This window comes from Halichoeres trimaculatus, unplaced genomic scaffold, assembly GCF_033239565.1.
Source record: "Halichoeres trimaculatus isolate MK-OKI-2021-1 unplaced genomic scaffold, fHalTri1.1 fHalTri1_scaffold_5, whole genome shotgun sequence".
NCBI classification, from domain to species: Eukaryota; Metazoa; Chordata; class Actinopteri; order Labriformes; family Labridae; genus Halichoeres; species Halichoeres trimaculatus.
This window is the reverse complement of record NW_027437183.1, coordinates 2,702,869-2,757,254: the sequence shown is the minus strand read 5'-3', so window position 1 is coordinate 2,757,254 and position 54,386 is coordinate 2,702,869. Positions and strand designations below refer to the sequence as shown.

The 54,386-nt window shown below is 39.6% G+C and overlaps 1 protein-coding gene across 1 annotated transcript; it reads right to left on the bottom strand.

The window, feature by feature from the left end:
• Nucleotides 1-4,020: 4,020 nt before the first annotated feature.
• Nucleotides 4,021-37,363, bottom strand: LOC141790016 (uncharacterized). Its single transcript, XM_074669646.1, has 18 exons — nucleotides 37,323-37,363; nucleotides 33,947-34,026; nucleotides 29,941-30,024; nucleotides 29,465-29,533; nucleotides 26,020-26,169; nucleotides 25,184-25,306; nucleotides 24,147-24,461; nucleotides 22,254-22,502; nucleotides 21,717-21,785; nucleotides 19,092-19,154; nucleotides 15,994-16,047; nucleotides 15,138-15,200; nucleotides 14,839-14,892; nucleotides 14,480-14,506; nucleotides 14,162-14,236; nucleotides 9,345-9,413; nucleotides 7,075-7,131; nucleotides 4,021-5,857 (listed from the first exon to the last, which is right to left on the bottom strand). The coding sequence occupies exons 2-18, from the start codon at nucleotides 33,969-33,971 to the stop codon at nucleotides 5,745-5,747; spliced, it is 1,659 nt and encodes a 552-aa protein (XP_074525747.1). The 5' UTR covers nucleotides 33,972-34,026; nucleotides 37,323-37,363; the 3' UTR covers nucleotides 4,021-5,744.
• Nucleotides 37,364-54,386: the final 17,023 nt, after the last annotated feature.

The window sequence follows — 54,386 nt, the reverse complement described above, 5'->3', positions numbered from 1 at the left end:
TCTTTTCTGTTTAGATCTTGGTTGGAGAAATGTTAGGTATCTACTGAAGGCCTGAGGTCCCGTACATCCTGGGAAAACTGGGTTTAAATTTAACTGTTGTTTTTGCCTATAACTTTATGACCACTTGTAAATATGTTTATTATTATACTGATCTTCTGTTACATTATTTTACTAAGAATTTTTGCTTGTTTTTTTGTAATTGTAATATTCTTTTTCCAAGTGTAGGACAAAGACAATGTTTGCATGTAAAAATAAATAAATAAATAAATAAATGAAATGCCTGGAAAATCCTCTCCATCTTCTCCAACACTGTGATTGTAAATACTAAAAAATGTTGGGTTAAAGCTCCTTTGAGGATTTTATCAGTGACCTTGAAACAGTCTCAGTTTTATATATATGAAGGTTCATGATCAAAGAATTTCAAATGAGGTTTTCAGCACCTAAACAGGTTATTTTTTAATGATATTTCTGTGTATGTTTTAGAGGTCGACCGATATGGGTTTTTTGGGGGCCGATGTCGATGCTTTCCAAATTTGGGCAGCCGATGCCGATATGCATAGCCGATTTTTCCAATTTGATATTCAGGCCGATTGTTAAATAAATATATATTTATCACATTTTTGTGAAACGCAGCAATTTCTGAGCAACTAAAAGAAATCTATTACAACAAGTCGTGTCCAGTCCTCTGAACATTTATTCAGCTTTCAAAACAATGAAATATTTTGTCTGAGTAAACACACAATGTAACAAGCAGTAGTAAACATTCACACTCTCCTTAAAATGTCAACAAAGAAATTTAAACTTATTAATATAATTTGTACAAAAGTATGTAATGTATCCAAGTGGTTCCACAAGTTTGAGGTGCTCATCTTTTTTGTGCCTGATCAAAAATTGCGTCATTTTATACAACGGATCAAAAATCGGCTTTTTAAAAGAAAATGCGGCCGATGGCCGATAGAGACAAATGTTCAAATATCAGCCCGATATATCGGTCTACCTCTAGTATGTTTGGTTGGGTCTGATTTAACAGTGAGAACATGAATCCACGACACATCACAAACAGCTCACCCTGTGTTTTAGCTCGTGCTCTATCTCTCTCCTTTTCGTCTTTCTTCTGCTCTTCTGTCTTTTTCTAGGACATATCATCTGGAAAAAAACTATTTTTATGCTTTTAATCTCTTTTTAAATCTCAGATTAAAACAGGTTAATAAATAAAAGTGAGATTGTTTTGAGATCATACAGACAGTCCTCTCATTTTACCTTGTTTCAGTTTAAGGTTAAAAATGTTAAATGACTAAGAGATTTATTTCTGCTGAGAACTGTGGAAACACATCACTCTGCCCTTACATTTTATTACCACAGGGTGGTGCTGTCCACTCTGAAACAACGTCTAAGGCTGAGTACTTTGTCCAAGAAGTTCATGTTTTATATTCTGTTAGAAACACTCCTAAACTCAGCTCCGTGGTTTCACAAACAGAATCAGATTTATACATTTATCCCTCTCAGCTCATTTATTTTCATTCACCAGCTTCAATAAATCTGCAGCGGAAAGAAATTAACCCAGTGAGAAAACCCACATCCCTCCTGTGTTACTCTCTTTACACTAGCTACACTGCTAGGTAAGCTAACTGCTAGCTTAGCTACACCACAGAGATCCGACGTTACATTTAAGCTAGCAAAACACAAAATATGGTGAGTCTAAATGACTCAAAAACAGTGATAAAAACACAAAAAAGTTCCAGAAAAATCTCAGAGATTATCTCAAACTTTTGTAATGTAAAATTTACTCTTACCTAGGAATTTATATTTAATATTAGGGGTTCTAATAAGCGATTTACTGGAGGAGGGAAGAAGAAAAAAAAAAGAAACGGACGAAATATAATAGTGCCCTCCGCCTTCGGCGGAACAAGCTAGAAGGTGCCCTCTGCTCAGGCCGAGGACCCTAATTACGGTATTGGAGTTTATTTACATAGGAACTTACCACAGGGGCAGCTACTGGCAAAGATACTCGGGCTGCACCGCTCAAGTCGAGCAGCAGGCTGGAGTCAGGGGTAGTTGCTCGAGTCTGCACGGGCGCCGGCAGAGGGCGCTCCTGTTAGATGAAGTCTCCGTGGATACACGTTAGAATACATTATAAACGGTATTTAAACATTTGGTGTGTTAGAGCAGTGGTTCTCAGACTTTTTTTCAGCCTTGTACCCCCTGTGAAATGATTTTTACAAGCACTAAGCTAATTTGGTTGGAAAAAAAGACATAAAACACATCGCTGTACTATGAGTGTCTAATTTATGGCTTATTCTTTTTAGACAATAACATCCTCGTAAACGCTCCTTAAAGTGTCCTCCTCTGGTATCAAAACAAAGAGCTACTCTCAAACCCGAAATTATTTACTTAACCATAGATAAACATTTCTTCACAAAAAAGACATAAAATTAAATTCAGATAAAATATTTGCTAAAGAATGTAAATAGATAAAAATAATTTTTAAAAAGCTGCTGAAGATGTGCTTAATGCAACTGTTGACTACCGGCAGAAAATCGCAACTCCTTGGGTGGGTTGCAACTTGTGGACGTAAATCCAATTATCATATTTATCCAAATACTGGTCAAGTTTTGCTGGTTCTGGTTCTGCCATCTTCAGCCCGTCTCAGTGTTTTCAATAGCTTTCCTGGTCTGAGGGAGACTCTTGCTTAGGGGGATATAATAGAATTAAATAACCTACTGGGTAAAGTATTCATTTTATGAACCTAAACTTATATTTGATTCACACACTGATCGAATACATAGTGTTAAGTATAACATCTCTGTAAAATCATTCGTTCTCTCCGAAATTGCTTTATCCTCTACTACTTAACTCTGTTTTGGTCTTCAGTGTAAGATTAAGACATTTGATTGTTTATGCCATCATTTTTGGTACCCTTTGTATTATTTTTTCAGCTATTTGCTCGTTAGTGTTAACAGTAATACTGAACACAGATTTTTGTTTTACTGTTAGATCATTTTCCCCCATACCTCTGCCCTCCTATATGCAGCTTTGCAGCAGATATACTGAATGGGTTTTTTTTGTTCTTTTTGGTCTTTATATTGTGTAGATTGGACCATAGGACCTTAACAGCCCTATAAACTGTGTCATTAAGATGCACAAAGCTTCCAAATCATAGACCATAGCTTTAAGGGACCCTCAAAGTTGACGAATGGGCAGGTTGTCTTTTAAGAGTTGTCTTTTGTAAGATGTGATAAAGTGTGTTAGTGAAATATTTCATTGTTTGGACGACATACATGTCCAAATGACCATAAAATACCATTTATCATGTAAAAATGCAAAATACACAACCATACATGCCTCAATTAGAAGGAAGGTCGACTCCATTGGATTCCTTGCCCCCAAAAATGTAGATTTAACCATTGAAACCATGAATGTACTTGATATAGGAGACAAGATATGGAGAAATTCGTTTTTGAAAGAGGTTATATTTAAAGATCCAAGATGGCTGCCGTAACGATCTCAGAAAAAATGGCAACATAGGTTTTTTTGATTTGTTACGTTATAAGGTTTCCAAAAATGTAGTGTTACAAATCTCTGTCCTTATCCCACATATTGACCTAAGCAACCTGACTAATTGATCTCTGCTGCTTAAAGACAAAGACTGATCCAGATGTTCCATAAAAACGAAAGTTCAGCAATAAATGTTTAAGTTTATCAACTAGGGTAGTGTTTCCATTGGGACTGTTGGTCTACAAATGGATTCATGTTCTCCAAGGAAAATCCAACCTGACCAAGGACCTATTTTGGTGCTGATAATCCCATTTGAAACCATGATTATAAACAGGCAACTATATAAAAGTATAAAAAGACCCCTGCTAAAAATCCTCACAGGAGCTTTAATCTGACATTTTCTGTGAGTGTTTATGATCTGGATCTTACAGAAGAGAGGGGAGAATTTTCAAAACTTTTATTGTTTTTTTTGGCATTACAAAAAACACAATTACAGCACAATATAATAAAACATAGAGTCTGTGCAATGACAAAGGTTTGAGGTGTTGAATATATTTGTGTGATTACTGAGAAAGAAGAGGATAAAGTCACATCAACAAGTACAAAGACTCTGAGGTGCTGAAACAAATAATGAAAACAAAGATTACATCAAAGCACAAACAGCTCTTTGTGCTCACAGTTTAAAAATAACCCCCAACAGAGTAAAATACACTTCCCTCAGCACTCAGTCGATACTTCACTTTACTTCATATCAGAGAATGATGACGCTCTCATGAGCTCTGCAGTGTCTGTGGCTGGGTCCCAATATCCCCTACTTCTGTACACTTCCTGTTTTTAGTGCATTAGTGTGTTTACACTGCAAGTTTGGAAAAAACAGAGCACTTTGATTTCTCAGCTGGTGGTCAAAAAGTTAAGTGTGTAATGGTGAACACTTCTCACCCTTAATAGTAAATTAATAGTATGTATAGTACGCCTTTGAAAACAAATCTGAAGAGCTGCTACCCAGATGGACTCGTGAAATATTTCCGTGGCGGATATATGAAACTGTCCGTCTGGTGTGTCAGGTTATGACTGATTGGCAACTCAATGTAAAAACCAAATTGTGTAAATACAAAAATGTTGATATATGTTTGTTTTTTTCTGCGTGTCATTAAAAGACCACTGACCCAGAAGGGAATCAGAGAAATGGTCCCACTGTGGGTGTCCTCACTAGAAGATGATGATGCTGCAGCTCATGATAGTGTCTGAGTCTCTCTGGTGTCGAAGAAGATATAATCCTTCCAGATTTTTCTGACATGCCAACAGCTACCCTTAGTTCAAATAAAACAAATAGTTTATGTACATTGCATCTGTAATTATTTATATATTTGATGGAATATATTTTTCCAAGATGAAAAGTTAATGAGTTAATTTACAGTAAGTAAATCAAAGTAATGATTTTTTTCATAATGTAAAATTATAAGTAACACATATAACTCTTGAAGTAAAGAATACATTTTGGTATAGTGTGAAATTACTTATTAACTGCAACTTGTGGATAGTGAATGAGAGTTAAGTTTTAAGCTACTGCTACATGAAAACAAAAGTTACTTCAACTTTGAGTAAACAAGAATCAAAAATTGAAGTTCAGCAAACTCGGAAGCAAAATTTAAAAATTTGATTTTATGAGGTTAACTCAAAATTTTCTTGAAGTTTGTTGCCTTAAAGGTTTGAGTTCTCCCAACTTGTTTTTACAGTGCAAGGACAGTTTCTTCTTCTTTTTTTTTTTTTAGCTTACTTGATCTTACTGGTCCTCACGGTCTCACTTTATGTAGCAGTGTTCCTGTATTGTCTGGGTTCTTATGATTTATGGAGGGGGCCCTTGATTTATGGGGCTGGAGTCACTAGTCACCTAACACCATCAGGGTGCAGTTGCCCTTGTGTTTTGCTGTGCCTTGGTGTGTCGTGTCTCCAGCCCTGTGAGGTCAGGGCCTCCTCTGTGTCTATAGCTAGTGGTCTGTTGTGCCTTCTTCTGGGGTCTAAGTTCTTTGTGTTATGTGTGTGTTTTGTGTTTGTGTTCTTTGTTCTTTGTGACTCTTTATTTCATTCTGCCTTTGTGTTTGTCTTTCATTGTTCTTTGATTTTATTTCACCTTCTTTTTTTAATGCTACTGTTGGTGTCAAAGCACTTTGTAAACAAATGTTTTTAAAAGTGCTATATAAATAAAGTTTATTATTATTATTCTTCTTCATCAGTCCTCTCACTTCCTGTCAGTCAGATGGGTCTTCCTCAGGGTCAAACTCAAAACCTTCAAACATTTGGCTCACCACTGAACTCCACTCAGACCAGATTTTTTCCAGCTCAACCACCTGTGGTTCAGACACTGAAAGAAAATCACTGAATTAAGAAAGGATTACATGTGAGCTGTGTTCAAACATAAATGATGAGATAACGACTGTAGTTGACTAATTTTAACTTGAAAAGTCAGCAGTGACTTTAATTCATTTTATTTGTTTCCTTAAATGTACTTTGTTTTCACGATCTGCAAACCAAGTAGTTTTAGTTCAGTTAAACATTAGGAAACAGGTTTTAAAGCTACTGCTAACAGAGTTTAAAGAGATGCAGCAACAAGAGAGAGAAAATAGTAAGAGAGGGATAAGAGGTGAACACAGATTACATGGACACTAAAACCTTTTTCCTTAGATCAGATCTAAAGCCCTTTGCACACCAGATGTGTATTTTTCAATATTTCGCACATTATTTATTCTTTCAAACTTACTGTTTTTCAAAGCAAGCTTTCACACCAGCAGTCCGAGGTCGATTTTTCCAGAGTATCGCTTGCGACGAGTACACATCTGTACTCAATCAAAACACTGATTGTTGACATTGTAGACAGTACAACAGTCCCATTGTTCCTCAGTTCCAGATCCATGTTTGAATGTTTCCTCTCCTTGTTTTGGCTGTAAACCTTCTAACCTATTGACTCCTGGTCTGACTCCGTTCATTTTCATAGTTTGTTGCTGTAGTGAAGGTAAATATGATCTGGTTTGGACACAGTTTGTTTTATTTTGAAAATCTTGGGGCAATTTGGATGGTTTCCATGCACAACTTCCTGTCCTGCTTGACCTGCTTTTTGAGAAAATGACACGTAAAAGCTCCGGCGCCCTGCATACAACCACGATCTGTCTCAAACAGGACAAAGCCATCGTCAAATTAACTAGTTGATTTTTTTAATGTTACTGACAATTCTGATATTTGAAAATCAGTTCCCATCCCTGTTATAAAGACTTTGGACGAGTTTACTCCTGATGTGCATAGACAGGCGTGTCAAAATTCACCTCAATATTTTTCACAATTTCGTGCTGTTTATTTACATTATTGGTGTGCAAAGGCCTTTATCCTGGTCTCTTCATCAGTAACTAAATCATCATCAGACAGGTGTTAATGCAGTGGATGTTCTGCTGAATGGCACAAAGTTCACACAGACTGGATCTACACTGCTTCATGAGTTTGATTTGTAGGAAGACAATCAGAGCAGAGGCAGACGCTCCAACAAAACTCAGAAACAAACACCACAGAATAGATCTGACTCAGACTTACTGTTGGGAGGGATGAGTTCATAGCTGCTTCTGAGGTATGTATGGATATCCAGTCGACCTGTGGGAGATAAAAAGTGAAACATGTTAAAATGTAATAATGTTGGTAGAAAAATACAGGCAAGCAGCCTGATACACGATTAGTTTGTTTGACACACTGCATAAAAAACATATATATATATATATATATATATATATATATATATTTATATATATATATATATATATATATATATATATTTATATATATATATATATATATATATATATATATATATATATATATATATATATATATATATATATACATATATATACATATATATATATATCAGGGCTGGGCAATAACTTTTAATTGTAATTAATCGCATGATTTCCCTGATTAATCGTAATTAATTGCATTGTAAATTCAAAATCAAATAATGAATTCAAAACCAGTGTATAGTGCACTTTTATTGGAATGTTCTGCCATATGAACGAAAGTGCCATAACATCTGTCATGCAAACACTAAATCAGTACTTGTTGTACAGTTATAGTTAAATCACATATTTAGTGCAAATCAAATTAACAAAATGAAAATACAAAATTAAAGCTTATTGCCACTGTCAGGGCATTAAAGTGATTCTCCGGGATGGAACAAGTTGGGTCCTTTCACAAGGTTTAGGGCAGAAATTACCCCTACAGCAGTGTTTTTGTGCAGCAGAAGCCCAGAGCGCTCGCACCAAACACCCCCTCCCTGCTCCTCTGCCGGTTTCCTCTGCACTCAGACGGGCCCATATTTTACTTGACCAAAAACACAAATAAACAGACTCCCACCAAAAAAATCTGATATCGGTCTGCATTCACACTTTATTTAGAGAATTTTCAGCACGTTACTTTCACACAAAAACACCGCTAAATAAGGCTCTAGTTCTCGTGCTTCTCAAGCTCTCTATGATTAACAAAAACAGATTTAATGATTAAAATAAAACTATAGTACATTACCACACTATTAACCAGTGGTAATATTAACCCTGAAAAACATCAACATTATTAACATTTTTCAAATTTGGTGAAGTTTTCTGGACGTAGTTTTCTGGTTCTGTTATTATGAACCAGGTCTCAGATTCAGCAGTCTGTGTGCTTTTTTTCTCTAGGAGGGTTTCTGATTTATTGGCACATGTTTACGTCCTGGTCTGTCACAGTCTGGTAAATGTCCACTGATAATGCAGTTATGAGCATCGAGTGAGACGTAAGTCTTTAAACTTCTCTCTGGGTACACGCTTTCTCTGCTTTCTGTCCTCTGAATATCTGTCCACAAAGGGGACTGTTTACATGACAACGGTGTTCGGTTGAAACACAACAGTTCAGTTGCGTTTCAACCTTGCGTTTACATGGAAATGGCATTTTGGCCAACCTAGAGAGCCTCCAGGGTGGATTTTTTCTTTTCACTGCCGACACTGTTGTCGTGTAAACAGTAAGCCAGCGTTTTCAGTGGAAACGCTGACGTCACACTCTGCTTTGCGCAAGCACATACAACAGTACAACAGTCCCATTGTTACGAGCGTCACAATCTACCGTGTTGAGCTTGTGCTGCTCAATCTGCTCAATCTGTGACTGTCTTTAACAAAATGAGCATCTGTTGCTCCACTTCTGCTCTTAGCATTCACCAGTTCATCAGATGATCAGCTCAACTCTACGTCAGTGGAGATCTACCAAAAGCTGCTTCTGGACAAGACAGCTATAGCACCACCTGCAGGTCTGGCATGATTACTACAGCGTTTTCAGTCCCTCAGCGTTTCTATGTAAACCCAGATTTTTTTCACTGCGTTTTAGTGTTGTCAGATAAAACGTTGTGTAAACGGGACCTGACTATCTGTCCACTTGCTGATCTCTTCTATCCACTCTCTGCTTTTTCACGAAGCTGGGAGGTGTTTACTATCCGTCAAAGTGGTGATATCAAGTTAGAAATATGTGTTTTTGTTGGATGACTCCCTTATGTCTTTTGACAAACTATTGTTTCCCTTAGCGCTTCTGCAGTCAAAATGTGCACGCATCCACAGCGGATAAACAAGTAATCCCTCTATAAAATCAGAGAGATGAGCTGTCAGACAGTTTGTAGCATTTTCTCTGCTAACTCCTCCCCTTTCAGAGGCTGAACCCAGAGCTGTCTGCACCACTCTTTCTACACATCACACCAACAGAAAAACTCTCAGATGCTGAGCTAGGAAAGATCTCTTTCTTCTCTCAGAATCTGTGCTCTGAAAATTTCTCCAGCTGTTACTTACGTTTGCCATTGAAGATGTTTTGAAGTATCTGAAGATCAAGAGCATTAAGTAGTTCAGAGTTTTCCTTTGAAAAATCTGAAAAACAAAAAAAACTATTAGAAATCAGTGAAAAACCTTTCATTGTAGAACATTTCCATCATTTCTTAAAGATCATTCTTCTTAAACAAGCACTCATAATGACAGCGACACATCTTGTCAGTCTAGATTGGGGTTTTATTGACTGACTAGTCATAATGACTTCAGTGCTTCCTGTCATTTTGGTGATGCACTCTCTCATTCCAGGGGCCTCGTTTATAAATCCTGCGTACGGACAACAGAAAGTATCCTTGTATCCTTTTCTAATGTAATGAGCTCTGCTCTGGCCTGCCAGGGGCTACAGATGAAACTTAGCCTTATGGCTAACGCTGGCATATCTACATGGATGCTGTGCTTAAACGGGCCAAATCCAGTCAAGAAGTCACACTTTCCATTTTGCGCTTCCAACACAGCTTGATAGCGGATTAAACTTCCTTTTATAAGCCAATGCATCATCACTCTGTCTGCAGAAAAATTGGAAAGTGAGGAAGAAATGTTGAAAGTGTGTGAAATTGTGTGATTCTAATGTTAGCTCTGCTATCCAATGATTGCTAACAACCTGAAATTAAAATCCAATTCATTCAGGTGCAGCCATTAGCAGAGCTACCAGGAAAGAAGTGTCACATGTATTTAATGTGTTCAGCACATTTGTTCATGCACTGAATGATCAACATGCCTTAGCTGTGTTTCGATAATAGTGGAGGGAAAAGGATCAAGGATGCAGCTTTTTGTTCCTGATATAAGTTTAGGGAGTTGTACAGTAGACAGAGGTGAAAACTGTGACAGAGGCTGAAAAGTAAGCAGTGGGGACATGGATGAGGAAGTAGGTGGAGGAGGGGAGGTGGTGATTACGTTTTAGATTTTGCCCTTTTTTCCTGAAGTCTTTCAAGTTGTCGCTTGTGGGATTTCATTTATTAAAGTTCAGGGGTGTACCAGGAGGCAGAGTGTGTGAAAAATACGGTTTTGGTTTGATGGGAGCAGGTTGGTCCAGACAAAAGGTGAGGGGTTTGTTGAAGTAATATACAAGATTGGTAGAGTTGTCGGATGAGGGAGGAGGAAGTGTAAATATTTAAATGGGGATGGAGACTAATAAGGCAGAGGGGGGGCAGACTTGAGGTTCCTGAAGGATATAGAGCATGTATCTCTTCAGATGGGATTTGGGATGCTGATGTCTATAATAACAGAAAGATGGTCTGAGATATGGAGGTTGCGGTTACAGAGCTGAGTTATAGTGGAGCAGACCAGATCCAGAAGGTGTCTGTGATTATGGGTAGGGAAATTGAATGTTGTAGTAGTGTTCAATTTGTTGGAATTCTATGGCGAGATTGCTGTCAGTGTCGTGATTTAAATCCTCTTATGGTGCGGCCACACCAAACGCGAATTTGCGGCGCGATTACATACAAAGTCAATGCAAAGACGCGTTTAGCTGCCGATTCGCCTCGGGGGGTGCGATTCGCGCGTTTGGCGCGATTCGCGCGGCGAGTTTGGAGCGTTCACGCGTTTGGGCGGTAGACGCGAATTCGCTCAAGTTCAAAATATTCCCCCACGACGTCAATGATTTAATGACGTTGGGGGGCAACTGCCGCCTGCTCCGGCTCCAACTCCGCCAGATGGAGGAGAAAACAATCTGTGTGGTGTGTCATCATCCAGAGTTATACGATACGACGTGTGTACTCTACAGAGACCGGAAAAACAGGAGCAGGCTTGGGTGAAAGTCTCTGAGGAGACAGGTTTTGAGGCTAAGTTCTGTAAACATTCATTCCCAGCTGGATTTGCCTGCACGGGCTATCACTGAGTCCGACTGTGTTTTCCTCAGCGGAGTTTTGAGCCTGATAGAGAGGAGGGAGGAGCGGGGCAGGGGCAGAGCAAGGGAAAGGATGGAAGTTCTCTGTGCTCCTCTCTTTCCTCCACCCCTTCATTATCCCCAGGGAGACCTCCGGGAACATGGGTCGGGGGGTTGGGGATAAGATCGCAGGGAACAGCCAGGCAGGGCCAGTGGAGGTGGATTACCAGGGAGAGGCAGCAGACATTGATTGTTATCTCCAAAGCTTTCACACACTCTCCTGTCATGCTTTGGAAACCACAGCTCATTGTTTTTCAGATGCTCTTTTGGGCTTTCCGTCTTCAAATGAACGAGCTCTCTACTCCGCATGCGCAGTACGGCGCGTTCATGTGTTCGCGCCTCAGCTTGTCAAAAAAGTCCAGTGGCGAGAATCGGGCGTTCACGCGGCGCGTGACAGGCAAATAAATAAATTGGCGTGTTCGCGTTTGGTGTGGCCGCGGCATTAGAATCTGCTGATATCCTTTTTAGGGTTTGTAACCCCTGCTTGAGTGTATGTGTGTATGTTACGACGGCCTCAAGATAAAACAGAAACAAAACATTAGTGGCACATAACAGTGTAATGGTGCGGCCACACCAAACGCAAACTCGCAAATTTATTTGTGTGAACCGCCTGTCACGTGCCGCGTGAACGCCTGAGTCTCTTGACAAGCTGAGGGGCGAACGCGCGTTTGCGCGGTACTGCGCATGCGGAGTAGAGAGCCCGTTCATTTGAAGACGGAAAGCCCAAAAGAGCATCTGAAAAACAATGAGCTGTGGTTTCATCATGACAGGAGAGTGTGTGAAAGCTTTGGAGATCACAATCAATGCCTGCTGCCTCTCCCTGGTAATCCACCTCCACTGGCCCTGCCTGGCTGTTCCCTGCAATCTTTTCCCCAACCCCCCGACCCATGTTCCCGGAGGTCTCCCTGGGGATAATGAAGGGGTGGGGGAAAGAGAGGAGCACAGAGAACTTCCATCTTTTCCCTGGCTCTGCCCCTGCCCCGCTCCTCCCTCCTCTCTATCAGGCTCAAAACTCCACTGAGGAAAACACAGTCGGACTCAGTGATAGCCCGTGCAGCAGATCCAGCTGGGAACGAATGTTTATAGAACTTACATTCAAAACCTGTCTCCTCAGAGACTTTCACCCAAGCCTGCTCCTTTTTTTTCAGGTCAGGTCTCTATCGAGTACATACTTCATATTGTACAACTCTGGATAATGTCACACCGCACAGATTGTTTTCTCCTCCATCTCCCAGCGGGGTTGGAGTCGGAGCAAGTGGCAGTTGCCCCCCAACGTCATTAAATCAATGACGTCGTGGGGGAATATTTTGAACTTGAGCGAATTCGCGTCTACCGCCCAAACGCGTGAACGCTCCCCCAATGTCACCGAATCAATGACATCGTGGGGGAATGTCATCGCTGATTGGCGCCTGCGGCAAGCCTTCACCCGAATTCCCGTCAAAAGTTCAATTTTTTCAACTCGAGCAAATTCACGTCTGCCGCCCAAACCAAGGTTATAATAGTTTTGGATTTGTCGTTACAGTTTAGTTTTAGTTAGTTTTAGAGCGGGCATTCTAGTTTTTATTTAGTTTTCATTTTTGCAACAAGGCTTAGTTTTAGTTTAGTTTTAGTTTAGTTTTAGTTCAGTTTTAGTTTTTTCATACCTTATTAAACAGGTGCAGGATTCAAAAAGGTCAGAGTAAATATTTTGTCATCTGTTTATTTTCCAGTTCAACATAGTGCTCACTGCTCAGTCAGTGCTGATACTGAACTGTTGGCTGCTGCCTTAAACACATGAAAACAATATAAACTTAGTATAAAAAATATATAGGCATCAATTATATAAAATAATGTTAACATAAATTAAATTAAATAAAATTAACATAAGTTATGAAAAAACAATATAATATGAGCTTTAATAAATAAAAACTTGGACTCTGTAACAATTAAACTATTACAGATGCTCTAATTCGTTGCTCCACTACATTTCGTTGCAGCACAGATCACAGCCAGTCAGTGCAGTAAACAAGCACGGCCCAGTACGTCACTATGATGGTGCTGTACGGAGCTGACAACTGCCTAAAACTGTCGTAAAATTGGTTGGGAAAATGTGTCGGATTAATTTAAATCCTAAAGGCTATTAACATTGTCAGAAACTAAAACTAAGGGCATTTTTTCTATCATTTTAGTTAGAGTTAGTTTTGTGAACACAAGATACAGTTTTAATGTACGTATCATTTTTGTTTTCTTTTCTAGTTTTTATTAGTTTGAGTTAACTGCAATGTATTTTAAATTTTAGTTTTCCTTTTTAGTTTCGTTTTAGTTAACTAATACAACCTTGGCCCATACGTGTGAATGCTCCAAACGCACAAACACGCCGGCTGAGGCAAATTGGCGTCTCAACACGTCTTTGCAATGACTTTGTATGTAATCCCGCTGCAAATTCGTGTTTGGTGTGGCGGTACCATTAGAGTCACACAGCCTTTGCAGTGAACACTTAGCATGTTGTCGGCGGGGAAGGTTGCCGTAGCAGCAAAGAAAAACGCAAATAACACTCTTGGTGCTTTTGCTCAAAATAACCTGGATTGATCGACATGACACCATGGGTCACCTGCAAAGAGCTCATATCTCTCCTTAACAGTTGAGTTCAGTGTCAAAACCAAATTTCTGTCTCATACAAACAGTCAGTGCCTCAAAAACCCATTGTCCCTTTGTCTTTGTGTGAGCACTGCAAGTCAAAATGTTTAGATGTTTTGTCACTGTGGCAGAGGACCAGTGAAATATCCCTCATGTCCACCTCTCAGTCTGAGCCCAGTCTCTCAATGACAAAGGTTACTGTACTAATTTTCTGTCTGGACACATAGGAAAGATCTCTTTCCTTTTTGTTATAATCTGTGATTTCTACATTTCTCCAGTTTTAACTTACAGTCGACAGTCAGGTTGCCAAGTTGCATGTCAAGGTCAAGAGCATCAAGTAGCTTAAGTTCCTTCTTAAAATCATCTGGGGAAAAAACACAGAATGATAAACAGTTAGAGAAACCCTTTCCTTGATGAAGAATGTCCTCAGATGCTGATCAGACTGCAGAGAGTCTGAATCCATCATCATCTCTGGTGTTTCTAATCTAGCAGCAGACTTTCAGATCCTTCACTTCATGAAATATGAGTTCACAGTTCATTTCTACTAAACTCTGCAGCTGAAGACCATCAGACAACAACATTTAGAAAACACAACACTTCAACTCACCCAAGCTGACAGTGCCCTTGCTGATACCTGTCAAACAAAGTTCAGTCAGTGCTTAAATTAGTAGCTTCTGAGTCTTTCTTCTACCCACAAAAGCTGTTAAGTCCCTCCTCATCAAAAAGTTTGTCGGTGTCGTCTTGTCATACAGAACCTTGCTACTGCACACACTGATTTATATCAGTGTTTCAGGTCCAAATCACTCTTCAGCATTTTTAATGTGTACGTGTTTTGAGGTTAAACCCAGTACTGTCTGCAGGTTGTTCCTACATTTCAGATAAAAATCCAAACTATTTGTTGTTTCTATACGATTATTTTGACTTTCTGAAATATGTGCTTGGTGCATTTCTGCACCTGTTACTAACCTTTGTTTGGGTTGCCCAGAAAGTGAGGTGAGAAACATAGGACTGTTAACAAAGCTGAAAAATAAAAAGAACACAGGATGATAAACAGTCAGAAAAACTCTTTCCTTGATGAAGAATGTCCTCAGATGCTGATCAGACTGCAGAGACTGAATCCATCATCATCTCAGGTGTTTCTAATCTAGCAGCAGACTTTCAGATCCTTCACTTCATGAAATATGAGTTCACAGTTCATTTCTACTAAACTCTGCAGCTGAAGACCTTCAGACAACAACATTTAGAAAACACAACACTTCACTCACACATGAACATAACGCTGCTTCTGATCCGACTAATGCGCCTTCTGATGCTGCTCAGTTCCCCCCCTGTAAAACAAAGCTCAGTCAGACCGGGAATATGGAAATAATCATTTTTCCATTCCAAAAGCTGTAAACCCTCATCATCAAAGACGTTTTTGGTTCCTTGAGCTGGTCCACTGCTGTGGGACAATGGAGCAGCTTTTCACCCTTGTAGTGCTTCATAGGGTGGGATGAGATAGGATTTTGCCTTTCCAGTCTAAAAGTTGTATTAAGACTTGGATCAAGCCTATAATCATGTCCCTTAGGGGTTTTGTTGGGGGTTAAGTGAGATTACAGGGTTCAGTGGTTGTTACTCAGGCTATCTGATCTCTGACCAAAGTGAAAGCACTGTCTTTATACTCAACACAGAGTCAAAAAATATTATCCTCCACTAGGGTTGCCCCTTGTGCCTGATTCTTTCTGGGATTATCATGGACAGGATCTCAAGGTCTAGGCAGCAGAGGACAGTCTGTAAAGAAGAAATTGAAGTATCTCAAGGTCTGAACCTGTGTTCATGAGCTCCGGGTTCAGACTAAAAGAATAAGGTCAGGGATACAAGCAGCCAAAACAAGTTGTCCCTCTGAGGGTCATCTGGGCTTAGGCTGTAGAGAGGGTCAGGAGCTTGGAGGACTGAGTAGAACCACTGCTCATTCACACAAGGAATAAGTTGAAATGGTTTATCATCACCTCTTTCTAATCTAGCAGCAGACTTTCAGATCCTTCACTTCATGAAATATGAGTTCACAGTTCATTTCTACTAAACTCTGCAGCTGAAGACCATCAGACAACAACATTTAGAAAACACAACACTTCAACTCACCTGAGTTACGGAGACTGCTGATGAGGCTTCTGCTGACGTGTATGTATTGCTCCACTGTAAAACAAATTTCTGTCAGACCTTGAAAATATAGTTTCTGAATCAGTTTTCCATTTACAAAATCCTTATTGTTTCTTTCTTCACTGATTCATCTGAAGCAGCTGATCATTGTTAGCTCTTTGTTAGCTGCTGCAGGAAGTGATTTGGAGGTGTAGTGTGAGCTCTGAAGCTCCTCCTGAATCTAACAGGAAGGCCTTCCTCTCTCCATCAGCTCATCATGGCTGTGGATAGAGTTGATCTCTGTCAGGATGAGAGCTCCCAGCTCCACTCAGACAATCCATTCTCTGTGTCTGTCTCTGTGATCTACCATTATTGTTTGTCAATCAGAGAGATGAGCTGTCAGACAGTTTGTAGCATTTTCTCTGCTAACTCCTCCCCTTTCAGAGGCTGAACCCAGGAGCCTCATTTATAAACAAAAAGGAAAGTGTATGCTACTTTTAAGCAACGATAAAGATTAATTAAAAAACAAACTTGATGGGAGAATGTGAATACCTTCACAGATGCTCTAATCCTGCTGTATGCCCATAAACTACAGAAACAACACTGGCAACCCAACAGTAGAGGGATGAAATAAAGACAGCTGTGAAACTGATACATTTGTGTAAAATACTTGGATATTACAAATTCCACAGCAGATATGTTTGGTAAAAAGGAAAGAGGAATGCACGATCACACACGGGCAGGTGTCCACACACATAGCCTATTTCATTGAACCAATTATGCTCTGTCATTGTAACACAAACTTTACCTGTTATTATGAACCCATTCACATAAACAATAAGGCAGACAAGTGCAGTGTTCCAAAACTATGCCATACAATTAATGACATGATCATTGCACAAAACTGCTTTTTGTAGTCTACAAAACCTGCAGCTATTCAGGTGATTAAGTAATGGTTGGGCATAAAAAGGCACGCACTCACAATGGGTCAAAACACACAATGGCTTATCTGACATTGCTGGAGGATGTGGTGCACGGGAGACAGGAGGAATCCTTTCCTTGATGAAGAATGTCCTCAGATGCTGATCAGACTGCAGAGCAGTGGTGGCTGCTGGTCAGTCAGGGAGGGGAAGCTCATTTTTTTTCGGCCTACATCATAAATTTGTTTATTTATTTAAACGTAAATTCTACCCTCTGTGTCAGCTTGTTAGCAGCTGGAGCTGCTAGGTGAGACTACGACAGGCTGTAAGAGTGAGTGAGAGGGAGAAGCTCCGCAGCTGTAGCTAGTGGTGCAACGGATCACAAAACTCAAAGATCGGATCGTTCCTCGGATCAACAAAAAGCAAAAAAATAAAAATAAATAAATAAATAAACAAGTTTTGTCTGTTTATTACGCACTTTTAGAATAAATACATAAAAGTAGTGCACAAGGCATATGTTCTTTATAACATAGTTATTAATGAAAAACAATTTAAAGTGCAATAAATAGGCAGATCTCCTTCCTTTATAATTTAACAATGAACCAAAAATCAACTTAAAGTGCAACAGCAACATAAAAAGGCATATCTCCTTTTAATATTGGTTGAAAGACCATTAATAAAATAGAACTCAAAGGAGAACATTAGAAGACATCTTACTTGAAACAAGGAGAGTGAAAGAAAACCTGAGCTTATAATTTCTGATTTTTTTCAAAAAGACACCAGATATAAACAAACAGATATTAACAATATGGGAATGGAATGCAAAGTGAACTGCAGGTCGTCCTCACTCTCATAATCACTCATCTTTACGTTGTGTTTGTATAATTCGTCCTGACAGACTACCTGCGTTTGTTTATATCTGGCACACCATGCGCACGGACTGATACACTAAGCAGCGAGCACCTCGTAGCCAGCTGTGGCTCTGCAGCGGAGGTAGCGCCGTTTTACGCCACGATGAGAACTAGAGCCTTATTTAGCGGTGTTTTTGTGTGAAAGTAACGCGCTGAAAATTCTCTAAATAAAGCGTGAATGCAGACTGATATCAGATTTTTTCGGTGGGAGTCCGTTTATTTGTGTTTTTGGTCAAGTAAAATATGGCACTTTATGCCGTGCCTAAAGTGATACTCCATCCTGGAGTATCACTTTAGGCACGGCATGGTGTGTATAGCCAGTGTGTCGCGGGGCGTTCATGCTCCTCCTCTCCACCGCTTGCCATGTCTGCACACCTCCCTTCTCTGCTCGTCAAAAGATGTGTGCAGACGAGCACACAGCTTTTTTCAGAAATCAATCTGCGAGTCACGTATGTGCCAAACCGAACGGATCACGGATCAATGATGATCCGTTGCACCACTAGCTGTAGCTGTAGCTGCTTATTGGAGAAAAGAGAGAAAATCTTTAAACACAACGCTTGTCGTTTCTAAGAAAGGTAAACTCTCTGGGGATCGATAAACCCTCTGGATCAGTCCAGAACAACTCAGAAGATGCTCCGATGGAGGGTTATACTTCAAGATCTCTGACTGGCTCATTTCACTGTCAATCAAAAAGGGATTCAGCCTCAGACAGATCATCCAATCATCATGCAGGAGCCCAGCGTCCAGGCCAGCCCACTGCCTCATAGACCCCCAGAGACGCTGAGCGTCCGATGGGCGGGACAAAGCCCAGTGTTTATCCAATGACCGTCCAGTTTCCACAGTGGAACAACCCACTCTACACTTCCCCGCTGAAGTCAGAAGACGCTCAGCGTCCGACTGTGTTAAAGCGCTGAGACGCTGCGGGGATGAATGAGAAGGAGGTGGAGCCAGTTACCTGTGATAGGAGCTGATTCTGAACTAAAGATGAAGGAATTCTAGCTCAGATTTTATCAATGAAATGTTCACACAGCAGAACATATCAACACTTTTTAGGGACATTTTAGGGGAAGCTGAGCTTCACTTGTAGTATTAGAGCAATCGCCACTGCTGCAGAGAGTCTGAATCCATCATCATCTCAGGTGTTTCTAATCTAGCAGTCTAGCAATCTAGCAGACTTTCAGATCCTTCACTTCATGAAATATGAGTTCACAGTTCATTTCTACTAAAAGGACCATCAGAAACATTTAGCAAACACTTCACTTCAACTCACTTCTGTCAAGAATTCTTCCTCTTATCCAAGTGATGTGTTTGCTGGTGCTGCTTGGTGTTCCCCCTGTTAAACAAAATAAAAAACACAAACTCAGGACAGTGTACTGTTATGTATCGAGGAATGAGGATGTGGAATGATCACCCGTCAGACATTACTAGTCTTACAAGAAAAAAACTTTTTTAAAAACAATATTAAAGCAATATCTAGTGTCACTGAGACTCTTCTGAATTTACCGATAATAACAATGATAATAAGTGTAGAATTTCTATATGAAGTGTGAGAGTGTATACCTGTGTGTGTGTTTGTCTTGTATGTCATTTTTTAGTTATTCTGATGTGTTTTTAGGTACGAAAATTATGAGGTTATATTTGTGCCACCAGAAACTGAATTTGAATTAAAACATTGAATTTTAAAAAGCATGATGTGTAATGGAATTTAATGTGTTGAAATTGAATTGATTTTGTAATTGAATTAATTTTTTTAAATTGTATTTTACCTATGAAAATTCAACTCTTTTTATACTTTAAATTCAAAAACACAGAATTCAATTTCAATTCACAAAAGGCAGATTCAATTTTAAAATTCAATTTCAGTTCAGAGCGACACAGCCATTACGTCATCTTGTGCCTGTAGGGAGACTAATCGAGCAGATTCACGGACACCTTTTACATGTCTGCGGACTGTGGTGATGCGTTCGATTAACCTGAGAACTGGGAAGAAGGAAGTGGGAGTGACGTCTTCTCCGAATCAGCGTTAAATCAGTGTTTTGCAAGCCCTGCGTTTTAGTTTACAAATACCACACGAGGGGTGTAGGGTGTTGAATTGTAAAACTGAATCTGCCTTTTGTAAACTGAAATTGAATTTGGTGGTTTTGAATTTTAAGTATAAAAAGAGTTAAATTTTCATAGGTAAAATACACTTTCAGATACAATTTAAAAATTAATTCAATTTCAAAAAATAAATTCAATTTTAACACATTAAATTCCATTACACATTATGCTTTTAAATTTCAATATTTCAATTCAAATTCAGTTTCTGGTGGCACAAATATAACCTCATAGAAAATAATTATGAGATTTAAAATGGGTTTTATATTAAGGCTCCTGATTTTGTACTTTGTTATTGTGTTGTTACTTATTTCCATTTGTGTGCTTCTCTGTTCCGTCTTGGCCTGTTCTTTGTACGATTTTATTTGTGTGGATTTGAACCTCATATTAGTATAAGTGAACCAAAGATAGAGTAGTTGCTACTGAAGTAGTGACCAATGGGGATCCAAATAAACCTTAAGAAATTTGACATAGATGGATCCTAGTTGCCAGGCATGGGGATGTCAGCTGGTGCTGGTTCTACCTTCTGTGTCCTTGAAAAGCCACAGACTGAGGTTAGGTTAATGCTGTGAAGGAAAAATGTGTGGAGGATAGAAGCGTGTGCTCTGTAAAGAAGGCTCACCAAGTTCACTGGTATAGTAGTTGAGAGCCCACAATGTACAGTTACAGCCTGACCTTTACTAAAACTAACATCAAATTCATCAAGGTTCAATTTCAGAGGTACAGAGACAGCTTTACTTATCTGTTTTCTTTTGAAGAGTCTGAAAACTCAAAGACACAATAAAAATGTTGTCATGGTGAATCCATGATGGTACGGTGTTGCCTCAGAGCAACATTTGCATTTTTACATGTTTCCATGAATCAATTAGCCAAGAAAGTGCACTGAACTGTTACACATTAGGCTTTACTTGCCTATTACTATGAAAACTTTATTTTCTTGATTGAGAGAGGCCAGGTGAAAAAGTTTATGGACAGTTTTCAGGAGAGAAAAGGCTGAGCTGGTCCTTGCTAAAAGTCTGCAAAGAAAGGGACTCTGCAAAGATCTCTAGAGGGTCACATGACTGATCCAAACACTGCTATTGGTTCCTTAGAGTCATTTCTCTGTTTTGAAGTATTTCATTACACTGGAACGTGTTGTGTGAATGTAAAAGGCCAAAAGTGGGTACGTTGCCAAGAGGCAACAAGGCACCAGAGAGGGTTCAGCTGTAAACCGTTCTTACAGTGATTATTGGTGTCCAACTCATCGTTTGAGATCCAAGGAGCCATGACTTTTGGCCTGATTGTTTTCTGACAATAAAAGTAACTAAAATACTAACAATAAAATCTCTTTTTTTATTTAACATATTTGTTCTTTAATATATAAACTTGTAATGCCGTGTTCATGTCCTGCATGGAAAATCACCTTCTCTTCCACTCCCTCACAGTCACAAGGATGCATTTAGGTACCTAAACATGGTACCTTTTGATTTTACATGAATCGGTACCTGGTACTTTGGACAGAATTCAGTCGGTACCTATAAAAGTACCTAATTTTTTTCTGTCATTGTCCCACTGTTATGTTTTTGATGTCCGTAATGTGAAATGTTTGTTGTCATTGTTTGATGTCTGTGATGTGTAATGTCTCTTTCTGTAATGTACAGTCAGTGAAAACAAATATCCCTACGGGACCTATAAATCGAAATCTGAATCTGAATCTGAATCTGAATCTGAATCTAATTCAGCACCCATCCCTACCAATCAGAGTCAATCATTTCACTCAGTCAGATGATTGTTGATAAAAAAGAAACGCAAAACTTACCTAAAAGACGCTGAATGTTACTGCTGTCATTGTAGGGCCTCTGTATTCTTCCAGAATTCTCTCCTGGCTCTGTCCAAACAGAAAACAAAGAAGTCTGAATCACTCTTCTATCCCTATTTAACCCTTTATCACACACATAATGATGCAAGTTAGAAAAAAATATTTTGTGTTTGTTTTTTTTGTAAAATTGATCCAATAAACATATTCTAGAGAAAATTATTTTTTTTACTTTTTTTTATGTAAATATTCTAGGAGGGGGATTTGCCTTAAAACTATGGAGTACTAAAATCGTCAACAACAGTAAAAATTACTGAAAAAATAATGTTATTCGAATGAGGGGGGCAAAGTTACCTGAATTTCCTGTTTGTCTTTTGGTTGATCAACACATGAGCACAGAATTCCACAAAGAATGCCTAAAATCTGTTTTTCATTTTTATTTCTTTTATTTAGCAGTTTAGCAGTCTCGACTTAACTTATCTAACTTTACTTCAACCATTCATCAAAAGACTTCACTTCTGTGGCATTTTAGGACACTACCTGTCTGTTGTGGGGCTGAAGGATGAGGAAGACAGGGAGAATGGGAACGAGGGGGGAGGGAGTTAAGGGAGGTAGGAGGAGGAGGAGAAGGGGGAGGAGCGATGTAAGGTAATGGAGGGAGGATGGGGGAGGGAGAAAAGGACGGGGGAACAGGCGGGGAAAGTTCCACTCTGCTATTCCTCTGGTCGTTTTGCTGCGTTTCTGGTAGAAACAGGGTACAAAGAGGTGTCCATTGCACGCTGGGAAGACCTTTAAGACAATGGAAAAAAAAAAAAAGAGTAATGCATTTCATACCCCATAGAAAACATTGGCAAACTGTCGCCCCAGCCACTGGGCCTTCAGTAGGACCATGGGGCCACACGTGCCAATAAACAATCAAACAAAGAAATAAAAACAATAGCCAGAATCATGTGACAAGGAACTTTTGTATATTGATAGTTTTGTGGGATTAAAAATTTATCATGTGCCTGAACACTGCAACACCTAACACAACTTCAAACACTTAAAAAAAAATTAAGATATAAAACTGAAAAAAACAAACCAAAAAACGGAGTTTCAAGTAATCCAGCCACCACACAGTCTTCTCCATTACTTTCTGCCATTTCTCTTCACGTTTTGCCAACTAGATCTTCTCTTTTCTCCTCACTCACTCACAGCTACAGATGGGCTCTTATCCATTAAAGTGATACTCCGGGATGGAACAAGTTGGGTCCTATCACAAGGTTTAGGGCAGACATTACCCCTACAGCAGTGTTTTTGTGCAGCAGAAGCCCAGAGCGCTCACACCAAACACCTCCTCCCTGCTCCTCTGTAGGTTTCCTCTGCACTCAGACGGGGACATATTTTACTTGACCAAAACATAAATAAACGGACTCCCCCCTGAAAAAATCTGATATCGGTCTGCATTCATGCTTTGTTTACAAGAAAAACACCGCTAAATAAGGCTCTAGTTCTCATCGTGTCATAAAACGGTGCTACCTCCGCTGCAGAGCCACAGCTGGCTACGAGGCTCTCTCCAATTAGTGTATCAGTCCGCGCGTGCGGTTTGCCAGATATAAACAAACACAGGTAGTCTGCCAGGACGAAGAGACACGATGAGAACTAGAGCCTTATTTAGCGCTGTTTATGTGTGAAAGTAACGCGCTGAAAATTCTCTAAATAAAGTGTGAATGCAGACCCATATCAGATTTTTTCCAGTGGAAGTCCGTTTATTTGTGTTTTTGGTCAAGTAAAATATGGCCCCGTCTGAGTGCAGAGGAAACCGGCAGAGGAGCAGGGAGGGGGTGTTTGGTAGGTATTCGCGAATACCCGTAAGATGACAGGAAATGATCCCGTCCACAACATAACAAAATATGATTGGCTACGACAGCTGTCATTGTCAAATTGTGTCCACATTCGCTTGAGTTACACAGGCATTCGTTGCACTTACTGAAGGCCCTGCCTGCCAGAATGTGTCGCTGATTTACCCAGATACCATCAACAGGAAAATTGTGATTGGTCGATTTTCCATTTAGTTATATTAACCCATTGTTTTTCAGGACAAGTTTAAAAAAATAATATAAACTCATTGCTATGATTTAATTGAGTAAAAAAATAAAAAATAAAAACAAAAAAAGAAATAAAATAATTATTTAGGAGTACAAAAATTCTTTCAATATTTTTTATTAGGCCTTTACTGAACACCTTGAAGGCCCAGAGGGTTCCCCTCTGATAGAAAAGTAATACCTGTCCCTATTCTGGTTATACCTGTCACTGCACTTTCAGACTGAGAGTAACCCTCATCATCATTATAATTATCATCATCACCATCACCCTCCTCCTCAGGCTCATTTCACTCAGTCAGGTGATTAGTGAAAGAGCTGGTTAACAATAAAAAGGTAACTTGGCACTGACCAGCAGAAATAGCAGGTGAATAACCCGTGCTGGTTGGACTGGTTGGGCTGGTTAGGCTGGTTAGGCTGGTTGGGCTGGTTGGGCTGGTTAGGCTGGTTGGGCTGGTTGGGCTGGTTGGGCTGGTTAGGCTGGTTGGGCTGGTTAGGCTGGTTGGGCTGGTCAGGCTGGTTGGGCTGGTTGGGCTGGTTAGGCTGGTTGGGCTGATTGGGCTGGGCGGTGCGGTTGGGCTGGTTGGGATAGGCGATGAAGTTAGGCTGGTTTGGCTTGGCGGTACGGTTGGTCTGGTGGTTTCTCTGTTGAGACGCCTTCTTTGCCCTGTCCAACAAAAAATAAAGACACTGATTTAGTGGCGTACTGATGTATTATTGTGAAGCAATGACATGACTCCAACTTGGCTCCTTGCTGATTAAAAACTAAATTGGTTCTTAGGAAGAACTATCGTTAGAACCAATTAAGCACTAACACTAGCACCGACTTCCAGATTTTGGAAGGCTGTCACTTAAAAACTATGGAAACTAACAACTCACCATATGGCCATGGATGAACAGGACGGCCAGGTCTCTTCTTGGTGAAACATTTGAAGGTGTTGCTAAAACCAAGTAATGCCTACAGACTAAAGCTCTTTGTGTCGGTGGTGGCATGAAAACTTGGGATAAGATTTTTTACATTTAGCCATTTAATTTTAAAACAAATCTACAAAATCATTCTTACATTTTTTACAGGAGAAATCAAAAAGATCTATTAAAAGACAATACATAGGACTTTGGCAGAAAATAGTCAAATGTTTTTTCATGAATTGATGTTTTTGAGTTAGAGGTTGTAACAGCCAGCTCCCAACACAAAGGAGTTTCTTCATATATTTAATTTAATGGTATCTCAATTCATGTTTTTAATAGAATAGACCCTAACATAATATTTATATCTTCACAAAAACAGAGCACTTCATTTATTTAAATGTGATTTCCACAGTGGTTCGACAATTAAACAGATTCAGTAAAACGGTCCATACAGTGATACAGTGATAACTTGGCACTGACCAGCAGCAATAGAAGGTGAATTATCCCAGCTGGTGCTGGTTCGGCTGATTAGGCTGGTTAGGATGGTTGGGCTCAACGGTTTGATATGTATGTTGATTTCTCTGTTGAGACGCCTTCTTTGCCCTGTCCAACAGAAAATAAAGACACTGATTTAGTGACATACTGATGTTTTATTGTGAAGCAATGACATGACTCCAACTTGGCTCCTTGCTGATTAAAAACTAAACCGTTTCTTGGGAAGAACGTGGTTAGAACCAATAAAGCACTTACACTAGCATTGACTTCCAGATTTTGGAAGGCTGACACTTAAAAACTATGGAAACTAACAACTCACCATATGGCCATGGATTAACAGGAAGGCCAGGTCTCTTCTTGGTGAAACATTTGAAGGTGTTGCTAAAACCAAGTAATGCCTACAGACTAAAGCTCTTTGTGTCGGTGGTGGCATGAAAACTTGGGATAAGATTTTTTACATTTAGCCATTTAATTTTAAAACAAATCTACAAAATCATTCTTACATTTTTTACAGGAGAAATCAAAAAGATCTATTAAAAGACAATACATAGGACTTTGGCAGAAAATAGTCAAATGTTTTTTCATGAATTGATGTTTTTGAGTTAGAGGTTGTAACAGCCAGCTCCCAACACAAAGGAGTTTCTTCATATATTTAATTTAATGGTATCTCAATTCATGTTTTTAATAAAATAGACCCTAACATAATATTTATATCTTCACAAAAACAGAGCACTTCATTTATTTAAATGTGATTTCCACAGTGGGTCGACAATTAAACAGATTCAGTAAAACGGTCCATACAGTGATAACTTGGCACTGACCAGCAGCAATAGAAGGTGAATAACCCCAGCTGTTGCTGGTTGGGCTGGTTGGGCTGATTGGGCTGGTTGGGCTGGTTAGGCTGGTTGGGCTGGGTAGGCTCAACGGTTTGATATGTATGTTGATTTCTCTGTTGAGACGCCTTCTTTGCCCTGTCCAACAGAAAATAAAGACACCAGTGTCCACCATCACTACACAATTAATTGCAGAAATCATTTTCAGCAGAGAAGAACTCAGATCTCTCTTCTCTCTGCTAAACTTTAGCAGTCTAGTTGTCATATAGACTTTTGGTCTATGTGTCGTATCATGTATCATCATGTAGGTATAACACCTTTGGGGCTCACTGTCTCATTTGATGTGGATTTTATTCAGGCATTTACTAGTCTAGAAGTGAGACTGTTTCAAGATCACTCAGAAAGCCCTCTCGGAGACTTTAACAACAGCTTTCTATCTAACCCAGCTATAGAAATTACAATCAGCAATGTATGGAGATAATATGGTGTTGGTGTTGGTACAGAGAAGAAGTCAGGTCATATCAAAACATCCTACTCTCTTGATGACCTTTAGACAGAAACCAGGCAACTTCATTTCACTACACCTGTCCAACTGCTCGTTAACACAAATTTCTAATTAGCCAATCACATGGCAGCAACCCAATGCATTCAGGCATGTAGACATGGTCAAGAGGATCTGCTGCAGTTCAAAGTGAGCATCAGAATGGGGAAGAAAGGTGATTTAAGGGACTTTGAACGTGGCATGGTTGTTGGTCTGAGTATTTCAGAAACTGCTGATCTACTGGGATTTTAACCCACAACCATCTCTAGGGTTTACAGAGAATGGTCCCAAAAAGAGAAAATATCCAGTGAGCAGCAGTTCTGTGGGACAAAATGCCTTGTTGATGCCAGAGGTCAGAGGAGAATGGACAGACTGGTTGGAGCTGATAGAAAGGCAACAGTAACTCAAATAACCACTGGTTACAACCGAGGTCTGCAGAAGATCATCTCTGAACACACAACACGTCCAACCTTGAGGCAGATGGGCTACAGCAGCAGAAGACCACACCGGGTGACCCTCCTGTCAGCTAAGAACAGGAAACTGAGGCTACAATTCACACAGCAACACCAAAACTGGACAATAGAAGATTGGAGAAACGTTGCCTGGTCTGATGAGTCTGGATTTCTGCTCCACATTCAGATGGTAGGGTCAGAATTTGGCCTCAACAACATGAAAGCATGGATCCATCCTGCCTTGTATCAACGGTTCAGGCTGCTGCTGCTGGTGTAATGGTGTGGGGGATGTTTTCTTGGCTCACTTTGGGCCCCTTAGTACCAACTGAGCATGGTTTAAAGTCCACAGCCTACCTGAGTATTGTTGCTGACCATGTCCATCCCTTTATGAGCACAGTGTACCCATCTTCTGATGGCTACTTCCAGCAGGATAAAGCTCCTTGTCATAAAGCTGGAATAATCTCAGACTGCTTTCTTCAACATGACAATGAGTTCCCTGTACTCAAATGTCCTCCACAGTCCCCAGATCTCAATCCAATAGAGCACCTTTGGGATGTGGTGGAACGGGAGATTCTCATCATGGATGTTCAGACGACAAATCTGCAGCAACTGTGTGATGCTATCATGTCAATATGGACCAAACTCTCTGAGGAATGTTTCCAGGACCTTGTTGAATCTGTGCCACTAAGGATTAAGGCAGTTCTGAAGGCAGAAGGAGGTCCAACCCGGGACTAGCAAGGTGGACCTGATAAAGTGGCCGGTGAGTGTACAAAGTTATAGGCTGAGTTCTTAGGTCTGATCCTGTTTGATCAATGTTCTGTTCATTTTGGTTCTGTTCAATGTGAGAGGGTTATCAGCTGGTCAGAGTGAGGGCTGTCAGGCTGTAATGTTTAGTGAAGAGGAGAGATGGACCAGTGAGGAGCTACAGGAAACAGAAGAAAAGGCTGGATGTGAGTGAAAGTTTTATTTTAAAGGGGTATCTATTTTATTTTGGATTCTGGACTCTGTTAAGGTCCTGTGTCTCTACGGACAGTGTACAGTTAGTTATGATGACTTCATGGTTCACGGCTTTACCAGTTTGATATATTCGTCTATATTTAATGTCTTGGTTTATTAGTTGGTAAGGGTTGTCAGAAATAGTAAGTTGTTAATTTGAATTTATTCTGTTATCCATCACTTGAAAAAACATACACACATGACCTGACAGCATACTGTAAATACCTGGGTGTTCCATGGATAAATGAGACTATTAAAGGGAGAGTTCAACAATATCTGACTCTTGTTCTTCAAGCTCTGGAAGAACTGACCTTAAGTGCTGTTCTGGGCTGTGAATCCACAAACTAATGCCATGATTGAATTAATCTTTGTTTTTTTCCTAGACATAAGTCCTTTTAAAAAGATAGATAAATAAAAACACTCTGCAGCTGAACACACTGAAAGAAGAATTCTCGTGACTTTGTTACACATAGTAAACGCAGTCAGGGCTTGTGCTGGTGGTGGTTCTGGTGGTATGGCCTCATCTGTAAATCAAGTTCTGTAACACCTGTGTTATGAAGGTACTATTGAAACAGTCTTCCATCCATGAAGGCCGTAAAAACTCTCCTCATGAAAGAAGTTGTTGGTGTTCGAATCATCGTTTAGGTGTTATTGATATAAATTCATTACAAAAGATATTGAATGGTTCAATTTAAGTGTGATCTCGTCATCAGGTTGTCCCTTGTGTCACCTCTGCTGTTCAGAAAAACTGCTGTCAAGGGATTTTGACCAATCAAAATCAAGTATTTTACACTAGCCACGGTTACATGAGGAGTTTTTCGTCTTTCCGAATGGCATCTTTCCGAATGAATTTTCCAAAAACAATAGTATACATGCAGAGGAATATTCCAATCTCTGGTCTACATGCGCCGCTGTAATCAAACAGAATAGTCAATGGGGCATGCACAGAAAAACGTTAACATCACGAGATTTATCAAAGCTGGAGGGCGACAGTTTGTTTATCACGGTGTTGCAATACTCCATATTGCGAGTTGTTTGTCTGTTCAGTCTTGAAATTATGTTGAGATCTTTCAAAGTTTGGATCAAAAACAAACTTTCCGCTGCAATTCAGTGCTGACGGCTCGCTGACATTTTTAAAGTTGAGGAACATCTCTAGTTGCGTCTTACGTCATATCTGAGCATGTGCTGAAAGAACGCACCCTGACAACTTTACATCTGAGTGGATACATGATACCTCAATCGGTTTGGGGAAAGGAATATTCCACCCCTGTGAAACCGATTAAATGTCCATTCGGATTGGCTCTTTTCTTTCAGAATGAGGTGTTTACAAAGGTTAAATTCTTTCAGTTTGAGCAAATAAACCGAATGCAAGCAGAATATTTGGGTCCATGTATACGTGGCTAATGTCGGGTGATTAGTGATAAAAAGGAAATTCAGCACCAACCAGGAGCATGAGATCCATTACTGCTGCTACTGCTGCTGCTGCTGCTTCCACTAGGCTCCTCTCCTGGCTCTGTCCAAACACAGGAAATAAAGACACTTGAATCATTTTTCAACTCAAATTTTCAGCTGTAATCCATTCTTACTGTGATTGTTGGTGTCTAATCCATCATTAAAGATTTAGAAAGCCATAGAAAGCCAGTCATGTCTCACCCTGTCTGGATTCTTTTTCTCAAAACCTCTGGACTCTGGACTAAAATCTGGTCAATCATTACACTCAACCCCATGTCTCTGCTCAGCCTCCAGTTTAGAGTTTGTTTCTGTCCAAATGAATTAAGATTCATATTCAGGTTGTCACTTTGTCACACCTGTTCAGAAAGCTGTTGCTGAGGGATTTGGACCAATGAGGACCAAGTTTTACACAGTCAGGTGATCATTGGGAGAGCTGGGTAATCATGAAAAAAGGAACTCAACATTCACCATCAGGAGGAGGTCGTTTCCTTCTTCTGCCGCTCACGGTGCTGGTTGGGCTGCTGGTTCCTGTTCCTGGAGCCCCTCCTGGCTCTGTCCAAACACAGAAAATAAAAACACTGATTCATTCTTCTACCCACACTTAATCTGAAATACATATCTACAGTGGCTACTTATGTTCAGTCCATGTTTACTGAGATGGGATCAGGTAGCTATGACCTTTGACCTGCATGTTTTCTAATCTTACCCTAAATTAGAGTGAATCCTTTTATTCAAAAATAACACAGTCTATTGCCTCACCATGACAGGATTTTATTTCACAAAGCCTCTGGACTATCACCTGGTCAAGCTAACCCTTGTGTCTCAGCTGCTGAATGCACTGGCTGTTAATGAAGAAGTATTTTCTTAATGATCCATAAAAATCAAATTTATTATCACATCTGTGTCTCTCACCACGCTGAACAGCACTGACTATCTGTGACGGCTGTTAGTAATGAAAATTAGTTAAAATTGTGTCCAGTAATAAAGAGCACATTTAAAACTTCATGAGATGATGGACTGTCCATTCTATGAGACATGGTGCTAAGTTATCCTTTCTTTACAGCTACAGACTTTAGACTACAGCGGGGCTGAATGACGATGACTCAACTGATGACCAACGTTCCTTTATTATCCAAGACTGCTGGGGTTGGGGAGTTATTTTACGTATTTCATTCCTCACCTTGTCATGTAAAAATTGGTCAGCATTATCCAGCCTGACTGCAACCATTGTGAGGTATTTCCTCTGATTAGTAGCTGTATGCTTGCCCTATCAAGAATCTAAAGCTACAGATGCTTCTTCATTGCCCTGGACCAAGTTGAAGTCATTGCTCAACATGCTGCTGTCCCCCAGGCCCTTCCTACGTAGCTGCATTAAAAGCACCCTGGATTTAATGTTGTTAGGGGTACAATGTTGCTCCCAGGCATCCATGTTTCTTTGGTATTCATTGTATAACAGTTCTGTTATTTTCTGTCACAGCCAGATGGACCACAGGTCGATGACATACCAGTGGGGCTCCTCTTGGTCAGGTCCAGTTCAACAGATACTGAGGTCTTTTGACCTGACAGGGTTGCTGCTGTGCTAAGGGTAACATTGGTGTCACGTTTCCGACACTGGCTAAAGGATACGTCGTACTTTTTGGACTGATTTTTGTACTGTACTGAGTTACACTGAGGACTTTACCAATCTAATCTGACTTTGTCCAGAAAATTCTTCATAGGCCTGGAGGATGGAAAGTCGAGGCCTTTTGTTAACTGACTGATTTCACTTTGAACCTTAAAAGTTAAACAAACATGGTTGTTCCACCCTGAAAGACTGTGAACTACATCTTTATTATGTGGTTTGACAATATTGCTTTTTAACTTGAAGTTGAACTTGTTACTGTCAGTAGCTGTTTTTCCATTACACCTTTTTCGCAAAGTCAAAGTGATATTTCTGAAGTTTGGATAAAGTACAATTGCGCCTTGCCGGCGTTTCCATTACAAATAGAATTGTGCACAACTTGTGTAAAATAAAACGTAACATACGTCCAGACGCTGCACTGATTAGTGTTTTCATTCACTGGTCAAACTGCTGTGATCTGGCTGTGATCATGCTCACTCAAAACAGGCAGGAAGAAAACACTGAATGAAACTCATCATCTCCAGCTCATCTGTTCTCACTCACACACACACACACACCTCCATCCCTCCCTCCTGCTGCACTTTGACCCACTCAGAGCCTTCCTGATGCCTTCACTGACGCTCAGAAACATCAAGGCTGCACTAAACACGGAGCTTTTACAATATAAACGCCAGAGTCTGTATGTGTGGCAGTGGACACATATGAGGAGGTGCGTTGTTATGACAACGAAACATGTTTTTTGGTGTTTCTATATGTTTTTTTGTTACAATATTTTTGCACATTTTTAATTTTTTTTTGTTTTTTTTTGTTTGCAGAGTTAAGATATGAGGAAAAATAAACAAATTTTTTGATTTTGCTGAAGTTGCTACGTCTTTAGTGTTAAAACTTCTCATGGGTCATCAAGTATAATTCAGAACGCACTGTTTCTTGGGTTATTCGTCTATTTTTTTGAATAACTGTGTGTGTCCCTGGTTTTTAAAGTTTAAAATGTTTAGTTACAGATGTAAGTGTAAGAGAAAGTGAGGTTGTGTGATTTAACAAAATTTACTTAAACTTTTGAAGTGACTGTGACTGATTTCTGAACATTTTTCCAGAAGTATTGGTTGGTAATGTTTTAGCCATTTAATGAAGTGACGTGCATTTAAGCTTTTTGTGTTCACTCACAGTTTGTGTAAGAGAGGTGTGTTTAGAGTTAAAGCAACTTGTAAGTATTTACATTATCACGCTCAAAGAAATTGCAAAGTACTGAACATGCTTTTTTGAGTTTGAATGACTGAATTCTTTCATCTATAGGGGGGTTAGCATAGCTAAATTAAACTTAGAAAATTTAAGTTAAAATTGCATTTAAAAAAGAACTTACAAACTACATAAAAGAATTTTGAGATAATAGTACTCAATCCCTCCTTGTTATTTAAACTCAAATGAAACACAATTTAAACAATTTAGACTATTTCTTTTTCAGTTCAATTGACCTATTGGGTTTACAGTGTATCAAGATTACTGTCCTTTATTAAAAATGCCAACCATGTTAAACATATTGCTAGAGCTGGACATGTGTAAATCAATTTCAATATGATTGTCTTGGTGATATTTGTTGAGTTGAATGAGGGGACTAACTCATTTTTATAGTATTGCATGGATCAGGGTCTTAGCAGGTTTCAACAAGTCAAATTTATGACTTTTTAAGACTTTCAAGACCTTAATGAATGCAATTTAAGACCCATTTCACATCCATACTGGCAAAAAATAAGTACAAAATTTATCAAGGAAAACCAATGGTAAGGAATTACTTGCAAAGTATTTGAGTTTATCAAGAATTCTTTCACATTACAAAGTGTTCGCCATTGCAGTACATGGCTCAAAGTGAAAATAAAATCTGAGCCTATGAGGCAGAGAGGGCTCACATGTAACACAGGGGATGGCTGGGGGTGGCATTGGCTACCCCCAGCAGAGCCGTCGATCAGCTTGTCCGACAGAAGTCTCAAAATCTGAACTCATTGGACAATTAGAGGACCAACTGTTTGGAGAATTTAACCCTGTTCAATGTCTAATATTTGTGGCAAATATGTGCGGTACTATAAGCTAGGACAAGTGCTGGGAGTGCTGGAACCATTAACCATCTACATACAGGTCTGGTAGGAGGTTGACACAGCCTGCTCCCACTCTGTGGCTGACTGTTACATGTGACTGAATTTCTGGTAGTTATGGCCAATAACTCCATGGACAATTACACAAAGCATTGAACATGAAGCATTGTTTTATCGTGATAAGGGTTTGAACTGCCTGCAACGGCTTCCCCTAATTTTTTCTTTTTTTTTTTACTTTATTCATTGTGTCATGACTATCCATTTAACCTGAATTAAAGCTCAGGTAGTTTTTACAACCAGCTATCAAAACATACTGCAGTATTTGTAAATATCTTTGGGGTTTTCATTTTACTACTATTATTATTATTTGTATTTGTGTCTGTTGTAAAAATGTAACTGTGCTGCTGCTGTCTTGGCCAGTACACACTTGGAAAATACGTTTTTAATTTCAACCAGTGTTTTTACGGTTAAATAAAGGTAAAATAAAAAATAAATAAATAAACAAACAACAGAGTGAGCTCCCTTTCCTTCATACATGCCACTGCTGTCGTATCGGTCATCCTGACTTTGGAAAACGTTGACACCTGCAAGTGTTGCAGTGCTCAGATGTTGCAGCATCTGTGAGCACCTGAGCATGCCTGGGTCCCATGCAAGAGGGGATGGGGGCCCTTGCTTAGACTCAGATAGTTGGTGTAAGTCATGAACAGTTCATGGTGTCGTCAGCAGCCTCAGTTCAGTCTTTATGTGATCAGTGAGTCAGTGTTACCTGGTTTAGAGGAGAAGCACACCATGACAGCTCTGCTGGAGACTTTTCAGACCAGCTGAAGAACTGATGAGTCCAGGAACCTGAAGAAAGATTAAAAGAAAAGATAAGATTTACTTTCCTCATTGTAAAGGACTTTTTTTGGTGTTTGCGTATTCAGAGTTTGGTCATGTGTCTGGAAGCAGCCAATCAGCTCCCTGTGTTTGTATGAATATTTTTGTTAACAATATAGCATCACATCTTTATCTCAATCAGATATTAAATATATTGCTTTTAACTTTTCCCCACACAAAGTAAACGCACCCAGTCTCCAACACTCTCCCACCCAATCATCACCACCCCCCAAACCCGTACACAGTGCACAGCACAGTCTTAAATCATTTACCAGATGAACATGCCAAAACCCACACACAACAGACACAGATACATACAGGAAGTGAATCCACACAGACAGCAGAGCCTCTCCTTCTCTTTTAGCCAACACTCTTCAGTTTAGGAAGCATCTGCCAGAATATTCTCGGTCCCACATAATCAAGAAACGGAGTCCATATATGATCGAATGTTCCAATTTTCCCTTTGGGTCAACATGTCAAATACTCCATGGGGAGCAGGTCAAATATAACCTTATACCATTCTGAAAGAGTTGGTGGCTTCTCTGAAATCCATTTAAGTAACAAAGTCTTTCTTGCAACATATGTCAGAACATTCAAGAGTTATTGATTATATGTGTTCTTGACTTGTGGGTGTGGCATCCCTAAAAGAAGACATCAGGATCCATTTTCAGATCCTTGTTAAAAACCACATTCAACTTAGAAACAATTTTCCCCCCCAAATCCTGCACATACACACAAGACCACACAGTATGTATGAAGGTACCGATTTCTTTGTTACACTTGACCCACATAGCTGACTTCTAAGAGTCCATTTTCTTCCTAAACTGAGGCGATATCTGAAGGCCATGTAGCAGCCGAAACTGTAATTATTTTGTTCTGTTGCACATAGATATGTTATTAGCATGTTTCCATATGCTTATCCCAGTAGTCTCATCAATTTCCCCCCCAAGATCTTGAGCCCATGTTTGCATAACTGTATCATTTACTTTACTGGACTTACAAAGGGCCTTGTAGCAACTTCCTGTTATAAACCTACTGCTACGCATTTTCAACAGTAATTCCCCAATGAGCTCCCTGTATTTCTTCTGCCCTCATCCCTGTTCATGGGTTTCAGTCACATGGCTTTTATGTTCTGTGGCTGTAACACTTTTAGCGTAGGGGAAAGCACCTGTTGACTTCCAGGCCCAAAGATGGCTTTGCGAATGTGGTGTAACGTCATGTGGTACGAACTGGTCAGTAAGCTAGGTTCAGCTTTTTCTCTGCAAATCAACTTGTGTATTTTCATTTTTGATTGTGCATGCTGTACATTATGTCAATATGTTACGTTTTTATGGTTCCTTTCTGTTCACCCCCACTGAAAGTGTCACGCTGTAAAAACAGCGGCACAATACTCAGCCGAAGATTGTATACACTAGACTTTGAAATATTAAATATCTAATTTTTTTCACTAAAAAAGGCAAAATTTATTTAAAATCAGACACTGTTTCAGACTATATTAGCTGTTTTTCATTGTGTTCAATTTTCACTTTATAGATTAATTTATATATTTCTAACACATGTAAGTGTTATACCACATGATAATTTACCTCCGCCAAGGAGGTTACATTTTGTTTCTTTGTCTGTTTGTCTGTGAACAACATAACTCAAAAACTGACAAACGGATCTGGATAAAATTTTCAGGAAATGTTCAAAATGGGATAAGGAAGAAGTGATTAAATTTTGGAGGTGCTCCGGATTACCGTCTGGATCCAGGATTTTTTTAAAAACATTTTTTATCATAGTGCGATAGGGCCGTTTTCCCCATATGTGTATATAACTCACCATAAATGGTTGGATTGCTTTGCAAAACAATACAAGACAAGGTCACCATAATTTCTGACAGATGTAAAAGTACAATCCAGATCCTGGAAATATTCTGGATACTAAGATCCAGAATATGAAATATGAACTGGGTCATCATCATTTCAACACTGTCAGGAAACAAATTATCGTACAAACCTGCAGCTAACACCAAACTGTAGCAGACAGTCTGCTGAAAGGGAGTATAACATTAAAGTAGGACTAAAGAGTTGGTGACAATCACAATATACTTGGTGGAGGTCTGCGCTCTCTGAGTGATTTTCTAGTTTGTTTTTTGTTACAATTTGAGGCAAAACAATGACTCAGGTGCAGAGGAAAACCCAGGACTCAGAGAATATGATGAAGGGCAAGTCTTTACTAAACAGTTCAGAGGTCAAACTTGACAAGACAGTTAAGGTAGGCAAACAAATCACGAAGTCCAAAATCCAAAAATCCAGTCCAAAATCACAAAAAAACTATTTTGACTAAAAAAGTCAATAACAGGAGATCAAACACTGGAAAATAAGGCTCGAGGCCCCAGTTTTCCTGCTCTCAGTTCATAACCACTGATGGTCTCTGAACAGAAAGCAGGAACTAAACATTTTAAAGCTATCGGCTTGTTTTAATCCTTGGTTACGGATCAGATTCACATTTTTAATTAAAACAAACATATCTGTGTTATTTCTTCTCTCTTCTGTCATCTTGTAGTTTAAGCTCTGAGCTGAAGTTTGCAAAAAGCATCAAAGTCAGATTAGGACGTTATTTTCCAAAAGCTTCTTCTCAGCATGACTATAATGACTGTATCAGGGAGTTGATGATGATTGTTCAGATCAAAGCTGTTGTTTCTGTCCATTATCAGTCCATCAGAAAAATAAAGCTTTATTTTTTCGTGTCACACCATTGAGGGAGCGTTGAGAAACTGATCACAGAAAGGGATCTTGTTAGAAAATTAATCTCTGATGGAGCTGAATTTATCAGGTTGTAAATAAAGGACTAGTTCAGAAATAGTCTAGAGACAAATAACCCTGCCCCACATTTACAACATGTCTGATCAGCGCGTGTCTTCCTGTCTCTGAAGCCTGAAATGGCGTCCTGTAAAATCCTCTCTCTCTCTGAGTGCTCGTCCCAAACTTCTCAGTAAATCCTCTCATTTCTCAAAGTGTGTGATAATCCCAGAGAAGCTTCAGATTCAGACTGAAACAAAGTTTAAAACATGGATTTGATGATTTGATGAGCTCATCTTCCAGGCTGTAATAAAGACGGTCAGACTGCAGAGTATGTCCTCCTACACCTCACAGATTTGAACTTTATAACATCCTGCAGCTTTAACACCAACTCTACTTCACATCAGCAAACACACAGCTCCTCTAACACTCAGATTATTACTTTGTTATTTCTCTGGAGGAAGTTTGATCCACTTCACTCACCTGATAGTGAATTTCTTGCTGCGACACAAACACCGTTAAAGTGAAACTAAGAATGTCAGAGAGAGCCTAAAGAGTAAGCTGCTCTGACCAGTGTGCCTAGGGCGCTATCTGCTGGTGGGGGCGTGAATAAACATTAGTTCGGTGTTCATTTGCTGGCGTAAAATAAAAGAGAAGGAGGGATGTCTGACCGATGCCGACTTGACCCTTTTATTGCTGGACTTGTAAGTACTTGTTGATTGTTTACCATCTGTTTACAGTATTCTGGAGAACGTACCAGTTTGTAGTTTTGTTAAGACCTATTTCAAGTGTGTGATATCGCCAGCTCGTGGTTGTCTTAACTTTTATTCACTTCATCACTTCAACAGGACGAGAGCAGGGGCGTCTTCACAGTGATAAAACCATTTGAACTTAGCGATTTTACACATTGTCATTTAATCAAAATTAAATAAATGACCTCGTCGCTATCCATCCTGCAAACAGCCGCTGAAGACAGAAGAATACTTATGAGTGAAGTCCTGGCTTCTGTGATTCGCCTACAAAACAAATGCACGTGACCGGCAGATCTGTACCTTTACGGAAGTATGCACGCGCTAGCGCTCATGGGTAGTTGAGTTCTCTTTCCGGTCAAGCGGGGATCTTCTGTAGTTGTATTGTTTTGTTGATTATTTTAATGACAAGAAGTGGGATGTTACCATGTTGTAATAGAGAGAGAGGTTTTTGGAAAAAGCACTTTTTCCCCCCAGGCTCTTTTTCACTAAACTTGGAAGTGTTGTTTATTTTCATTTATTTTTATTATGGTTCTAAATATTCCAATGATGTGCATTTTTTGCTAATTGCACTGTTTTGAAAAGTTTTAAGATTTGCTGTATTTTTTTTTTATTTACACAAAAGTTCTGTTTGTAAAGTTTCAGTGCACATTGAAGTAATAAAGAATGTATACATGATTATCTTCACAATTTATTATGTATTGATTTTATTGTATGTTTGTATGTTTGCGTGTTTGGCCCGGAGGGCAGGGGGGTGGCGCGTTTGTGTCTTTCGCCTAGGGCGCCTGCTGAGCTAGGGCCGGCCCTGTCTGTTATCTTCATGATGTGCATGTCTCTGTTGGTTGAATGGCACTGATCGTGCTGCTGTTGCATGACCATGTTGTTCCCACTCACATAGCCATTTAATTACTTCAATTTATCACGGCGGCAGTGTGTTTAGAAACGTTGGGGGACAAGTACTATTAGCAAAAGTGACATTTCAGAAGTGCCTGATCAAAGGAACAAGATAATTGAACCCAAATGCACAACAGACACTTGAGTTCTGAGGCTTTTATTTAAAGTCCCTGTGAGGGGTTTCTAAGTGATCTTGCAAAATTCTCCTTTCTAGATAAATGCCTGATTGTAATCCACAACTTAAAATGAGATTATCTGCACCAATAGTACAGGTTACAGCCTATTTCAAAATGCTACATTGTGGCTTCCCGATCGGGTCGAGCAGGACTGAAATGATTTACGGCACGTCTAAGTCTCCATGACAACACCACCCTGGCTGATAATGTTTAGTAGTGAGAAGAGAGATCCAAGTTTCTCTCTGCTAAAAACGATTTCTGTGATTAATTTTGTAGTGATGGTGGACACTGGAGCCTAAATGTCAGACAGAAAAAGGACAGAAGAGCAGAAGAAAGATAAACAGGAGAGAGATAGAGCGCGAACTAAAGGTTACAAAATGAGCTAATAAAATGAAGAGTGAGGTTACGTTAGCTCTGCTTGGTAGATGACTGGCATGACATGACCAGTATTTACTAACGTTACATACAACTGACATGTCTTAGAGCACCAGGCTGCCAGCTGCTCTAAACAGACAGCCACTAAACTACTTACACACTGACAGTGGCTATGTTAACTTGCAGTCAATATTCAGTTAAAGTCAATATTCCAGTTTCTGAAACATAACCCCTTTACATGTGTAATCAAACAGAGTAATTCCTGTTTACATGGTATCCAGAACAAAACAGCGGCGCATCGACAACATCCCAATGCATGGAGAACGTCATGATGCCGTATGCGTCATCTACACTTCTTCTTACTGTATCTATAGCAACAGTAGCAGCAGCATGGCGGACTTTCTGTACTCAATAGACCAAGTTTCTTGCGAACAGAACATATGCGGTCAGATAAAATAACCATTTCAAATTAATTTCTCAGAGTGCTTATTTATTTATTTAACCATTAAAAGCCACAGAATCTTCAATCTACCCAAAATAAGCCATTTGTAACTGAAGAACATTTTAATTTTAATAAGAAAAGAAGAGGATCTGAAGAGACAGGAAGAAGTGAAGAAGGAGAAAAAAGCCATGCAGGAAAACCATGAGAAAGAAAAGGAGAATCTAAAGAAATTATAGAAGAAGAAGAAACCAGAAAGAAAGCTGAAGAGTTCAATGAATTCAAAGAGAAAAACAAAAAGAAATATGCAGCTCAGAAGGAAGAGTATGAGAAACAGATGAAAGACAAAGAGGAGAAATATGATCTCTTGGAGGCGCTTAAAGTCCACAGTGAAGAACAATTGAAGAAGAAACACCTGGACCAAATTTGTGACATTGTGAAGTGTGTGACCAAAAAGAAAGAGAATTTGAAACAAATCAGTGAGTTACTGAAAACACAGGAGGAAGAAAAGAAAAACCTGCTGGACAAACATGAAAAAGAAATGGACGAGCTGTTAAAGAAACTGTTCAGTCGAGCCGACAACTCATGGTGGACACGTTTCAGAAAGTTTTTGGGTTATGAGTAACTGTAACACAAAAAGAATCAGATACACCATGGTTGTTGTTTTTGTCTTCACAGCACACCATGGTTACAGAAACTCTTCTCCTGACATTTGTTTCAAACTGCTGTCTCTGAAAATGAACAATATGAAAACTGTCCCTACATGAGGAGATATATATATATATATATATATATATATATATATATATATATATATATATATATATATATATATATATATATATATATATGTATTATTCCATCTTCATTTGTCAGTCATGAGCCTTTACCGTTTTTTTTCTGATATTTTGAAATTTTATGTGATTTTTATCATGTTAAGGAATGGAGGGATGTGATTTTGTATTTTCTGTGGAATGAAATGAAATATCTTTATGAAGATGAGTTTTAATAACAATCAGCCAGTTTTTCTCTGCAACCCCTGAAAATAAATTTCTCAACAAAAATGAACACAAGTATCATTACAACAACTTGCTTATAAAGCTGATAGACAAATCATGCCAGTTATTTTCATTCATTGACTTTTTGTTTTAAATGTTCTGATACATTCAGTTATATCTGTCATATGTTTTGTTAACCGTAAAATAATGATTGATTTCTTGGGGCTGAACACATGAACTCAAGTAAATGTTGAAATACAAATTCGGTTTTATCTTTGGTCTGAGTGTTATCATTCATTCATACAATAATACTTTGCAATATTTTTGAAACAATAAACTCAACAATGATCTGATGAACAGAACTCACAGGTTGATTCTTTACCTGCACACAAGACTTGAGTTTTATCTGGGACACAATTTTATCATATTTTTAATATCTTTATCCTTTGATCTCAGGATACCGTGGTTACTGGAGGAACTGTCCAGGTTTCAAAGCCAAGACTTCTACACATAAACCATGTAACAGTGATATGGCTTAACAGTTTGTATTGTTAAATGCAGTGATTATATTCAGAGGACACTTTCTATTTTGTTTAGTGTGAAACTATTTTACAGGGATTGACCAGAAACACCCACAGCCCCACAGCTGAGAGTGAAGGTCCAGATCAGACCAGAAAACAGTGATAGGACAAGGTAGCAACATCACCCTCTGGTCCCCTCATAGACCAGCTGTATGTAGGTAACTCATGGAGACCATGTAGAGACACTTTCTGGTCCTCTTAGCTTTAGTTACAGAGAAAGACAGGTGAGAACAAGTTCTCTGTTGGGAATAAAACAACTTTGTCTAATGTCTCTGATCAGTTTAAACACCTCTATTTAACACATACAGAAAAAGATTCGACACACTATGTACGCTAATTTTCTCCATAGTACCAGGAAGCTTAAAAATGTTATGTCAAGAGTAGTAAAATAGTTTCACAGTTTGTGTTTGAGAGAGGGGATTGGGCCACATTTAAAGGATGAAAAAGATGTTAGAATTTAAGAATAAAGTCATGATATTACAAGAAAAAAGAACATAGTTTTGAATTAAAAAAAAAAGAAAAGAAAAGTCAAATAGAAAAAAGTTTGTAATTAACGAGAAAAAGTCTTTAGCTAACAAAAGCTAATTAGTTAATAAAACAAGAAGTAATACAAGTAAAACAAAAGTCATAAATCGGATAAAACTAAGTCTGGGAGAAAGAAGATGTACATAAACATTAAGTCAACTATGAGAAGGGGGAAAACATTTTCTTTTAAATATGAGAATTTTAAATGTTGGTACATCAGTAAAATGTATTAACATTAGTCAGTTTTAATGGAGTTTTATAAACTTTGAATTTTGGACAAATACATAAATAAACAGTGCAATAACACATGAAACGCTGTTCACCTTTAGATTGTAGAGCAGCACCTCTTCCAGGCATCCCTTTCTTCTTCTTCTTAGTTAGCTGTTACTTCCAGCAAGATATTCCCACACACTGTCAATAACGAACAATAAATCCTCAAAACATTTGCTTTTTGTTCCTTTCCCTTATCTGACTTACTTTCTTCACCGTTTTGTCCCCCTGGCCCTCTTCATCCCGTTTAACCTCATTAAATCCGTCTCTTTTCTCTTTGTTTTGATGTATTCTGGTCACTTTGAGCCTGACCCAGAGAAAGTGGCTTGACCTCTGACACTTTGTGGAAGAGTCCACCTGAAGAGTAAGGAGCGGGGGTGTGAAGATGATGTGACCGTCTACATAACAGGTGACCCCTTACCGTTTTGGGGATTATTAACCTTCAATAAGATGAAAACGGTAGTTGTCAGCGATCACGTTGGTTAGAATGTTGCCTATATTCTTTTTATTTTTTTTTAAATCTTTTTTTCAACTGACACCCCTCCCCTCGAATCTTTGGAGGGTGTGCGACCAACTACATGGACCGGTCCATTTAAAATCTGTCAATTTGCCGACCGTTTGCCGCCGACCTGTCAAATAACTCATCACAATCTGTCTATTTACAACAGAAATGGCTTTTAAGGTAATTTACTTGATAATAACTTAATGAAAGATGAACATAAACTCTGAAGTGGCCGTTACTTCGCAAGGTAATTTCTTCCGACGGCTGAGAGTTCGACTGAAGAGATCGTGAATCATCAAAATCAAGCTAGTAACGGTGAGTCAAAGTGTGTGATATGCGTCTTCAGAAATTACTCTTCATCACTCTCATTATCACCGTATGGTATCTGCGTCAAATAAAAGAGAAAATGTAAGAATTTTGAAGCTTAGTCATCGAACCTTTATTTTCCACGTCTTCAATTTATGCTTTTTGTTCGTTATTTTATATTTAGAAAGACCGAGAAAATTGACCTGGAAACTGTTGAGTCCACCAGCTACACAATTGGGGGTGAATGACTCAAGTTTGCAGGGGTTCCACAAGATGGCGCCAGTGATTCAACGATGGAGATATGAACCAGATCACTGAGGTGATATAAACAGCTTCTTATGACATTAGACACAGGAAAAGTAGAGTATACTCAACAGTAAAATAAAATATCATAAATACAACACCAGAAAAAGGATTGAGGGCAACTTTTTGCTGACTGTCACGGAAATATTGAGCATGTTTGATATGAAATATTATTAGATATTAAATAACATCCAAAAATTTCTGTGAACACCACAGTAGTTTTTCTATTGAAGTTTAGGCTCTAGTCAAATAACTGACTCCTTACGTTTCTCACAGAAATTCTGTAACACATTTCCATAACTGATTGAGATCTTTCATACCAGTAAGATGAAGCAAGAATTTGAGAGGCATATTATTCAATCTTGGATGAAATGTTGACAAATAGAACAGAGTGGTCTCTGTAAGCATCTTACCACACAAAAATCAACAAGGAATTGATTTAAAAGAGGGTTAAAAGTAAAAGCTCTATTTTATTACATTATCACTACACCAATTTAACTATTAAAAGATTTTATAAAAACACTATAAATGATCTGTGGACATTATCATTAACTAAACAGATTGTTGAGCTGTTGAAAGAAGGATTTGCAGAGGTATTACATTAAGATTAAATCAGATAAATGCAGGTCACTTTTAAATAAATTTGCCAATGGCTGACATGCTATGATGCTTCACTTCCTGAGTGTAAACAGGCACATATGTCATTTCATAGTGCTGTGTGGTTTTGTAGTATTTTGATCTGGTATGTAGGGATAAAGTTGTATAAAGGCTGTTTTAGATTAAAATTGCATATCACCATTCCACCAGAGCAGAAGCACGCGGATTTTGCATAGACCTGCATTTAGGACTAAAAAACGGTGATTTTGTCTTACTAATATTAGTGTATAGGAATATACAAACCACTTGGAAACCATTTACCCTTAACCTCCAAAATATAATGTGACATCTTCGCCGTTCTTTGAAGGTTTTTCTTAACGTTAAACTAATTACTCAGTCAGATTTGAAATTCCTGTTTCCACGACTAAATTTGTCGCCTGAGAACGTCTGTACTTTGGAGACTAGAGGAAAATTTTCTGGACCAGAGCGCACAGAGGACTAACGTTTGCAGAGAGAGTCAGGCTGAGGAGAGGTAAACTTCTGCGGTGAGGTGTTTCATTCATTCTTTTTTTACGTACAGCTAGGTCATTCTTCTGATTGTTGGGTACAGCAGTGCTCTTCAGGAAGCAAGTCTGTCTCACTGTAAATGTAGGGGTTGTGTCACTGCCTGTAACTAAAAATGGGCTTATACTATAGAAGGGGAAACACTGGACTTGAAGCTATATGGGTAGCGTGGTTTGACGGCATGGAAAAAAGATGAAAATTGACAAGTTAAAACTTGATGATTGACATTAATATTTACAAAACCATGTGACTTTTAAGTGTTTAAAAATTTTCAAAATGATCATCTGCGATGGTGTCACTAGAGGGCGCTGTGTCTGTCTGAATTAGCTTATTCTCTGTTGACTGTAGTTGAAGTTTCTGAGAATCAGCCTGATCACTTCTCATCTCTGTATAACTGTACACAGACTCATATCTGCCTTTTCTCTTCCCATTGTTTATGTTTTTGTTACTTTTAGGTGATGATCATAGGTGAAAGGTCATCTGTACATCATGTTCTCGCACTTTTTTTCTGGCTTTACCTGTAAATGACTGCTTTTTAATGATCCACTATACCCTATGTGTTTAATGCAGCTAACCTTCAAGCTTCCTGATTATAATTTATCCACAGGAATACTGATACACCTGTGTCCCGACTGAAACCTCAAAGAAACACTCACAGCTGAAAGTGAAACTTCAGTCCAGCCCAGAAAACTGTGACTGATGGGATTTTTGTATCAACCACCAGGAACATCCCTGAATGATGAGGAGTCCTCCCAAAGTCTTCACATACAAAGTCACAGTGAAATCGAAAATGAAAAAACGCTCTTAGTGGTATTTTAACATTTAAGCTGAATAAATAACCAGTGTTCTCCTGCAGCAGCACTGAGGAGATCCTGTCTTAACCTTTAATCATCTAAACGCTGGTACACAATACAGGATTCTCCAAAACTGCACACAGTTAGAGAGCACACACTTGATGATAACAAAAGACAGATCACACATGATTTCTCTCTCCTGATCTTAGAGTGTGTGGTGTGCACTCCGAGGACACCACACACTAACAGAGTCTTCAGCAGAGCTTCAGCTTCTTCACGCTCAATATTCCAAATCTCGCGTAGTAAAACGTGACTTCGGTGTAAACAAGCATGACGGACGAACTGGAAACAGCAATGATGATTGTTTTCAGACTCTAGAATTTCGGGAAAAAAACACACAAAAGAAAAAGAATTATTTTAAAAAGTCGTGGAAGCAGTGGGGTTATGGGCTGTATAAATAAGAGTCTCCTAAAGCCACACCTGAAAGCACATTAACAGTGACAAAAAGCTTTGAAGAAGAGTTCAAACTAAATATAGAAGAAATTTGAATAAGTGATGATGAATAGTTTTAGGGTCCATTCATGAAGTCTGAGAGGGTTAACCCTGTAGTCTCTGTTTTAGAGTCAGTAACAACCCTGATTCACAAACTGATGAGTCATTCTGAAAACATGTGGACGCAACTAATCATGTGATCATGATGAGACATGTCAGTCTTTTTTTAAATTTCATCTTTAATCATCTGTGTGCAGCAAAGTTTACAGCAGGTGAGTATAAAACTGTAGACAAAATCCCTCTATAATGTGAATTTATGAATATGCCTCATTTCACTGTATGGGGCTGACATTTAAGGTTATTATTATGGTTATTTGACAGGATCTTAACCTGTGATTATTAGGGTGCGGAGAAGCACAACCACCGTTTATAAAACAGTGAAATTCTATCTTTTAAATCACCGATGATCTCCTGTGTTAAACAGTATTTCACTTATTCACAGAGTCTCCTGACCTGCTGTCTGTGGAGACTCCTCTTTTGATTTTTATACTTCAAGTATAAAGAAAACGGTCTTGCACGCACTGAGAATGATGATGTCTCTCCTCAGCTTGGTGACCTCAGGAAACTTTTGATTGGCAGATAAGAAGCAGGAAGGAAGAAGCAGAGGCTGGTTAAATTATCAAGGTTCCTCAAGTAGAGCTGTAGGGAATATTAAAAATTAACCAAGCTGTTCGGGTGATAAAAATCTGATATCACGGCTGACACCTGTCCTGCCCACTCTGCTGATATCAAAGGTCATCCCAGATCAGTCTGTGTTCTCTGACATGTTCGTAGCTGGGAAGAGGATCTTTTTTGGTGAGTAAATACAACTTTTAAAGTAATTCAAACCAAAATATTTTGGTAAACAGATTGTGTTGTTGTGAGGACAGTATTTTTGGGTTACTGATTGAAAGGTGATTGTTTCTGATCTTTGAGCGTAACTTTAACTGTAAGGACTGGTGGTTATTTGAACCAGAATACCTGTTAGTTAACTTGTTAATTATTAAAGTTACTACTTGAACCGAGATGAAACATATTTTCTTTCAGGAAAACTTCAAAAACCCAGGATATGGGACGAGCAGTTCAGGACAACAGAACAAACATCTACCTCAGGTAAATAATGACCTCAAGTTGAAGTGTTTAAGTTTTGAATTCTTTTTTCATCAGTATATAGTCACTAAATCTGTGCAATGATTTCTTGAATATGCAGAAAACTGGAACATTTTAAATGTGTCTGTAAAATAAAAAATAAGGCTGAAGTTTTTACAACAGGAGTCTAAAGTTCAGAATAAAGAGGATGCTGGTAACACATTAACTTTGTAGCTCCAAAATCATGAGGGGAGAATTATGATCATAAACCATCAGATTAAACATTTATATTCTGGGACGTTAAATGAAAGCAGCACACCATTTTATCATTTTTCCTCCAGCTTTGAGGTGAATATTTTTGAGGTTGGTTGCTCCCATAGACTGTATTAAATATGGGCGTAGTCTCCACAACATCACCCGTCTGTTCCTGATTCAGTGAAGCCAATCATTGGACACAGCCACATTTCATATGACATGGACTTTCAGCTTCCTTTCTAACAGCTACAGGGCGCCTGTCAGTCATGTGAGCTGAGCTGCGTCTCTGATTGCACAATCAAACAAACCTAATATCTCCTGAACCGAGGAGTGCAGTGTTTGCAGCTAGAGAAATCAGCATTTCAGACCCAATGTGTTTTTTGAACCAGGCAGTAAATATGTTTTTAATGCTGTAACAGTCTGTTTTTTGTTTTGGTAGTGCGTGTCATGTGGGTATCTGTGGTACTGCACTGGAGTGGGTTAAATCATATCTGGCTGACAGAAGCAGGAGTGTTAACCTTGGTAACTCAGTCCACTGCCGTACGGGGTTCCACAGGGGTTGATTTTAAGGCCTCTGCTTTTCTCCATGTATTTACTGCCCCTGGACTCCATCCTGAGAAAGCATACCAAGCATCTCTTTTAACTGCTATGATGATGGCAGTCAGATATATGTGTCTCTAAAATAAAAAATAACTCTTTCTCTCTCACACCACTTCTGTAATGTCTTGAAGACATCAAGGCCTGGATGTCTCTGAAATTTTTAAATTTTAATGAGAAAAAATAAAACAAATGTGACTGTGTTTGGTCCCAGTGGCCCCTGTGAACCCCCTCCCGTTGACTTGGGCTCTTTGGCAGATTATTTAAAGCCAACAGTCAAACTTGGGTTTTAAGATGGACAGAGATTTTAAATTGGATTAGCAGATTAGCTCTGTGGTAAAGTTCAACTTTTTTATATTATGCAGCTGGTAAAGGTCAAGCTTCTTCTTGCACAGCAGCACTTTGAAACAGTATTTCACGCTTTTATCTCATCTCGGCTGGATTATAGTAACACACTTTACCTGGGAGTCAGCCTGTGCTCCCTCGCACGTCTCCAGTGAGTGCAAAACGCAGCCCACGTAAAAGGGAGCACATTACTCCCTTCCTGGCCTCTCTCTACTGGCTGTTTGTGAATTTTAGAGTTCATTTTAAGATTCTTTTATTTGTTTTTAGATCTTTAAATGGTCTGGCCCTCCTGTACCTCTCTGAGCTCCTTCACCCACATGCTCCTGCTTGGTGCCTCCCCTCCACTTAAGACAAGCCCCCTGTCTGATTCTAAAACACGTCTTAAAACCCATTTTTAGGGTCCTCGGCCTGAGCCAGGGCACCTTCTAGCAAGCTAGAAGGTGCCCTCGGCCGAAGGCCGAGGGCACTATTGTTTTTCGTCCGTTTCTTTTTTTTTCTTATTATACCACCCGCCCCGAGAACGCAAATTAGACCCCCTAAACATGTTCGAAAACTCACCAAAATTGGCACACACATCAGGATCGCGTGAAATTGCGATTTGATACCAAACATGACCCCCGACATCCCATAATAAGCTCAATAGCGCCACCTAGGCACACGCTAAGGGCCCTAGCTCGGGCTAGGAATGTCGTAGAGAGATGAAACCAACACCAAAACGCTCGTGTCATCGAGACGCAAAAATCATACGCTGCTACCCTGGACCTATCTGCAACAGGAAGCCGGCTATTTGCCTCACAAAATTAAAAAAAAAATTTTTTAAACCTTTCTGCCAAAATTTTCTCCTCTAAAACCAAAAATGGTACAGGTATGAAAATTGCTTCACATGACAGACCAGACCCTGCTCTACAAAAGTTGTGAAGGAAGTTGTTGTTTCGGGCCCAGTTTTCGAATGGCGAGCCCTCAAAGTCGCCGACCGCTTTTGGCCAATTTAGGATTTCTCCATGTTAGCAGATGAGGAGAACAGATTTCAGGTCAAAACACTCACTACTAGTACTTCTACTAGTGCCGCATTTGGGCCTCTAGACAAAAAACTAAAAGTCATACAGCTTCAAAAATGACATGGTTGGATTCCTGACAAAATTGTCTACAACCATATGATATTTTTACACAGATTAAGCCAACATTGTGACCTACAGGACAAGTAGTTTGGACGTTTCTCATAAATAAAAAATCCATTTCCAGCACTCTTCCATCTGTCTTGTGACGCATTTGTGCTTCTAGAGAAAAAAGTAAAACTCGTACAGCTTTAAAAATGCCAAAAATGGATTCCTGACAAAAATTCCTATCAACATGATATTTTTGACACAGATTGGGGTAAAATTGTGGACTCTGTGAGGATTTCTTTACATTAGATGGCTGATAAACTCTCAGTCTCCACTCTGTTTGGGGTTCTGTCACGCTAATTAGAACTCCACACATGCAGCTGCTCATGTCATTCAGCACAGCAGAGGATACGTTGCCATGGTATCAACTGACTCCCCGACATCCCATAATATTCTCTCAGAGCCATTAGACTCACTTCCACCCTATGAACACCAAAGCAGCCCTAACTGGGGCTAGGAATGTCGTAGAGAGATGAAACAAACACCGAAATGTTCGTCTCATTTTGTTGGACACATTGGAGGGAAAACCGGCAGGAGCCCGAGGACCCGTCTAACGCTGCTTGCAGCTTTAATTAGGGTCCTCGGCCTACGGAAGAGGGCACTTTCTAGCAAGCTAGAAAGTGCCCTCGGCCGAAGGCCGAGGGCACTATTGTATTTCGTCCGTTTCTTTTTTTTTTTTCTTATTATTCCACACCGTCAATGAACGCTAATTTGACCCCCTAAACATGCTCGAAAACTCACCAAAATCGGCACACACATCAGGATCGCCAAAAAATTCGAGAAAATACCAAACATGACCCCTGACATCCCATAATACTCTCTAGAGAACCAAAAAACCTAAAAAAAAAATACACAAAAACACACAAAAACGGCCCTAGCCGCCACTAGGAATGTCGTAGAGAGATGAAACCAACACCAAAATTTTCAGCTCAATGAGACACAAAAATCATACGCTGCTACCCTGGACCTATCTCCAACAGGAAGCCGGCTATTTTGCCTTTCAAAATAAGAGTTTTCTGCATTTTTTCCCTTTCTGCAAAAATTTTCTCCTCTGAAACCAAAAATGGCACATGCTTGAAAATACCATCACATGACAGACTAGACCCTGCTCTACAAAAGTTGTGAAGGAAGTTGTTGTTTCTGGCCCGGTTTTCGAATGGCGAGCCCTCAAAGCCGCCGACCACTTTTGGCCGATTCAGGATTTCTCCATGTTAGCAGATGAGGAGAAAAGATTTCAGGTCAAAACACACATTCTACTAGTGCCGCATTTGGGCCTCTAGACAAAAAACTACAAGTCATAGAGCTTTAAAGATTACATGGTTGGATTCCTGACAAAATTGTCTACAACCATATGATATTTTTACACAGATTAAGCCAACATTGTGGCCTACAGGACAAGTAGTTCGGCCATTTCTCTAAAGTAAAAAATCCATTTCTAGCACTTTTCCAGCGCTTTTACAGCGTTTTTGTTACGCATTTGGGCTTCTAGACAAAAAAGTATAACTCGTACAGCTTTAAAAATGCCAAAAATGGATTCCTGACAAGCTCTTCTATCAAATATGATATTTTTGACACAGATTGGGATAAAATTGTGGACTCTGTGAGGACTTCTTTACATTACATGCCTGATAAACTCTCAGTCTCCACTCTGTTTGGGGTTCTGTCACGCTAATTAGAACTCCAAGCATGTGGCTGGTGATGTCATTCAGCACAGCAGAGGATACGTTGCCATGGTATCAACTGACTCCCAGACATCCCATAATATTCTCTCAGAGCCATTAGGCTCACTTTCACCCTATGCACACCAAAACAGCCCTAACTGGGGCTAGGAATGTCGTAGAGAGATGAAACCAACGCCGAAATGTTCGTCTTATTTTGATGGACACATTGGAGGGAAAACCGGCAGGAGCCCGAGGACCCGTCTAATGCTGCTTGCAGCTTTAATTAGGGTCCTCGGCCTGAGCCAGGGCACCTTCTAGCAGGGCTAGAAGGTGCCCTCGGCCGAAGGCCGAGGGCACTATTGTTCCTGCTGCGTTTCTTTTTTTTTCTTATTATACCACCCGCCCCGAGAACGCAAATTACACCCCCTAAACATATTCAAAAACTCACCAAAATTGGCACGCATATCAGGATCGCGTGAAATTGCGATTTGATACCAAACATGACCCCCGACATCCCATAATAATCTCCATAGAGCCAAAAAACCCAAAAAACACACTTCAACGGCCCTAGCTCAGGCCAGGAATGTCGCAGAGAGATGAAACCAACACCAAAACGTTCAGCTCATCGAGACGCACAAAAAATATAGGAGGTATTTTCGCGTAGCTCCAACAGGAAGCCGGCAATTTGCCCGCCAAAATAAGAGTTTTCTGAAATTTAAGCCTCTCTACAAACATTAACTTGTCAATAACCAAAAATGGTACCGGCATGAAAATTGGTTCACATGACAGACCAGACCCTGTTCTACAAAAGTTGTGGGGGAATTCGTTGTTTCTGGCCCGGTTTTCGAATGGCGAGCCCTCAAAGTCGCCGACTTCGCAATGTTAACAGATGGGAGAGGAGCTTCAGTGAAGCAGTTGGGCCTCTAGACAAAAAAGTAAAAGTCGCACAGCTTTAAAAATGACATGGTTGGATTCCTCACAAAACGCTCTTCAAGAAAATCATATTTTTACACAGATTCGGTCAACATTCTGGCCTACAGGATGAGAAGTTTGTCCCCTTTGGGAATCTCATCCTCCTGCACTTCTGTGATGATGTCACCCACTGATTAGGAGCTCCACACAGCTGGTCACATGACTCAGCAGAGGAAACAATGACTCTCTCCTCCATTAAAGTGCTTATTAGACCCCTGAACATGCTCAAAAACTCACCAAAATCAGCACACACATTTCAAGCATCAAACTCTTCAATATAATACCAAACATCCCATAATATTCCCTCTGTCCACATTCTGACACATTAAAACAGCCATATCAGCCAGTAGGAATGTCCTAGAGAGATCAAACCAACATCAAAATGTTCATCTCATTAAGATGAACAAATTACTTGCTGACACCCTGACCTTTCCCAGACAGGAAGTTGGCTATTTCTCTTCAGCATAGCACAGGATACGTTGCCATGGTATCAACTGACACCCTGACATCCCATAATATTCTCTCAGAGCCATTAGGCTCACTTCCACCTATGCACAGCAAAATAGCCCTAACTGGGGCTAGGAATGTCGTAGAGAGATGAAACCACCACCAAAATGTTCTTATTCTGTTGGACACAGTGGGGCCAAAACCATGATAGTAGGGCAAAACCGGCATGAGCCCCGAGGACCCGTCTAACGCTGCTTGCAGCTTTAATTAGGGTCCTCGGCCTGAGCGGAGGGCACCTTCTAGCAGGGCTAGAAGGTGTCCTCCGCCGAAGGCGGAGGACACTATTGTTCCTGCTGCGTTTCTTTCTTATTATTATTCCGCCCTACGCGTTTCGTCTAATTTGAACCCCTAAACTTGCTCAAAAACTCACCAAAATTGGCACACATATTGTGTAGCTCCGAAAATTTTAGAAAATAAAAAAATTAACCCCCGACATCCCATAATAAGCTCTGTAGCGCCACCTAGGCACACGCTAAGGGCCCTAGCTCGGGCTATGAATGTCGTAGAGAGATGAAACCAACACCAAAACGTTCGTGTCATCGAGACGCAAAAATCATGCGCTGCTACCCTGGACCTATCTCCAACAGGAAGCCGGCTATTTGCCTCACAAAATAAAAAAAAAATTTTTTTAACCCTTTCTGCAAAAAATTTCTCCTCTGAAACCAAAAATGGTACAGGTTTGAGACTATTACACATGACAGACCAGACCCTGCTCTACAAAAGTTGTGAAGGAAGTTGTTGTTTCGGGCCCGGTTTTCGAATGGCGAGCCCTCAAAGTCGCCGACCGCTTTTGGCCAATTCAGGATTTCTCCATGTTAGCAGATGAGGAGAACAGATTTCAGGTCAAAACACTCACTAATTGTACTTCTACTAGTGCCGCATTTGGGCCTCTAGACAAAAAACTAAAAGTCATAGAGCTTTAAAAATTACATGATTGGATTCCTGACAAAATTCCCTACAACCATATGATATTTTTACACACATTAAGCCAACATTGTGGCCTACAGGACAAGTAGTTCGGCCATTTCTCTAAAGTAAAAAATCAATTTCTAGCACTTTTCCAGCGCTTTTCCAGCGTTTTTGTGACGCATTTGGGCTTCTAGACAAAAAAGTATAACTCGTACAGCTTTAAAAATGCCAAAAATGGATTCCTGACAAGATCTTCTATCAAACATGATATTTTTGACACAGATTGGGATAAAATTGTGGACTCTGTGAGGACTTCTTTACATTACATGCCTGATAAACTCTCAGTCTCCACTCTGTTTGGGGTTCTGTCACGCTAATTAGAATTCCAAGCATGCAGCAGGTGATGTCATTCAGCACAGCAGAGGATACGTTGCCATGGTATCAACTGACTCCCAGACATCCCATAATATTCTCTCAGAGCCATTAGGCTCACTTTCACCCTATGCACACCAAAACAGCCCTAACTGGGGCTAGGAATGTCGTAGAGAGATGAAATTAACGCCAAAATGTTCGTCTTATTTTGATGGACACATTGGAGGGAAAACCGGCAGGAGTCCGAGGACCCGTCTAACGCTGCTTGCAGCTTTAATTATTATTATTATTCCGCACTCCAGTAAATCGCTTATTAGGTCCACTTAACATATTCAAAAACTCACCAAATTTGGCACACACATTATGGGCGCCCAAAATTTATGTTTGATACCAAATATGACCACCGCCATCCCATAATAATCTCTCTACAGCCAAAAAACCTCTAAAAAACAGACAAAAACACACAAAAATGCCTCTAGCTCGTGCCAGGAATGTCGTAGACACATGAAACCAACATCAAAACGTTCGTCTCATTGAGACGCACAAAAAATATAGGAGGTATTTTCGCGTAGCTCCAACAGGAAGCCGGCAATTTGCCCGCCAAAATAAGAGTTTTCTGAAATTTAAGCCTCTCTACAAACATTAACTTGTCAATAACCAAAAATGGTACCGGCATGAAAATTGGCTCACATGACAGACCAGACCCTGTTCTACAAAAGTTGTAGGGGAAGTTGTTGTTTCTGGCCCGGTTTTCGAATGGCGAGCCCTCAAAGTCGCCGACCAAGCAATGTTAACAGATGGGAGAGGAGCTTCAGTGAAGCAGTTGGGCCTCTAGACAAAAAAGTAAAAGTGGCACAGCTTTAAAGTTCACATGGTTGGATTCCTCACAAAACGCTCTTCAAGAAAATCATATTTTTACACAGATTCGGTCAACATTCTGGCCTACAGGATGAGAAGTTTGTCCCCTTTGGGAATCTCATCCTCCTGCACTTCTGTGATGATGTCACACACTGATTAGTAGTTCCACACAGCTGGTCACATGACTCAGCAGAGGCAACAATGACTCTCTCCTC

What these genes read in the sequence shown, in the direction of transcription:
- LOC141790016 (XM_074669646.1), bottom strand. Translation starts at nt 33,971, where the DNA reads ATGGTGTGCTTCTCCTCTAAACCAG. An exon ending in TTCACCTGCTATTTCTGCTG is followed by an intron (nt 22,503 to 24,146) that starts GTCAGTGCCAAG and finishes ATTGTCTTAAAG; the next exon opens with GTCTTCCCAGCGTGCAATGG. An exon ending in TGAACTCATCCCTCCCAACA is followed by an intron (nt 5,858 to 7,074) that starts GTAAGTCTGAGT and finishes ATTTTCTTTCAG; the next exon opens with TGTCTGAACCACAGGTGGTT.